The sequence below is a fragment of the Oncorhynchus mykiss genome, chromosome 11, assembly GCF_013265735.2.
Source record: "Oncorhynchus mykiss isolate Arlee chromosome 11, USDA_OmykA_1.1, whole genome shotgun sequence".
NCBI classification, from domain to species: Eukaryota; Metazoa; Chordata; class Actinopteri; order Salmoniformes; family Salmonidae; genus Oncorhynchus; species Oncorhynchus mykiss.
This window is the reverse complement of record NC_048575.1, coordinates 10627660-10697720: the sequence shown is the minus strand read 5'-3', so window position 1 is coordinate 10697720 and position 70061 is coordinate 10627660. Positions and strand designations below refer to the sequence as shown.

Below are 70061 nucleotides of genomic sequence, written 5' to 3'. Positions count from 1 at the left end.
TTTACCGAACTAATGTCAAGATTAAGCATGAGCCCAAAGCCAGGTGAGTAAACGATGGCTAAAGCTGGCAAATAGCTGATCTTGCAGTAGCTTACTCCAAACCACGCATGAATAGTATAGCTAAGTAACGTTATATTTGTCAAAACAGTGCAGATAGCCAGGGTAATGCCATTTTGGAAGAGTAATTCTAGCTAGCCACACATTGTTAATGTAAAGGGGTACGTTAGTTAACACTACTTTTGCTAGATCTGGTATGGCGATGTTGCATTGTCTCACTTGTATTAGATTGTAAACCTTCAAACCTTTTCTGTCTTTCTGTACTGTAATTAAATTGCGATATGCTTGTTGTCAGGTGGGAGGAAGGTAATTCCAACAACGGGAACAAATGGACCACGCTGGAACACAAAGGTCCACTTTTCCCACCAGAATACGAACCATTACCAAATAACGTGTCTTTCTTTTACAATGGTGAGTTACCACCCTACGTGAATCCATCTTACTCATCCTCATAGTTTTCCTGTCTCGTTTTAGCTTTACAGCAAAGCAGACCTAACATTCAACGTTCTGTGATTCATAGGGAACCCTGTAAAACTGACTTTGCCTGCTGAGGAAGTAGCCACGTTTTACGCCAAGATGCTGGACCATGAGTACACAACCAAGAGTTCCTTCCAGGAGAACTTCTTCACCGACTGGAGAGAGGTTAGTCTCACTGATTGAGTATAGCCTTGAGTCGAGACTTGCGTTTTGCAATGAACAACCACAGTTTTTAAGCAGTGTGTGTGTGTGTGTAAGAATGAAGGTCAATGTAGAGGTTGATATTGAGCTCATCAGGATTTTACCTAACAGGAAATGTCAGTAGAGGAGAGGGAACAGATCAAGAAGTTGTCGAAGTGTGATTTCACACATATCAACAAGTACTTCCTGGATAAGTCTGAGGAGAAGAAGGCTATGACTAAAGAACAGAAACAGGTAACTTAGCCAAGTAAAAAGAGCTTAGAGCTGCATCTATAACATTATGTAAGTATTGAAGTATATTGTTCCACTTGCTTTGAATGTAATTGTTGGTACTTCATTCTGCATATCCAAGTGAATCCCCCCAAAATATATATTCTTTTTTGAGGTCACACTATCATTGCAAATCTGGAAGTCTTTGGATTGTGCTTCTGTTAGGTCCTGAAAGAGGAGAACAACAAGCTGACGGAGGAGTATGGCTTCTGTGAGCTGGACGGTCACCGGGAGAAGATCGGGAACTTCCGTGTGGAGCCTCCGGGGCTGTTCCGTGGCCGGGGAGAACACCCCAAGATGGGCAAGCTGAAGAAGAGGATCCAGCCAGAGGAAATCACCATCAACTGCAGCAAGTGAGGGCCCCCGGGAGAGCACTAGGAACAAACAACCTCACTATAACTTTATGGAACTCCCAATTGGGAATTAGTGGCCTACCTAGTAAATTTAAACCGCAAATAAGTGCCGAAAGGCAATAAGCTAAATAAATAGTGTTTTGGTTGTTTTTCCAGAGGCTCCAATATTCCGGTGGCCCCAAAGGGCCACAGGTGGAGGAAGGTGCAGCATGACAACACAGTGACCTGGCTAGCCTCCTGGGTGGAGAACGTCCAGGGAAACTTCAAGTACGTCATGCTCAACCCCAGCTCCAAACTCAAGGTACGGAGCCTTTCTCTTCACCTTAGTTTACCTCAGTGGGGTTGTTTTAGTGGAAAAACAAACCCAAACGTTTGAGAAGAGTCTGAAGACTGAACTCAGTAAAAAGATGGCGTACCTATCAAGCCAGTAGTTCAGAGTTTGCCTTAGACTGTTTTTCTCTCTGTGCTCAGGGGGAGAAGGACTGGCAGAAGTACGAGGTGGCTCGTAAACTCAAGCTTAAGGTGGAGACCATCAGGAGGCTGTACCGTGAGGACTGGAAGAACCGAGAGATGAAGACCAGACAGAGAGGAGTGGCTCTCTACTTCATCGACAAGGTACAGACCTCACAACTATCTTACCGCAGTGTGGTTAACAAAATGCAAGCCCTTTTTAGGTCATCTCAAACACATATTGTAGAACACTCATGTGTACGTACTAGGATTGGGTGAATTATTTCTTTGTCCCATCATGATTATGTACTGATAGAATATGGTGATGTACTATGGTATCCCCCCCACCCCTGTAGACTCCTTTCATTCTTGTTCTTTTTGAAAGCGGCAACTTTAGGACAGAACTTCTTTCGGTTATTATAATATTTGGGAAATAGGCTACTGTTCATCATTTTTACTTGTCTTAAAGCTTTCATGATGTGCCTAGTAAGAGGATAGGTTACTGGCCGTTTTGGTTTTCTACCTCGCGTGGAGGGTCAGGATTTTTTTCCACCCCACACAGAATTTATTTCTAAATGAGCTTAAACTTGATTTAAACTTTTCATTCTGTGTTTCTATAGGCTGTTGATGTTTGTTCACTCCCTTGCTACCTTACATTTTTAGACGGTTCATTTTCTGCCCCCTTGCTAATAGTTTATCTGCTATTCAAACAACTTTTGGAGTTGGAACTCCAGATTCATTCATTGTTTGACGAGAAAGCCATTGCATGCATACAATGATGAAATCGTATAGCCCATAGTCATATTCAAAACCTATTGAAGGGAATATAGCCTTTCTTTTAAACAGCTAGATGTAAGATAGTTAGGAAATGTCTGTTTATAAAAGCGATTAATAGGTTTAGGCCCATGCATCTGAGAGTATTTTCTGAATGGACATTTTGCGCTGCTTTGGTAGAATTCTCAGTTTTGTCTAGACTACGTTCCTCTCTTGCGTTCTGTATAACATTCAGTGCGTTTGGAAAGTATTCAGACTCCTGGATTTTTTTTCTTCACATTTTGTTACATTACAGCCTTACTCTAAAATGTGTTTGTTTTTTTTAAATCCCTCATCAATCTACGCACTACCCCATAATGACAGTAGAAACAGTTTTTTGTTTATTTATTTTTTGCACACAAAACAACTTATTTACATAAGTATTTAGACCCTTTGCTATGAGACTCGAAATTGATCTCTGGTGCATCCGGTTTCCATTGATCATCCTTGATGTTTCTTGATTGGAGTCCACCTGTGGTAAAGTAAATTGGTTGGACATGATTTGGAAAGGCTGTCTATGTAAGGTCCCACAGTTGGCAGTGCATGTCAGAGCAAAAACCAAGGCAAGAGGTCGAAGGAATTGTCCATAGAGTGTCGAGGCACATCTGCGGAAGTGTGCAAAAATGTCTGCAGCATTGAAGGTCCTCAAGAACACAGTGGCCTTCATCATTCTTAAATTAAAGAAGTTTGGAACCACCAAGACTCATCCTAGATGAGGCCTCCCGGCCAAACTGCGCAATTGGGGAAGACTGCCCTTGGTCAGGGAGGGGAAAGGGGAGCGACGCTTGCTCATTCCTATAGCTGTGGCTTCCCGAGTCTCTGAAGATGGAGCCACTCTGCTCTCCTTTGATCATTGCGAGAGCTCATTGGATTTCTGGCCCACAATCCGACCACAGCGTACCCCCGAGGGCTCTGGTAATAAAATTCTTAAACTATACAGATAAGATGCTTGCGGTGAATGCAGCCTTGGCGAAAGTGAGGGAACTTGACGATTTCTTGCAGAGAAATGTTCTTCCCAGATGTCCATGGAAATCCACAAGCAGTAGAAACACTTGGACAGTGTCAAGCGGCTACGGGCTAAGGCTATCCGGTATGGAATCATCTGAAACACCAGGGGAAGCAGTTTCTTGTGAAGCTAGGCAGACGTGTGGAATCGGAGCAAGGCTGAAGAAGAGGCGATAGCAACGTAAAGTTCAACTTTGACCTATTTTTGGGGAATTTATTTTGTACTGTTGCTTTCGGTTTTGTCTTAACAGGTATTTAAAGTTTGTTCACCGTGTTAGTTATCTAGTAACATGGTAGCACTGTCTATTCAACTATAATAACATGGCCAGTTTAGAAGTAAGTCTTATTATAATTTATGTACCATGAAACTTTTATTTTATGCATTGGAACATCCTGGTGCGGGTTTTGTTTTATTTAGGCCTTTAGGAGGCTAGATCACCGAGGTCTTATTTTCTGGCTCACTCCTGGTATTTTTTTTTGGTTCCTTGTTAAATGGTGAACACTAATAATAATAATGACAAATGGAGGGACAGAAGGTGTACAAAGTGGGAAAAACTGCAGAGGCGGAGCTGGCTCCTCACGTGTCTGTAAATCTGTTGAGCTCCTTATACGGAGTGTCACTGGGAGGGGGAGGTCTGTTAGACTTTAGGGTAAGAGGGTTAATCACACGTTCGTGGTTGATTGTTAGTGTTTTTGTATGTAAATTTGATGAGTCATAGTGTTAAGGTGAAATTTACATCCTGGAACTGTAGGGGATTAAATAAAACTGGTAATAAGTAGATTAAAACAACTTCGGGCGAAGATCAAGAATCACATCTATTATCTGGCGACATTCCTAAGATATGCAAGAGGAGGCCTGGGCAGGTCACTGCAGCCTCATTTAGTTCCCATGCAAAGGGAGTTATTATTCTTATCCATAAGTCCATTCCATATCAGATATTGCGAACAATTTGTGATCCCGCCGGCAGATATATTATTATATGGAATACCTTGTTGTCCGAGCAGTTTTAATTTAATGCATATGGTCCCAACGAAGATGACTCTAAATTCTTTAATAATTTGGTTTTAAACCTTTCCACACTTCCTTGTAATTATATTGTTGCAGGAGACTTTTTAATTGCACTTTAGATCCTGTTAAAGATCGCACCTCAGGTTCAAACTACTCCCACACCTAATCTAGGAAAACCATACAGTATTTTATGAAGGATTTAAACTTAATAGAGATTTGGAAAGAAAATAACCAGATGATGTGGAATACTCCTGTTACTCTACCACTCACTAGACCTATTCCCAAATCAACTATTATTATGTTCTCAGCAGCATTACGCTCTACAATTTGAATATTGTTTTTATGATAACATTTTCATCTCTGACCATGCTCCAGCATCTCTTATGTATTCCGATTCTATTTTAGTAGGTGACTCACCTAAATGGCGCTTCCAACCTAAATGGCTGCAAGAATCAAGTTTTACAGAATACATTGGACAGCAGTTTGACCTATATTTTATACAACAGACTTCAGCTTGTACTAGATGGGAAGCCTTTTTATGTGAGAGCTGAGGGAACTTTATGCACTTGGCCAGATGATTCTGCATCTTTGTTGCATTCTTCACATGATTTGGCAAATGTACACAGCTTTTCCTTCTACATTAGCTGCAGTGAAATGTCTCCACACATCAGATAGTGCCTGTGGCATTTTCCTGTAAAAAAACATAGTTAAGCAGTTAGATTAAACAACTCCTTTGTAAGAAATGTTTTAAAATGAAACGTGTATGGAAACAGGTGAATTAACACTCCTCAGTTAGCAGGGTCAAGCAAGCTAAAACCCACATGGTAGCAAAAACTAACTAGCAGAAATTGTTAACACGTTAGAAATGATTTAAGGCTATTTACCAGTCATTAAAAAATCATGCATGTCATATAAAATATATTGCCTAACTATGGAAAATAATAACATATACGTAAACAACACTTATGAAAAGGTTTGGGGACCATTTTTGAATTTTGTGGAGCAGAGTGATGTGGGTGAAATATTGGCGAATGAAGGGAACTCTGGGTAGATCCGATTGGCTTGTGGCGCTGTATTTCATCTGAAATTTGTCCCAAATGTTCTATCCTATTGCATCAATGTAATTTTGGTGGTTTTACACTTCTGTAACACTTGTTTTGTCTTAGATGTAACTTTTTTTTTTTGCTGTTAACTATTGGTTTTTGCAGTTATTTTTTTTATATCTACTTATGACTTAAATAAGAAGAAAAATCTAACATTGTAAAAAAAAAAAAAAAAAAAGATTTCCGTTTTCGATTTTTTTAAAATAATTTCTTAACCTGTTTTTGCTTTGTCATTATTGGGTAATGTGTATAGATTGAGGGGAGGGGGGGGGGGGGGGACTATTTAATACATTTTCGAATAAGGCTGTAACGTAACTGTAGAAAAAGTTGAGGGGTCTGAATACTTTCCGAATGCATTGAAATAGGCGATAGCAAATAGAAATACAATAATTACTCAGAACGTGACTTGTGTGCTGCCCGACTCCGTGCTCACCGCCAGTCATGTTCAAATTGGCTAAACCGTCGTCTGCCACGTGACCATGTCACCGGCATCAACGATGGCTGTCAAGACGGTAATATGCTAATATTACCCAACCCTACCTTGTATACTGTACATGTGGGTACATCTCCTTCACTAACGTGTGTGTGAATGTAGCTGGCCCTGCGAGCGGGGAATGAGAAGGAGGAGAGTGAGACAGCGGACACGGTGGGCTGCTGCTCTCTGAGAGTGGAACACATCACCCTGCACCAGGAGAAGGGGGGCCAGGAGTTCATGGTGGAGTTTGACTTCCTGGGCAAAGACTCTATTCGCTATTATAACGAGGTGCCTGTGGAAGGCAGGGTGAGCAGCACTGTCTAGCATCTGTTACATCTTCACTCCTCCGTTGTTATGAGGTGTCAAGGGTTAAACATCTGTCTAATGTGCAAAGACATTATTTGTACACAGGTTTTCAAGAACCTGAAGCTGTTCATGGAAAACAAGGAGCCTGAGGATGACCTGTTTGATAGAATAAATGTAAGTTGAAGACCTGCACCTGGTTATTTCATGTTTGCTCTAAAATGAGTGTCACCCAAATAATGACTAGCTAGCTATGTGATTCACACAGTAGGCTTATCTAGCTCTGCAGATACAGTTACGCTTAGTTGTTGTTTGTTTGGTAGACTACCTACCTGAACAAGCACTTGAACCAGTCCATGCCGGGGCTGACAGCTAAAGTGTTCCGAACCTTCAACGCCTCCACCACTCTGCAAGAACAGCTCAACAAGCTCACCACTGGTTAGTCCACTTCCGTTTACACCATCAATGCACTCAGTGCAGGTTTTTTTGTTTTTGTAGATCTAGTTTAGAATAGCTGACAAGATTTCTCCGCTCTGCTCTGGCTACCCTCTGTGACATACGTGGCCCTAGTTGTTTTTCTCGTCTAACTGTATGAAGCTGTGAAACAACAGATAGTATAGTGAAGACGGTACAATAATGAAAGACATGCCTGTTTTCCTCCTCAGCTGATATGAGTCTGGAGGAGAAGCTGCTGTCCTATAACCGAGCCAACAGAGCTGTGGCCATTCTCTGTAACCACCAGAGGGCAGCACCCAAGACATTTGAGAAATCCATGCAAAACTTGCAGGACAAGGTAACTGGAATATGTATGAATGGTGTATTTTTTTTCTTCCCTGGACAGTTTATTGAGTAGCTAGTGCTTCTTATAGTGCCATTTTAAAACCATCTATGCTCCTTTGCAATATTGTATAATGTTCAGATCCATTATCTTGATTATTTTTTGTTATATTACCATGTACAGCAGTTCCCTTTAACAGTGAATCCATGTCTAACATACTCCGTTTTATTGTTCCAGATTGCGCAGAAGCAGCAACAGTTAGATGTGGCCAGGAAGGAGCTGAAAGATGCCAAAAAAGAGCACAAGAGGGGCGGAACTGAGAGGACCAGGAAGTGAGTACTTTTTGATAGGCTGAAACTGACCAGTGAAATTAGTGAGTCTTGCAGTTGGTCATTTGACTCTACTGTTACTGACACTGTAGGATAACAGCCAGTGGATTTGACCTTTCATAACCTATAAACTACTTCTACAATGGCAGCTGGAAGGGCTATTTCAAATTGCTACTGTGGTGCTTGTTAGGCTACTGAGCCTCTCTTGTTTTAACATCAGATCATTCTGTTGGTCAAATTTAAGCCAGGCAAGCGCAATCAAGCACAGATAAATAATTATACTTTTATATATTTTAACATTTGACCCACGGTCTGGTCTCCTGCTCTCTCCAGGCTTGTTGAGAAGAAGGAGGCTGTGGTGAAGAGGCTGGAGGAACAGCTGAAGAAACTCCAGCTGCAGATGACTGACAGGGAGGAGAACAAGGTCATCGCTCTGGGCACATCCAAACTCAACTACCTGGACCCCAGGATTTCAGTGGCCTGGTAACCACCATTTTAGCCTAACATTTATCCCTGACCTCTGTCCGTTCCACAACACTTGCTGCCCTCTAAAAATATACTTTTTTCACTTTGTATTTTTGTAGCATGTGAATGACTTTTACATTTATTTTCATGGCAGGTGTAGGAAATTCAATGTGCCAATCGAGAAGATTTACAACAAAACCCAAAGAGACAAGTTTGCTTGGGCTATTGATATGACTGAAGAAGATTTTCAGTTCTGAGCTGTGTCGCCCTGTCAGCAAGACAGATTTCGCGTTGTTTCATTTCCTCTGTTACTTATTTTTATGTTCCCTTTATAATTTCAACTACTTAGGTCTTTATTTGTTGTTGGTTACTAGCAGTGTTTGTTTTCTGACTTGACAACGCGCACATCGGTGAGAATTAATCAGTTATAATAACGAGGAACATTTTTGTGTTTTAAGATTTGTTTCCTTTGTTAACAATTGTAAATGTGATATAAAATACCTTTTCATTGATATGTTAAGTGTTTGTTGATGCCTTACTCATTAATATACTGAACAAAATGATACATGTAACAATGATTTTAATGAGTTAGTTCATAGAAGGAAATCAGTTTATTTAAATACATGTATTAGGCCCTAATCTATGGATTTCACATGACTGGGCAGGAGAGCAGCCATTGTGGGGGAAAACTCATTGTCTGGTCCTGTCTTCCAAGTAAGTGGTCCTGGCTCATGCTTTTGATAGCCAGGACCACCTACTTGGGAGCCAGGACCAGCCAATGAGTTTTCCCCCACAAAATTACTTTTATTACAGGCAGAAATGCCCCTCAGCAGCCTCCACTGGCTTGATATGTCACACCTGTCAGGTGGCTGGATTCTCTTGGCAAAGGAGAAATACTCACTAACAGGGATGTTAACAATTTTGGGCACTTGGAACATTTCTGGGATTTTATTTCAGCTCATGAAACATGGGACCAACACTTAACATGTTTCATTCAGGGTTTTTTCAATGTAATTACATTAGTAATTTCCCATTACAGAAGCAGAGGTACATCCCAGAACATGACTTATGATTCATATCTAGATATAATAGGCCATTTTAAAGGGTTAAGATTAATAGAGCTAGCTCTTTAGGGGTTTTAGGCTGGGTTTCTGTATAGCACTTTGTTACATCTGTAAAAAGGGCTTTATAAATACATTTGAAAAGTTTGATAAAGTGAGGTTATGAATATATTAGTGTCATATATCAAGAAAGATGCCTATATCCAGCCGTGACTTTACATCTTGTTTTTATTTTAAAACCGTATATAAAGAGAACTAAATATCAATATATCAACAAGTTAAAGATGCGAGAATGTACCCAAATTGATATTGTCTTATGCAGTTTGACGCTGCGATGGGCTGTATTAGCATGGCAAATTCAATTCTATCATCTCGGATTGCAATCCTCTCAACCTGCCTCTAGTCATACCGACTGGATTGGAGTCTTGTGTTTTACCAGCCTTGGTAGCGTAGGTTAAATCTCACCAGGCGAAAGAACGTGCGTGAATTTAAAAGGTTTCATCTCTGTGGTGTATGAAACGTTGTCCTGTTAAGTGTGCGACTGGCATGAAGTAGTATACTGTCATGGGAGATTTTTTGAGCTACAAGACAATGTGATAAAACAGTTTTATTTATTCATCGTCAGGTCTTTTTGCACACATCCTTTTTTTATGTGTTGTCTGTGAAAAAGACACCATAGTTTGACAGCTTTTTACATTTGTCAGTAGTGCTGATGTGAATGTTATTTTCCTCTTCATGTGCATGAGTACTGCTGCGATAGCCCCTAGTGACGCCAGACTCATGTGGTTCCCCAAAGGACTGTGGTCGGTAGCCTGCAACGCGCCACATCAAAACTCTGTGTGCAGCTCCTCAAAAAGACAGAGACAGGAAATGTGGGACAAATTCCTCCAGACCGCATTCCGTCTGCTGCCTGACTGCCTGTAACCCTGTACGCATGGAAAGTGGCCCTTTGGTTTGGCCCTTTTTGCAACTTCTGACTAGCTTATGTCTGAACAGAATATCCTCATGCCTCCTAACTCAAACTCTGTTGCAGCTCAACCTAGTTCTTAATTGTATTTAACCACAATACCAGACAGTTAAATTATTCAGCCTTTTGGGACTATAAGGAACATTTGTTTGTGGTGCCACCCCCTCCTGATGGCGGAGAGAAAAATGTATTTTTTAAAGTACATTTTCTGATGTTCTACACATTTTGCCATGTAGCTGAGAACATTTATCAATTTTTTTTTATTTTTTAATGCAAGTCTACTCATTTTTCCCTGAGAGTAATTCTTGCCATTTTAAAACGAATTTCTGGCAATTCTACACATTTTGCCATGATTTATGCCATGTTAATGAAATCTGAGTGAGAGTGACTAACAAAATCAATGAGGTCCCTCTGGAGGTCAGGGCCCCTGGGCAAGTGCCGTGCCCGGTTGGTATTCGGCCATGATTACTGCAAGTTTAGCTTGTCTAAAAACTGTTAGCTGACATGGCTAATTTAGTGACTGACAAAACAAGAGACAAACTGCTGATGCACAACGAAATTGTATACTTGCATCTTATGTATTCTACTATTCTAACTGTCAACAGTAAATTCCTATTATTATTATTATTATTTATTTATTTATTTTATTTTTTTGGTGGGGGGGGGGGGCCTTAGCGGCCGGAGGCCCTAAGCGACTGCTTATGTTGCTTAGGCCTGGAGCCGGGCCTGAGTACACATGCTCTAGGCCACCAATGATTCATGCGTGGACCTTATTCTAATATGCTGAAAATGAGAAAAATAACACTTCTCAGCTCCTCTCAAGAGGCCCTTGCAGTCTACAAATGTCCTCCACCTTTCAATAGCAGTCTGAGATCTGACCTACTGGGCTCTGTCTCATTAGTAAACCCCTTAATCTGACTAAATTCACATAGAAATATGTCTGAGAAGCAGTAGAGCTTTTTCATGTGTGCTATTTCTATGCTTTGTTCTTAAATCTCAATTTTGCATCTTTTACTTTTGGTTTTGTACACCAGCTTTAAACAGCTGAAAATACAAATATTTGGGTACGGCCTTCTCCCCCGATTGCTCAGTTTGGCCGGGCGGCCAGCTCTAGGAAGTATATTGGTGGTTCCAAACTTCTTCCATTTAAGAACGATGGAGGCCACTGAATTCTTGGGGACCTTCAATGCTGCAGAAATGTTTTGGTACCCTTCCCCAGATCTGTGCCTCGATACAATCCTGTCTCGGAGCTCTACGGACAATTCCTTCGACTTCATGGCTTGGTTTTTGCTGTGACATGCACTGTCAACTGTGGGACCTTATATGGGCAGGTATGTGCCTTTGCAAATCATGTCCAATCAATTGAATTTACCACAGGTGGACTCCGATCAAGTTGTAGAAACATCTCATGGATGATCAATGGTAACAGGATGCACCTGACCTCAATTTCGAGTCTCATAGCAAAGAGTCTGAATACTTATGTAAATAAGGTATTTCTGTTTTTCATTTTCAATAAATTATCCAAAAATATTACTTTTGCTTTGTCATCATGGGGTATTGTGTGTAGATTGATGAGGACAATTTTTTTTTTAAATCCATTTTAGAATAAGGCTGTAATGTAACAAAATGTGGAAGAAGTGAAGGGGTCATATCATACTAAAGGGAGTATCTCTGATTTACGTACAGAATAATATGAAATGCTCTGAGACCACATTGATCACTCTCTCTCATAACTTTGTTGGTCATTGTTTGGACAGTTTTTCTCTGCAAGGGAGCAATACAAAAATCCTACTCTGAACCTGATTGGTGCATCCATTCGTTGTTAGTGTTGTGAGCTTGGCAAGCCCCGGAGGAAACAGAAAGCCTAGTCAGAATTCTCATTGTTCTAGGTCCTCATTTGAAGTTTGTGCTTGCGAGAGGACTTTGTAGAACAACAGCCAGTGTACTTGATCTTCCATAGCCTTGTTATTAATGGCAGTTAGCCATCTATGCATGTGGAAGGTTTGATTCAAACTGCTACTGAGATGCTTGTTACTGATCCTCCAATAGTTGGACTCATTTTTTCAAATGTTCAAATGTTCTGGGCTACATTTTTAAATGAGGGTTATTATTAATGACTAAATCAGTCTACTTTATGGCAGTTCACTATCTATGGATGTGGAAGGATTGGTCCTTTCAAACTAATCCTCCAATGATCATCAGTGCAGGTTCCTCTTTTTTTCTCTCTTAAATTAGGGTTATTATTAATGACTGATTATAATTGCTTCGTTTCGAAACACAGGGGGAGACAACCCAATGGGACTCGACACACAAAGATCTCTTTGCACATGTGGAATGTTTTCAGAACCCCAGAGCCAGAACGACATTCCTTCTTTCCCAGATCTGGGTTTGTTTGTGTCTTCTTGTGTTGGTCGTCAACGCACCATATGACCACCACATTGAGATGTTCAAGCAGCGACACTCACTGCGTCATTTTTCTCCTTCTATTATTTTACAGACAGTTGGCTTGTCAAGCAGTTTGCCTGAGGATAAAACATCAACTTTTGTCTGGTTTGTCTGATCAGACAACAGAGATGACCTGTCTGAAAGAAGAATTGCTTGATTTTCCCTGTTCTCACATAAGTTTTTCTGTTATTTGTTAAGAATAAGAATAAATATTGTGTTGTCCATTTACTGGTTGCTCACTGGGAAAAAAATATGTGACAATGTTGGAACAATCTGGAAAACTGATTTGGGAAAAGTCATCAACATAAGAGACTTTTGTGGTTTTTTTCACACCACTTTTAACCTAAATCCAATGACATGGTGACATTTTTGGTTGATATCAAATCAAATCAAATGTTATTTGTCACATACGGTGAATACAACAGGTACAACCTTACCATGAAATGCTTACTTGCAAGCCCTTAACCAGCAATGCCGTTTAAAAAAAAATAAGAGTTAAGAAAATATTTACTAAATAAAAAAATAAAAAAATTGGGGGGGGGGGGTCAATGCAAATTGTCTGGGTGGTCATTTGAATAGCTGTTGAGCAGTCTTATGGCTTGGAGTTAGAAGCTGTTAAGAAGCCTTTTGGACCTCGACTTGGCACTCTGGTGCCGCTTGCCGTGCGGTAGCAGAGAGAACAGTCTATGACTTGGGTGGCTGGAGTCTGGCAATTTTCAAATCAAATTTTATTGGTCACATACACATGGTTAGCAGATGTTAATGCCAGTGTAGCGAAATGCTTGTGCTTCTAGTTCCGACCATGCAGTAAAATCTAACAAGTAATCTAACAATTTCACAACAACTACCTTATACACACAAGTGTAAAGGAATTAATAAGAATATGTACATAGAAATATATGGATGAGCGATGGCCGAACGGCATAGGCAAGATGCAGTAGATGGTATAGAGTACAGTATATACATATGAGATGAGTAATGTAGGGTATGTAAACATTATATAAAGTGGCATTGTTTAAAGTGACCAGTGATACATTATTACATCCAATTTTTCATGATTAAAGTGGCTAGAGATTTGAGTCAGTATGCTGGCAGCAGCCACTCAATGTTAGTGATGGCTGTTTAACAGTCTGATGGCCTTGAGATAGAAGCTGTTTTTCAGACTCTCGGTCCCAGTTTTGATGCACCTGTACTGACCTCGCCTTCTGGATGACAGCGGGGTGAACAGGCAGTGGCTCGGATGGTTGTTGTCCTTGATGATCCTTTTGGCATCAGGTGTCCTTGATGATCTTCCTGTGACATCAGGTGTTGTAGGTGTCCTGGAGGGCAGGTAGTTTGCCCCCGGTGATGCGTTCTGCAGACCTTACTACCCTCTGGAGAGCCTTACGGTTGTAAGTGGAGCAGTTGCCGTACCAGGCGGTGATGCAGCCCGAAAAGATGCTCCCGTTTGTGCATCTGTAAAAGTTTGTGAGCTGCTCTTTTCATCTCCTCACAGACACTCCCTCATTCATACTCTGGTCCTTCAATGGAGGATCTCCATTAAACATGTCTTTTTGTCCAAGATTATTCTGTGTCCGGTGTCTGGGAAACTGTCCCAACGTGCATGTAGGAGTGCTTTTATGTTATAATTCTAAAGCACAGCTTAGCACCTGACAGTCAACATTGGGAAACAGGTAGTGCTATTTCACACATCCTTGTTTCACTGAAACAAGTTAAAACATTGGTGAAAATGTATCAACATGTATGTAGGGAAGGGATGGGGGGGATGGAGAAGGTGTGACAGGATGTCAGTCAGTGATTGGTGTCAAGTTGAAATACTTGTACTTTATAGCATGTTGACTAACTTCAATACCTCTTTGTCCAGACATTGACATTGAGGAAACATTCATATCTCCTTGATTAAACTAAACTAAACAAACTGAGATTTGATATCAGACCCTTTCAATGCCTTCATCAATTGCAATACTAAGTACTCATTCAAGACATGCCCATTCATGGACATTAAATATTATTTTTCTATTTTCTCAGGTTGCATTTTCACCCCTCTGAGCATCAAAAGGGCATCCAACGCAGCAAGCATGTTTCATTAAGCAACACGAATGCCCTTAGTAAGTCTATTTTGGTCTTGTTAAATACACTCAGGTTCCCTGGAGGGTTTGGGTGAGCCAGTGCTAGGCTGCTAGTAGGCTGGCAGACAGCCTGTGACCACAAGGAGTAGACTCTCACTCCTGCACACACACGCGCGCGCGTGTGCACGCACACAGCTCAGAACACACACCAAGGTGAGACCTTCTGCGACTTAGTAGATGAATATCAAAATATAAGGACGCTGAAGTTGGCCATAATGATGGTAGCGATATTGTAAATATAATTATTTAGAACCGACAATGTCTTGTTTACATTGATAAATAGATTATGCATTTTGACAGATATGTCTGGATACAATGTATCAAATAATATATTATCTCAGTGCGTGAATTGATTATCTTACTGCAATACAAGACAGACTGTACAGTAACTAAGAAGGAGTTGTCCATTTGCAGAATCTTGCTATTGGACTTCACAACGTTAGAATAAAAAGCTTGGGTGTCTCATTCGACTTCGCTATTGACTTCAGGAGCAGGATTTCATGCTGCAGGCTTCTTGTATGTTTAGATTCAACCATACGGATACATAATTAATGTAGCTGTCACTGAGGAAATGCAGTTAGATTGGAGCGAGAGGGGATTTTTGACCACGCGCTGACAGATATCTGCCTCACTACTCAACTGCAAGGCATATTTATATTCCACCAAATTATTCATAACCCATCAGATTTAAATGTAAATAGTGAATGCATTTATGTTGCATTTATATTGCTATAGCCTGATGTAACATTTAGATATTGTATGATGTGTGTGTTGTATAGTGGATTCATGTATGGCAATACCCTGAACATGTATTTCTTTGAATGTGTGTGTGCAGACCTAGGTGTTCTTATTCTGTAGTTGGTTATTTTGACTTTGATCATGTTCAGAATGTGGTTTGACTCATCGGTTTGTTTGGGGGGGGGGGGGGGGGGGGGGACGACAGAGCGAGATGTTCGTCCAATTTAAAATATTTTTTTAGAAGTCGGATAAGAGGAAAAATATATCAAAATAAATTACAAAGTTCCTCTATGAGTCACATTGAACAACGACGTTATTAGTATATTATGAAATGAACTCGTATCAGGGCATCAAGCCAAGTTTCTGATAATGATTGACATCGAAATGTTCTGCGATGTATTTTATTATTCTGCAATGAACGGTTGGTGATGAAAGGAACAAATGAGAAGAACGGCAACTGATAAGGAATAATACTTGTTAATGGACATAGGAGTGGTTCTTAGATAATAAATAAAAAAAGGTGTCGTCTCAGTCAAGACGAACAATGTTACTGATACAATGGATTGTCTCTACTGCTGTTCTTTTCAATGGTGAGTTTGGAACATTCAGGTTTAAGTATTTACTAGTGATGTAGCCGAAATATTTTTTATTACGTATCTATATTGGGCGATAGCCTATAATGTTAATTTATATGTAGCCTACCTATTATTTTCAAAATGTAATTATGAACAACACGTAGTGGATGATTGTTATATTTGAGAATTTAGTAATAGATCTAGCAATGCATGCACTCTATTGCCATGTTTGTATAGTACACTTTTCATAAATGTGTGGTATGCTACTAACGCATTTATAATTTTAAAAAAAATCGAACTCATGGAAAAGTTTATAATAACATCACTCTTTCTCCACTCCAGGTATTTGTCATGGCTCTCTACTTCACTCAGACATAAGAGCCAGTGTCGGGACCTTGGGGAGGAAACATGGGCAGCAGCATCAACACGCTGCTATTGTGGAATTTCAGTGTCAGTACATGCTCAAACATCTCCAAAGTGGAGGCCAGATCTCAGTGCATATGCCACCCAACATCGCAGGCCACTGGGTATCCACCAGGTAATATAATGTGTAACATGCGCAATTAAACTGTTTGTTATGAACCCATATTAAGTACAGCATTGTAAGAATGTATAGTCAATATATTGTAGCGATGTCAAAGGGTAGTCCTGACTGGACCTTGAACACAGGACCTTGCAGCTGTAGACACTTCAGCTGGTATTCAAATATATTTTACATTTTTATTTAACCTTTATTTAACTTATTTTAAGATATCTTAACTTCTTGCATAGGTTGCTAGGCTTTGCGTTTTGTATTTATTAAGGATCCCCATTAGTTCCTGCGAAGGCAACAGCTACTCTTCCTGGGGTCTAGCAACATTAAAGCAGTTATATAAAATAATAATATAAAATAATAATAATTTAAAAATTAAAACATATTACTTGACATTACATTTCATAATACATTAAGTGTGTGCCCTCAGGCCTCTACTCTACTACCACATATCTACAATACAAAATTCCATGTGTACAGTATGTGTGTGTCCAGTGTGTGTGTTAGCAATTGTATGCGTGTGTCTGTGCCTGTGTGTGTGTCTCGTCACGGTCCCCGGTGTTGCATAATGTGTATTTTTATCTGTTTTTTAAATCTGATTCTACTGCTTGCATCATTTATATGACGTGGAATAGAGTTACATGTAGTCATGGCTCTGTGTAGTACTGTGGAATAGAGTTCCATGTAGTCATGGCTCTATGTAGTACTGTGGAATAGAGTTCCATGTAGCCATGGCTCTATGTAGTACTGTGGAATAGAGTTCCATGTAGTCATGGCTCTATGTGGTACTGTGGAATAGAGTTCCATGTAGTCATGGCTCTATGTAGTACTGTGGAATAGAGGTCCATGTAGTCATGGCTCAATGTGGTACTGTGGAATAGAGTTCCATGTAGCCATGGCTCTATGTAGTACTGTGGAATAGAGTTCCATGTAGTCATGGCTCTATGTGGTACTGTGGAATAGAGTTCCATGTAGTCATGGCTCTATGTAGTACTGTGCGCCTCCAATAGTTTGTTCTGGACTTGGGGATTGTGAAGAGACCTCTGGTGGCATGTCTTGTGGGGTATGTATGGGTGTCCGAGTTTAAACAAACAGCTCGGTGCATTCAGCATGTCAATACTTCTTACAAAAACAGTAGTGATGAAGTCAATCTCTCCTCTACTTTGAGCCATGAGAGATTGCTCTCCGTGTACATTTAAGGGCCAGCCGTGCTGCCCTGTTCTGAGCCAATTGTACATTTCCTAAGTCCCTCCATGTGGCACTTGATCACATGACTGGACACTAGTCCAGGTGCGATAAAACTAGGGCCTGTAGGACCTGCCTTGTTGATAGTGCTGTTAAGAAGGCAGAGCAGTGCTTTATTTTGGCCAGACTTCTCCCCATCTCAGCTACTGTTGCATCAGTGTATTTTGACCATGACAGTTTACAATCCAGGATTACTCCAAGCAGTTTAGTCACCTCAACTTGCTCAATTCCAAGATTTAGTGAAGGTTTAGGGTTTAGTGAATGATTTGTCCCAAATACAATGCTTTTAGTTTTGAAATATTTAGGACTAAATTATTTCTTTCCACCCATTCTGAAACTGACTCCAGCTCTTTGTTAAGCAGTGATTTCACTCGCTGTAGTAGCTGACGTGTATACTGTTGAGTCATCCATCCGCGTACATAGACACACTGGCTTTACTCATGCCACTTCAAGCCAGTGGCATGTCATTTATTTATTGCCTTACCTCCCTAATCTTACCTCATTTGCACACTCTGTATGTAGATTTTTTTCTATTGTGTCATTGACTGTACGTTTGTTTATTCCATGTGTAACTCTGTGTTGTTGTTTGTGTCGCACTGCTTTGCTTTATCTTGGCCAGGTCACAGTTGTAAATGAGAACTTGTTCTCGACTGGCCTACCTGGTTAAATAAAGGTGAAAAAAAAAAATAATAATTAGTCAAGATTTAAATAATTAAGTGGTCTAGACAGCTGCCCTGGGAAATGGCTGATTCTACCTGGATTATGTTGGAGTGGCTTCCATTAAAGAACACCCTCTGGGTTAAAGGTCACTCACTACACGATACAGTATAATAGCACTGTTCTGTATGTAAGCCTACTTGACACAACAACAGGTTCAGCTTCAGACTTCTTAGTGTAAAGTCTTAGGTGTTGAATCGAACTGGTGCAATTAAAGGTGGTGGTGGGGGGTGGGGGGGGGGGGGGGGGTCGACTCTAGTTACCCACCAGACTCACTGCATAATACCGAAATAACAAATAATTTGACTAAGCCAATTTCATGAATGTTTTCCCCATCAGCTGTGAGGTCAGGCCTGGGTCAGAGTTCATCACCAGGTCCTATCTCTTCCACCACAACCACACCTTCCAGGTCCTCCAGTTCCACTACCGGGACAACCGCTGCTCCTCCCCCACATACACCCTCCTCGCCCGGGGCAATCTGTACCTGCGCCAGGCCTCCTGGGTGGTCCGCGGAGGCACCGAGGCCGACTATCAGCTTCACAGCGTCCAGGTTGTGTTCCACAGCCCCGAGGCAGCCATGGACCTCAGCCAGTGGCTCAAGCCCAGCTGTGGACCTCCATCCCTAGGTAGAGGGGGAAAGTGGGAGCCCTGGGAGCCCCACGTCAGCTATGACTTGTGGAGTGAGGAGGAGCAGGGGAGGGACTGTGCCCATAGGCTGGGCTTCACTATGAATGAGCTGCAGCTGGTGCGTGTGGAGCGGCGCCGCCATCATGGTGTCTGGCTCCCTGATGACCACACCGAAGAGCTCTTCCTGGGGGACGTCCACACTGAGCACACCCAGAGGACCCACCACACACCCTCCAGCTACCAGCCGCCACTGCAGAACACCAAGGTCAGACATAGAGATATATAATATATTTTATGCTCTAATCTATTCTACTATATTTCGATGGTCAGAGTCCCCTTATTATCACTTACATACCGAGACCCCATGAGAGAGAATCCTTTTAGATTTTTGGGCAGACAGTATCATTTTAGAGTATTTGTGAATCGTGAATCTGTTTGTCAAATCCCTACCAACTGAAAAGTGTTGTGGGTATTAAAGATGACAAACTGTTACAGCAATGAAACCACACATGTACAGTAATTGATGCGTGATATTCCAGGGCTGTGTATTCCTATTTCCTTTCAACAATCACAGTATTGTCTGTATGTTTTTGTACACAACGACAGACACGTTATGTGAAATGGGAGAGAATATGAATTGTGCAAACTGCAAACCCAGCAGTAGAGAAGATCCATGGATTGCAGTGATCATCCGTTGTTTAGTTTTCCACGGGCGCTCTTCAAAGAGAATAGCAAAGAGTGGCGCATTATGTTCTGCTCTGAATTTCTGAATTCCTGCCCTTACTCTGTGGTAGTGTTGGTGCCTGAGGCTGTATCAAGGACCGAGGGATAAAACTGGAGCCGGACCAGAGAGATGGAACCAGGCCTTCAGTTCAGAAGCTCCCTCCTTTCCTCCCACTCACAAAAGGATTCGTCCCTTTCATGCCCCCCCCCCCCCCCCCCCCCCCCCCCCTCACCCCCCAGCATTTACCCATCTATCTACTAGCATGTTTTTTTTTTTAACTAACACCAACAACTCCCAGCCTATAAAGTGTCAGGTCAATGTAAATGAGCTGTGGTTAAAAGCGGAGGCGATTGATGTTGAAAGTGACTCATGCATGCAGTGGTGTTGGAGATACAGTCAGCCTTGAATGACTAGAGTTAGTCAGTCGTTCAGCTATAACGTTAATCTCATGCTCAACCACTGAGTGCAATCTAAAAAGGGCTCCACACATAACAGGGCTTGTTGAGCTTATTTACGAGATTGAACTCACAACCCAATGAGTGTAAACAAGGATCAAAAACCATGAAGGCGTATGATGATATTTTTTATGTTCTGGATGTGAAAACAGCTTATTTTATTTGTCTATTAAGCTGTATCTCTGTATTCCCCGCTAATGTCCTTTTGAAACACGCACCTGTGGCTGATACTGTTTAATGAAGGACTTGGGACCAAGGCTGCTTTTCAAAGAGCCCCATCCAGAGAAGAGAGGAGAAGTAGCCCCATCACCAAGGGTATTTTCCAGGCCAGAGAGAAGCTTTTGATTCTTTGCCTTTGGTGGTTGTTTTCATCCCTGCCATCAATCTAGGATGGCAGACCCATGTTAAATGATCTGTTTATTATCTATGCATAGTTACTTTACCCCTACCTACATGTCAGTGGAGGCTCCTTAGAAGAGGAAGTAGAGGACCATCCTCCTAAGTGAATTTCATTAAAACAAAATTAAAAACATTTAAAAAGGTAACCTTTTTAGATAAAACTATACTAAATATATTCACGTCACCAAATAATTGATTGAAACACACTGTGTTGCAATGAAGGTCTACAGTAGCCTCAACAGCACTCTGTAGGGTAGCACCATGGTGTAGCCGGAGGACAGCTAGCTTCCATCCTCCGTTCTCACCCTCTTCCATAGACTTACACAGTAATTATTACAACTTCTGGAGGACGTCCTCCAACCTATCAGAGCTCTTGCAGCATGAACTGACATGTTGTCCACCCAATCAAAAAATCAGAGAATGAATCTAGTACTGAAAGCATAAGCTACAGCTAGCTAGCACTGCAGTGCATAAAATGTGGTGAGTAATTGATTCAAAGAAAGAGAAAGACAATAATTGAACAGTTTTCAACAAATTCATTTCTTCAAAAATGAAGGAGAGGCGAGATTTTGTGATTTCTTTTCACTTTTAGTTTCACTTACTTAGCTAGCAAATGCAGCTGGCTAGTCGAGCCTACTCAAACACCTGGCTCAAACAGGGGGATGCTATGTTAGCTAGCTGGCTATGACTATCCAACATAACACTGGAACTCTTCCAAGTCAAGGTAAGCTTTTTGTTTTATACATTTATTGCCGCCAGAGCTGCCGGTGTAACTGCTAAACTGCTTACCGACTATACACTGTAATGTTACTGCATGATTGTAGTGGGTTTACTAACACGTTAGTTATATTATCTACAGTGCCTTGCGAAAGTATTCGGCCCCCTTGAACTTTGCGACCTTTTGCCACATTTCAGGCTTCAAACATAAAGATATAAAACTGTATTTTTTTGTGAAGAATCAACAACAAGTGGGACACAATCATGAAGTGGAACGAAATTTATTGGATATTTCAAACTTTTTTAACAAATTAAAAACTGAAAAACTGGGCGTGCAAAATTATTCAGCCCCTTTACTTTCAGTGCAGCAAACTCTCTCCAGAAGTTCAGTGAGGATCTCTGAATGATCCAATGTTGACCTAAATGACTAATGATGATAAATACAATCCACCTGTGTGTAATGAAGTGTCCGTATAAATGCACCTGCACTGTGATAGTCTCAGAGGTCCGTTAAAAGCGCAGAGAGCATCATGAAGAACAAGGAACACACCAGGCAGGTCCGAGATACTGTTGTGAAGAAGTTTAAAGCCGGATTTGGATACAAAAAGATTTCCCAAGCTTTAAACACCCCAAGGAGCACTGTGCAAGCGATAATATTGAAATGGAAGGAGTATCAGACCACTGCAAATCTACCAAGACCTGGCCGTCCCTCTAAACTTTCAGCTCATACAAGGAGAAGACTGATCAGAGATGCAGCCAAGAGGCCCATGGTCACTCTGGATGAACTGCAGAGATCTACAGCTGAGGTGGGAGACTCTGTCCATAGGACAACAATCAGTCATATAGCACAAATCTGGCCTTTATGGAAGAGTGGCAAGAAGAAAGCCATTTCTTAAAGATATCCATAAAAGGTGTAGTTTAAAGTTTGCCACAAGCCACCTGGGAGACACACCAAACATGTGGAAGAAGGTGCTCTGGTCAGATGAAACCAAAATTGAACTTTTTGGCAACAATGCAAAACGTTATGTTTGGCGTAAAAGCAACACAGCTGAACACACCATCCCCACTGTCAAACATGGTGGCAGCATCATGGTTTGGGCCTGCTTTTCTTCAGCAGGGACAGGGAAGATGGTTAAAATTGATGGGAAGATGGATGGAGCCAAATACAGGACCATTCTGGAAGAAAACCTGATGGAGTCTGCAAAAGACCTGAGACTGGGACCGAGATTTGTCTTCCAACAAGACAATGATCCAAAACATAAAGCAAAATCTACAATGGAATGGTTCAAAAATAAACATATCCAGGTGTTAGAATGGCCAAGTCAAAGTCCAGACCTGAATCCAATCGAGAATCTGTGGAAAGAACTGAAAACTGCTGTTCACAAATGCTCTCCATCCAACCTCACTGAGCTCGAGCTGTTTTGCAAGGAGGAATGGGAAAAAAATTTCGGTCTCTCGATGTGCAAAACTGATAGAGACATACCCCAAGCGACTTACAGCTGTAATCGCAGCAAAAGGTGGCGCTACAAAGTATTAACTTAAGGGGGCTGAATAATTTTGCACGCCCAATTTTTCAGTTTTTGATTTGTTAAAAAAGTTTGAAATATCCAATAAATGTCGTTCCACTTCATGATTGTGTCCCACTTGTTGTTGATTCTTCACAAAAAAATACAGTTTTATATCTTTATGTTTGAAGCCTGAAATGTGGCAAAAGGTCGCAAAGTTCAAGGGGGCCGAATACTTTCGCAAGGCACTGTAGGTGTTACTGTCACAATAAATCTAAATATACTGAACAAAAATATAAAACAAAACATGCAACAATTTCTAAGATTTTACTGAGTTAGAGTTAAAAACTCAGTCTATTTAAATAAATTAATTAGGTCCTAATCTATGGATTTCACATGAATGGGAATACAGATATGCATCTGTTGGTCACAGAATTAGAAAACCAGTCAGTATCTGGTCAGTACCAGTCAGTATCCACCATTTGCCTCATGCAGCGTGACACATCTCCTTCACTTGGCGTTGATCAGGCTGTTGATAGTGGCTTGTGGTATGTTGTCCCACTCCTCTTCAATGGCTGTGTGAAGTTGCTGGATATTGGTGGGAACTGGAACACGTTGTTGTACACGTCGATCCAGAGCATCCCAAACATGCTCAATGGGTGACATGTCTGGTGAGTATGCAGGCCATGGAAAAACGGGGGCATTTTCAGCTTCCAGGAATTGTATACACATCCTTGCTACATGGGGCCATGCATTAGCATGTTATGCTGAAATGTGAGGTGATGGCGGCAGATGAATGGCACGACAATGGGCCTCAGGATCTTGTCATGGTATCTCTGTGCATTTAAATTTCCATCAATAAAATGCAATTGTGTTCGTTGTCCATAGCTTATGCCTGCCCATACCATAATCCCACCACCACCATGGGGTACTCTGTTCACAACGTTGACATCAGCAAACCACTTGCCCACATGACCCCATACATGTGGTCTGCGGGTTGTGAGGCCAGTTGGATGTACTGCAAAATTCTCTAAAACAACATTGGAGGTGGCTTATGGTAGTCAGCATGCCAATTGCACACCCCTTCAAAACTTGAGACATCTGTGGCATTGTGTTGTGTGACAAAACTGCAAATTTTAGAGTGGCATTTTATTGTCCTCAGCACAAGGTGCACCTGTGTAATGAAACATGGGACCAGCCCTTTACATGATGCATTTATATTTTTGTTCAGTGTATATAAATGATCACAGCTCATGATCATGCCATTATTAGTGTGCATAACAACCAACCTGACTAATTCCCTCTTGGTCTTCAGTGGACCACATGAGGGTTACCCCAATGGACCGGGCCACCACCTCCCTGCTCAACGTCTTCCGGTGCAAGGAGTGCGGGGCGGAGGGCTCATGGCGCCAGGGCCTGGAGCAGGATGTCACCCCCACCCATGGCTGTGCTGCCCTGGGCATCCGGCTGCCCCACACTGAGTACGAACTCTTCCGCATAGAGCGAGACTATGCGAAACGCCTCCTTCTCTTCAACGGCCAGAGGCCCACGGATGGCTCCAGCCCTAACCAGCCCCACATGACAGCCACCTCCTACCAGGTTCCCCTGGTGCAGTGTGCAGGGGCTGGCCATGGGCCAGCGGAGTGGAGGGAAACTGACGAGCTCCAAAGACTGTGGAGTAGCTGCTGCAGACACAGAGGTGGTGGCATGGTGGATATGGTTAGACTACTGCTTATTGCTGCTATCTCCGTTCTGCATCTCAGGTCGGAGTAGCTGAATGTTATTGTTGTTGTGGAGCAGCACTTCATTGACTGTGTATTGGACTTTCAGACTCTTTGAATACAGCATATGTAATTGCAATGTTGAATTGTTACATTCTATTATTCAGAGTCGTGTTCAGTAGACATCAAAAGAAGAAAACACTTTGACAGGAAGTGAAACTGGGAAGTACTGTACTTGTCCAATAAGAAATGCATTTTTCCTATGGTGTGCCCAACACAACATAAGTTGTCTATGGCCGTGATTCAATCTGACTGTGATTTGTCAACAATGTGCCATTTAAATCAGCGATAGACAGTTTCTACATACATTTTTGGACTTGTAATTGAATTATATATTTTTTATTTATTTAACTAGGCAAGAACAAATTCTTATTTACAATGACGGCCTACCCCGGCCAAACCCTAATGAGGCTGGGCTAATTGTGCACCGCCCTATGGGACCCAATCACAGCCAGTTTTGATACAGCTTGGATTCAAACCAGGGTCTGTAGTGATGCCTCTAGCACTGAAGTGCAGTGCCTTAGACCACTGCGCCCCTCAATGCACATTGATTCTTGAAGACTATAACTTATAAATGCCTCATGAGCTTAGTTCAACTGTCATACCCAATCAGAACCCAGAATAACTTTTTTAAACTCCAATATTTGTAAATGTAAACTCTGTATAGCCTCAAAACATGGTTGAAACTATACATTTGATATAAGAGATGGGCGGTGGCTTCGTTATAGATTTAACTGCTGATTGGCCCTAATGACCTATTCGGTAATTTACAAATGAGCTGACATATGCAGCGTTTACCATGAATGCAGTCTCCGCAAAAATTGCCTTTAAAAGCTGCATTGTCGACAAAGCGCAATCAGATTGAATCCTGGCCTGTGGTATCATGTTTCATGCAGCTCACTTCAATGACATTTGCATGTTCAACAGTTTGCGATTTTGGAGTTAACAAAATGGAGGTTATCGAATACAAATGAAGCCTTGCTCTTCCTCAAAGACAAAAGATAAACAAAGATGACAAGCCACTAGAATGTTAAAGATTTTATTTATTTTTCATCAATGTTAAATACCATGGGACAGGACTGCAAGAACGTAGATATTTTTGCCTCACAAGGGATATAGAATTTGTTTAAAGGAAAAAAAAAAATTCTAGAAAGAATAATAATAAAAATTCATTTTTTATAATTGTGTGTTTATGTCAGTAGGGAAAAGGAAAAGTAGGAGACACCTATATTCCCAGCATACTGTATCTTTTCACATACCTCAAGAAAAACCAAGATTAGAAGAATTGAGTGAAAATGAGAATGTTTAGGCAACATGTAGCAGAGTCTTTTGTTTGGAAGGCTATTTCTTCATCCCATTTTCTTAAAATTATTAAAATAACAGGACAAGACACTGAACATTCAAACTCTTATTAAAACCACAGAGAGAGAGAGCTCATTTTTTATTTATTTTTTGCTTCCGATTTCAACCAAGGTCACAAACCCAGTGCCCCGACTCACCTGTTATCAATGCTCTGACAAATGTACAATTTACATTTTCCCCCAAAACATCCCTCCCCTGATTCCTCACCCCAAAAAAAGATCAGGAAAAACCCCCAAAAAAGGAGAAAGCTCATTCTTCTGTTTTTCCACGTGTACTAACCATGTGAGATTGTAAAAGGCGAGGCCTGCTTATGATTGGGTACACAGAACATATGTACGTAGGCCGTGAGCTGGCGCTACGGCCAGGCCCTTGGAGACAAACGAGCCCATGCCGGCTCACTTTTCTTTTCTCTCGCTCCACGCCTACAAGACAAACTTCCCTAGGAAGAATCCGATGAAGATGGCTGCTATGACGACCAGTAGCGAGGGAAGGGAACTGGAAGAATGCTGTTTGCTCATCGTGGCGCCCGAGCTGGAGACTATGTTGTCTGACCGGTGGGCCTTCCTCATCCTCAGGCCCTCGTCCTGAGAGGACAAACACAGTAGGTTAGAACCCCAAAGCTTTCCCACATGCCACTGTGACATTATTTCTCCCGTTTTCAGGGGCGTAACACCACAGCCATAGGCCGAAGCCAATATCATCTTAACAAGAACATTGTCTTCACAATATGTTTGTATATCGCCAATATATAATACTATTCTAATACCACCTCAATCTTAGACATCACACAACCTACCTTGAGTTGTCTGTTCTCGTCTGAGAGTTTGCCCACATCATACTGCAGCCTCTTGCACTCGTCCATCAGTTTCTTAATCTCAGAGTCGTCCACGGACGCGCTGATTGGCTTGGGCGCCGATGTGCCGTCAGCGTTGGAGTTGAGGACGGGGGCAGCTTTGGTTGCATCAACATCATCCTGGAAGCAAGGAAAGTGGAAAAAGGTGGCGAAAAGACAAACGTGAACAAGAGGCTAGTTTCCCTCCTGACATTGCTGTACATTCCAACCACACAAACTCAACACGCTTTAGAGTAGACCAAACTTCATGAAACTGTTAAGCAGATGGAAATTATTTTTTTTTTATTAAAAAAAAAATATGGTGTTAATTAGTTTGAAATTAGTATGAAGCGGTAATACGTTTTCATTCAAACTACCATTCTAATTACAACCAGCTACGGCAGGGGAATAATTATTTTGGGTAGATGAGAAGTTATTTCTAAATTATATATATATATTAAACAGACCTTTCTCTAATCCACAAATTAATTTCGACAAGAGAAAGAAAAAAAAAAAACATTCTGTGCGGCCCTCCATTGAATTTTGAAAGGCTAGTGTGACCCTTCAGCCAAAAGGTTTGCCCACCCCTGGCCTACAGTGAGTAAACGACACCTGAACTTCAACTTCCTGTCCTGCCACAAACCTGCCACTCCCTGCCTCGCACTGAGCTGGGTGCTGACATGAACTCTGGGAGGTTGCTGGCGTCGTGGGCTGCCAGGTGGTGCCTGGTTCCCAGGGGTGTGCAGTACTCTCCGGGGGTGAAGGCTGCTCTGTCGCCCAGGTGTCTGGTGCTGAGCTTGGGGGTCTGCTCTGGCCCTGGGGTGATGAGGGGTCTGCCCATGGCCCTACCATGAGTCTCCCTGGTACTACCGCTAGGCTATCGCACGAGTGGGGGGGCACAAGCAACATGCATGCCAATAGAGAATGTATATAGCTTTGGATTGTTAAGTGGTTGCTTGGATTGTAGGGTAGAACATTCGACACTCAATGTATTATAAACGGTTATACACTCTTACTGTGTTGAACAAACAAAACGGACCTATCACATACTAGGAACAAGCGGTGAGTATTTCAGATATGACTTTGGTGAAGTTTGAGGTAGAAATGCTGGTTAGTACAGCAGCTATTTACTTAAAATCATCAGAAATCCATGATATCATTAGCACCCATCAAATGACTGTACCTAGGCAAAGGCAGAGAAAGGAACAACCAACAGTAACAGGGCAAGGAGAGGGAGAGAAATCCAAGTAGAATCTAGGAGAAAATGTGAAAAAGATGCATTGACAGACAACATTGACCTGTGGCCGTGACAACAGTACAACATTGACCTGTGGCCGTGACAACAGTACAACATTGACCTGTGGCCGTGACAACAGTACCACATTGACCTGTGGCCGTGACAACAGTACCACATTGACCTGTGGCCGTGACAACAGTACAACATTGACCTGTGGCCGTGACAACAGTACAACATTGACCTGTGGCCGTGACAACAGTACAACATTGGAGGTATAATATCAAACAATTATAAACTGGGTGGTTTGAGGCCTGAATGCTGATTGGCTGAAAGCTGTGGTATATCAGACCGTATACCAGGGGTATGACAAAACATGTATTTTTAGTGGTCTAATTACGTTGGTAACAAGTTTATAATAGCAATAACGCCCCTCTGGAGTTTGTGATATATGGTCAATATGCCACGGCGAAGGGCTGTGTCCTAGCATTCCACGTTGCGTCGTGCTTAGGAACAGCCCTTAGCCGTGGTATATTGGCCATTATATATATATATATATATATATATATATATATATATAACACCCCCTCGTGCCTTATTGCTTAAATATATGGCAGCTGATAGAATTTCCACTCCTTTGGAAAGTCCAGCCTTTACTACTGTACACTACCTACCATTTTATCGTTGTCAGTGGGCAGTTCGAACACACATCTCAGCTTGGAGTCCATGAAATCATCTGGCGTTGCATCTTTCCACTGTGGAGATTCAACAAGTAGAAGTTGAGATTGACAAGTAGATGATAAGGTGAACAACACGGATCGATCAGTTGATCACAGGGTCCGCTGATGGAATAACAATGAACATGCAATACTGTCAGTTACTTGTCTATAGACATTAGGATGTGGAAATGCTGATATATCTGTGTAATATGCCATTTGCTGCCCTCTGCTGGAGAAATCATAAAAATCATTTTGAATACAGTACTGTAGGATTCTCCAACTGGCAGACCAAATAATTTTATTTGGCCCACTAAATTCTGAGCGAAAACAAAATACGTTGGGGGGGGGGGGGGGGCATAAGACTAAAAATACCAGCAAATCAGCTCCAAGTGATTTTAATTTTGGAAATCTGTTCCAAAGTATTCCCACGCATAAGAGAGATACAGTATGTGATTATATATCAAATAAATGCAAACAAGATTTTAAATGATTATGTTTTAGTGAAATAGTATACATGTTGTGCTTTATGTTAGTAGCTATGTCATCAAAGGAAAACCTGCTTTTTAATATTTACAGGCTTCAGTACTGCAGGGATCATCAACTAGATTCAGTGGCTGGTCAGGGGGCTTGATCATAATTCCAAATAATTTGTATACTGTTGACCGCAAGAAGTCAACAGTATACAAATTATTTGGAATTATGATCAAGCCCCCTGACCAGCCACTGAATCTAGTTGATGATCCCTGCAGTACTGAAGCCTGTAAATATTAAAAAGCAGGTTTTCCTTTGATGACATAGCTACTAACATAAAGCACAACATGTATTTGGTAGCAATGTGGACAGGAAAACTTACCACTGCATCCATGTCTGTAGCAGTGGATGGTGCAAAGATTGTCTGTACCATGAATTTGTGTTTACTTTTTTCATTGGGGTCATAGTCAAAGGGCTGCAGCATTACTGTTGAGACAGAAGATATGGGGTCAAAACTGGGGTCATGACTATGCATACATATAGGCCTACTGATACATGCATTTGACATTTACATGCCTGATTCGTCTGTACTTGAAGTGGCAGGTAGCCTAGTGGTTAGTGCGTTGGACCATTAACCGAAAGGTTGCTAGATCGAATCCCAGAGCTGACAAGGTAAAAATCTGTCGTTCTGCCCCTGAACAAGGCAGTTAACCTACTGTTCCTAGGTCGTCATTGTAAATAAGAATTTGTTCTTAACTGACTTGCCTAGTTCAATAAAGGTAAAACAAAAAACTTACAAAGTCATACATTTAATTAAAGTGGAAATAGTGACAGGATATAATTTGTTCTTGTTTGGTGTTGTTGACAAAAAAGGGCTCGTTACATACATTTGGCAACACAGTGAAAAAGGTCTGCAAATACAGTGCAGCCTTACCAGAGACGGTGACAGTCGCTCCTGACTCAATCATGCCGCTGTTGGGCCGTACACAGTACCGGCGAGGTGCCGTAGTCTTCACTTTGAAGCATACTTTTCGGTCAGAGGGATTTTTGAGCTTGAGGTTTGTGGTCACTACATCTGTGAAGGGACCTGCATTCGAGAGAAAGGAGATGGTGTTGAGGGTCAATGGAGTCACCTGTACAATGCACACAACAGACGCAAATGACAACCAACGTAGACTCGTTATGGCAAATTATTTTCTATATAGTAAAATGACTCATTAAAACACAATAGTGTTAACTGTTGGCTAGGCTCAGATAAACATGTAGCTCAAGGCATAAAAACATAGCCAACTATAATGTGAAAATAGCCTACGGTTACACATAGTTAACTACACCTCGTTCTCAATGTGATGAGCACTAGGGATGCGCTCAACAAAATACCATAACAATGCATGAACTATCTGGACACTGTGCAAAGTGTCAATGAGTGGGATAGCTAGCTAGCATATGAGCGGTCAGTCAATCAGCTTCCTTTAGCTAGCTACTATTTCCATATTCAACAACTGCAATTTTAGCCGTGTCACCCTAGCTAGCTAGTTAAATAAATCCGTGAAAATAACAGTATATGTAATGACTGGTCTAGTCAAATCAGAATGTGTTGCTTGTTAGTTGAACCTATCTATCAGGCTAGTTAATGTTATAGTACTTACATGGCCAAACAACCATGTCAGTGACTATTATTTCAGGCTAACGTTAGCTAGCTATCAATGATCCCTGAGTGACTGACAGCAAACTAACGTTACAGTAGTTATCCGTGTCAATGCCACAGTAAGAAGTCAGCTAACTAGGGTCACTAGAGACCATACGCCCTCCGCGGCTGACGATAAATGTTGTGCAGTGATAACTAGCTAGCTAACTGGGTACAGGCCCATAAATCCTCGCTGCCATCTCAAAATGGCGGCGGTAAGCGAGAGGTTTCAGTAGGGTTGTTGAAGCTAACACATCCCCCCCGGAGTCGGTGACGTTAGCTAGCGTCTACAAGTGGTAGCTAGCCACCGACATTATTCATCTTACCTTTAAATTTGAGATCATACGGCGGTTCAATAACTATGATCTGCTCCAATTTAGACATTGTGTTGTTGAAAACTGTTCCAATGAGCCGGTGTTCAGAGCCAAAAAACGTGCACACGAGTTACAGTTGTTACGGGAGCGCGCAAAATACACATCACCGCGAAACCCGCGCTCTTCGCCTGAACCAGAGAGCAGATAAGTAAGTGTATGTACGAGCAACATAAATATTCTCAAATACATTTGGCCCAATAGAAACGTGTTCCTTTTCAGAGGGTGCCTACAGAGCCAAAATATACAGTTTTCAGAGTTTTATTTAGCTTAAAAAAAAAACCTAAGCTAATAAATGAACAGTGCTGACTAGTCTCAAATGCATGAATGGCACTGTATATTATTTTTTACATGTGTAGGAAAAACATTACATTGTGTTTTAGGTACGCTTATCCACAACTATAACCATATAATTACAAATAGTGACTAAGACACTACAAACTTCTCCAAGCATGCCAGTAGCCATCAAAGGTGAGCATTTTTCCACTGAAGTCGGCTAAGACGTCGAATTGCAGTCAGGTCAAGACCTTGGAGAGGACAACAGGCATTCAGACGAGCTTCCCTGACATGGTTTCTGACAGTTTGTGCAGAAATTCTTCCCGTTGTGCAAACCCACAGTTTCATCAGCTGTCAGGGTGGCTGGTCTCAGATGAGCCCTCAGGTCAAGAAGCCAGGACCGGTCTGCGGTTGTGAGGCCAGTTGGAAGTACTGCCAAATTCTCAAAACAACGTTGGAGGTGGCTTATGGTAGAGAAATTGACATTAGATTGTTTGGCAACAGCTCTGGTAGACATTCCTGCAGTGCTCCAGCAAAACTTGAGACATCTGTGGCATCGTGTTGTGTGACAAAACGGCACATTTTAGAGTGGCCTTTAACTGTCCTCAGCACAAGGTGCACCTGTGTAATTATTATACTGTTTAATCAGCTTCTTGATATGCCACACCAGTCAGGTGGATGGATTATCTTGGCAAAGGAGAAATTCTCACAGAGATGTAAACAAATTTGTGCACAACATTTGATAGAAATATGCTTTTTGTGCTTATGGAAAATGTCTGTGATGTTTTATTTCAGCTCATGAAACATGGGACCAACACTTTACAATTTGCGTTTATATTTAAGTTCAGTATAATTAATATTAAACAAATAATTGGGCGTTGTACTTTACTATCAACCGTAACGCCTCTTGGTGGGGTGGTGATTTCTTCACCGATTTTATACTATCCGGACCGCTCGTTCATTTGTAACGGCAGTTCCTGTATTCTCCCTCCAGTTGTTACCGCATCTGTACAGACCGCTTTAAATGTAGGACCAGGACAAGATGGCGGGTACGTAGTCTATTTACGCTAGCTTCGGGAAAATGCACAATTCCGTCCCATTTTTTTAACAGTTTCGAGTGAAAGTCGATACAGCAGAACAATTTAGTAATAGATTGAGTATCTTTTGATTCCGTTTTTGGTTGTTTTTAACAGATATATCTTTACTCCAAGAGGATTCCCAGGAGGAGTTGGACGGATGTAAGTTTGTCCCTGTGTTTTCAGTGTTGGAAATTGCTAGCTAGCCGTGCAATGCATGCGATGATTGCCTTGTCGGCTCTCTGGAGTTCACGGGTCTGTGTGGGCCTTGGGTAGACGAGTTGGACTGTCCCCTTTCTTTGCAACTTACTTAACTTCTTCGATGTGTAGTGAGTTCTATTCACATCCTACATTTTTTTTTAAATGCTCTCAAAACTAGTTTCGCAAAAGCTAACACTCACGCGCTAGTCTCTCCGATAGCCAAGCAGCCAGCTAGCCTCTCCGATAGCCAAGCAGCCAGCTAGCCTCTCCGATAGCCAAGCAGCCAGCTAGCCTCTCCGATAGCCAAGCAGCCAGCTAGCCTATCCGATAGCCAAGCAGAGTAACCACTGCATTACATTTGATTATGATCGTCTCGCTTCCTTCGCTAACTAGGTTCCCAACCTAATACATCAAGCTTGCATGCAGGATTGTTAACCTAGCTAGGTCAGCTAGCTAGCTACCACCCATAGCGGAGGGAGGTTTCTGTTACATCAGATATGGAACCCAGTTAAGCCCTACGACTATAGCCTGACACTTCCTGAACTGGACTATTAGGCTTGCTAGTCTTTGAAGCCAATCTAAATTAATATGATATAACAACTAGTAGGGTATCTATTTTCTATTACTATCCAGTATGCATATTAGACAATTTGGTGACTGATAAATTGTAGCGAAAGTGGGAAGTTTATACACCTAGCCTGGCTATTGTGCAATAACTGGGATTTGCAGTTACCATACACTGTACAAGCTAGGTATTTATGTTGCAATATGATAGATTGCTTTGTTTCAGTCGTGCATTTTGCAACATACCCATACCATTGCGAGAACAGTCATGCAACAAGTCCACCTACAGATCACTACCATCATCCTACAGATCACTACCATCATCCTACAGATCACTACCATCATCCTATAGATCCCCACCTGCTTGTATACTATGTGTATTCACTGTATTTCAAGGACTTCTTCATATGTTTATTTCTCCAAATCTGTCATTTTCACTTTTGCACTTTTTTCCCCCCCTTGGACTGCATTCTCCTAACCACTGTTGATATGCTAATAGATTTAGCATTGGGGCCAAGCTTCTGCCACAACTGCATGTCACCTCATCACTGTCCCTCACCGGCCTGACTGGGTACGTGGTGGTGGGTGCCTCTCATGCACAATATTCCCAATGTCTCTAATAGTTGGTGTGGATGACTACAGCTCAGAGTCTGACGTCATTATTATACCTTCAGCCTTGGATTTTGTATCGCAAGATGAGATGCTGACTCCTCTTGGAAGATTGGATAAATACGTCGCTAGTGAAAATATTTTTAACAGGTACATGTCCAATGGAATGTTATTAAAACTCACACTTTTTTGAAGACTTTTTTTTGTTGTTGAGAATATTTAAAATATCATATTTTATTATGACTTCCAGACAGATGGTGGCACGAAGTTTGTTGGACACACTAAAAGCAGTGAGTGAGGATGAGAGGGACTGTATCGGCGTCTTGGAGAGAGTGGGTCGACTTGCTGATGACTCGGGTAAGACCCCATCTGTTTATAAGGGGCGTTTGTTTCATATTTAACGACTGACTGTAGTGAAAACTGTCTGTTGTGTATATGAACTGGCTGTGTGTGTCTGCATGCTCTGGACATGCCCTTATTTCTGTCAAGAAGTAGTCTGTCTGTTCTCTTGGCTGGCCACTAGTGCAGAGGAGAGAGACCCATGAGTGTTTTTGATGGAGGGATGTAGTTAACTGCACCTAGATGCCATTTCATACAGGTGAAAAGTTTGTCTGAGTTTTCCAGCCAGTCCCAGTTTGCTCCCTTGGCCCTGTAAGGTGCAGGTAGGCTAAAGGTGTCAGCATGCTTCAGTTCAGCTCGCATACTCCCTTAAAATACCTTAACTTGAAAAACGAGGTAAATCGGCAATAGTGGTGATTGTCCATTTTGAGATGCTGTAGCCAGTATACACTTCCTCAAAATAGTCTGAAGTAATCTAAGACAACTCAAAAAATCTGTAATTCATTTGGACGTTCTTGCCGAAGAGCTCTTAGTCACACAATTTTACATCTAAGATGTTTGGTGCATATTTTTCAATGAAAAAAAATTGCATAAAAATGAGTCGTCCCTCGATGAATGACAGCCGTTATTGAAATTTCTCTACTTTTGACCAATCACCAACGAAGGAGCGTAGACTTCGGGCTCTGAATTTTGACTTGCTTCCATTAAAAAAAGTGTACCTGAACAGCCCCACAAAAATGTTTGTCCAAAACGAACAAACTTAACAAAATGTCATAAAATATACACAAACTCTACTGAACTGTTTTGTCTGGGAAGCGTGCGGATACCTTTAAGGAATATAGAGGAAGTTGCATCACTGCTTATACATATCCAGTAGGGATTAGAAAATATATTGGGATTTGGGCATTTATTAGTTGGGATAACTAATAACTAATAAGTTATCCCAACTAAAAAAAAAATGTGTGCAATGGTCAGGTCTCTGTAGTTCTCTGAATGCAGTAGCCTAGCAGTGTCCTTGTAAGTGCAGGGCATGTCTTTCAGTGTAATGCAGTAGCCCTGCATAATGGTGCAGGCATACATTAGAGCAGCAACCAGTTCCCTTGACCCTGGAGTAAACTGACCATAGAGGATCTTAGTCAGTCAGTGGGTATGTATTTTAAACAACTACATCAAAATAAAAATAAACTGTTTTCCCTTAGCACACCCAGCGTATGTGATGCTTCGGGGACATTCTGGCCCCGCCTGGTAAAACAGAGTTTCAAAATGCACCGTCCATCAGCATCCTTCTCACAGCGATTTTATATTAGTGCGTCTTTAAAATATAGGCTTAACTAAATTCACACCTGAAGTTAAGACAATCTTAACTGTGTTTATGCAAACAATTTCTTTGGACAAATGATATCCTCCTCTGGTCCCAGGGCATCCAGCCAGGTGTCAGTCATTGTTGAACACTTGTGCTGCTGTCGATGATGAGACCAGGCCCCTTTTTTGTCATTGAAGACATTTGATCTTCAGGCTTTATTGACCCCCTTTTTCTACTGTCCTTAAAATAAAAAAGTGTTTTTTTTAAAATGTCTGACCTTTCTCTTTTCAGAGCCCTCTGTAAGAGCAGAACTAATGGAGCAAGTTCCTCACATCGCCATTTTCTGTCAGGAGAACAGACCTTCCATTCCGTTTGCCTTCTCTAAGTACTTGCTACCGATCGTGGTGAGATACCTGGCTGACCAGAACAACCAGGTAAGGGAGGCGTGTGATAAGAATTCATTACATTCTCCTCTTCTTTTTTTGTTGTTGTATTGTTCAACATACTTTGTTCTGTTTTTTTTTTAATTGCCTCTCGCTCGCTTTCTCTAGCCATTGGCACTTGTTAGTTAAAACATCTATTCAGCGACAATAAATTAAGCTCATAGATGTTATTCTACCTAATGTTATTAATAGCGTCTGTATAATGATTGTGATATCTCGCCAGGTCAGGAAGACCAGCCAGGCGGCCCTGCTGGTGTTGCTGGAGCAGGAGCTGATTGAGAGAGGGGACATTGAGACCCTGGTGTGCCCCGTTCTGGTGGACCTGACCGCCCCCGACAGCAACGACGACGTCAAGACGGAAGCCATGGCCGTGAGTCACGTGACCAATGAGATGCCTGAAATGGCACCCTATTCCCTATAAAGTGCACTACTAAGTAGCTTTGTTGGTCAAAAGTGGTGTAATACATATGAGAATAGAAGGTGCAGTAGTGTGGAGACGGTGGTCAGGGAACATGACCCACACAACATTATGACATCATCAGGCAGCTACTGTGCCACGATTTTAGATATGATCATATCAAATGCAAAAAGTAGAATAAGGTTGACCCCCTTTTGTTTTTATTTACCATAGCTGTGATTTCCAGAAGCAGGCTGCAGCCAGCATTCAAATTAATGTTTGCCCTTTTGCGGATAGTGCAAGCCAAGGGTATTTCCTGACGGACGGTGTATTTTGACACTCTGTTTTTGTGGCTGTAGATCATCTGTAAGATGGCCCCCATGGTAGGCAAGGACATCACCGAGCGCCTCTTCCTGCCCCGCTTCTGTGAGATGTGCTGCGACTGCAGGATGTTCCACGTGCGCAAGGTCAGTAGAGACTAAACTAGGGTTGTGTTCATAAGGCACCAAACAAACAAAAATGGACTGAAATAGGAGGGACTAGCTGGACTTGGCACGTGTTTTTTTTTCTCCCTTTTAGTCCCCCTGTTAACATTTTTAAATGTATTTTGTTGTGCCTTAATGAACACGACCCTGGATTAGATCACCCCCAAGCAGTGGCTATACACTCAAAGCAGACTTTCTCAACTTTTCAGCTTTTTTTTGTTTAACATATTGTTAAATCTGCTTGGGGTTGGAGTCATTGTTTTTAGATGAGGTCATTTTTGTGTGTTTGTGGCAGGTTTGCGCTGCAAACTTTGGCGACATTTGCAGTGTTGTTGGAGGAGAGGCAACAGAGGAACTCCTGGTACGTGTTGACTTCTTTTGGTTTCATTCTTTCTCAGCCAACTGACTTGCTAACTTTGTTTGCTTTCAGCGACACACCAAGGTTTACTTAAAAGAGTCATCTAAAAGCCAGAAGTTTCTGTTGCACATGCCGTTCCCAACTGCCACTTTTCTAACACTTTCTCTGAATTCTCAGCATATTGTTCTCTGTGTTGTGACATTGAGATTGTAACGGGTGAAACATTGATGTCCTCTCTCTCCTCAGTAGCTCGGCTTTGTGTGACGATGAAACGGCATTCTAAGCTCTGACTGAAACACTTTTTTTTTTTTTTTACTTTTCATCTCGCTCTCTCCCCCACCTCTCTCCTTTCCTGCCCAGTTGCCCCGCTTTTTCCAGCTCTGCTCGGACAACGTGTGGGGGGTGAGGAAGGCCTGCGCTGAGTGCTTCATGACTGTTTCCTCGTCCACCTCGCAGGAAGTGCGCAGGACCAAGCTATCGTCGCTCTTCATCAGCCTCATCAGTGACCCCTCCCGATGGGTGAGCACCGTGCAGAAATTTTGATCAACCCACATCGTAAATGGAAACTAATTACTTAAGCATAGGCATTAAACATTGACCTGCTGGGGCCAGAGTTCTACTCTTAATCCTCTAGGTATTTTGCTGTTAAGGGAACTAACTTGTCCACTGTATCTCAGTTGGGAGAGTATGGCACTTGCAACGCCAGGGTTGTGGGTTTGATTCCCATGTGGGACCAGTAAGAACAAATATGAAATTAAAGTGTATGCACTCACTGCGCTCTGGATAAGAGCTTCTGCAAAATGTAAAATTAAACTAACTTTTTAGAGTAAGTACATTTCCTTTTTACTGCAGGGCCTGTGGGTAGTAGGTAGCCCACTTCGGGGAACATTCACTTGACATATTTTACCAGGATGTCTGAGAGGCCAACTTCCTTATTTGAATGCACAACTTGGCTACTTCTCTTTACAAGAGTGTCTGCTAAATGACTGTAGAGTAATTGACATGTCATACTTGTTTGTTCCTTGACCTCTGTCTCTCTTACTGTGTCAGGTGCGTCAGGCTGCCTTCCAGTCGCTTGGCCAGTTCATCTCCACGTTCGCCAGCCCCAACAGTGTGGGCCAGTACTTCAGAGAGGGGGAGGAGGGCGAGTGCAACTGTGTCCACTCACAGAACAGGTGCAGCCATTTTGGGCATCTAAAAGGGAATATTGATTTGAATGGTTTTCTTTCAGTGAAGGAAATACACCGGGCTTGTATTGTACTGCTTGTTTGTAACATGCTTCCTCTCTCTCTCTCCCCCAGTATTGAAGAGAAACCACTGAACCTGGACACTACAGACCCTTCCCTCAGCACTAACACGGATGACTCTCAGAGGCGGGGGGATGACTCTCCTGTACGCACAAATGGCAACCACGTAGAGGGTTGTCTACAACAGGACTGCATTTCCAACCATGCCCAGGGGGACCACAGCGAGGGGGAGGATGGGGGGTTTTGCCGGACAGAGGAGGAGATGGGTGTAATGGACGTGGCAGAGCAGGGGGGTGGGGAGCAGACGGCGGAGGCTTTGGCGGATGCCCTGGACGGTCCCGAGTGCCTCTGTGGGAAGGAGGCTTCCTCGCTCGCCCCCAACTCGGACCCCTCGGAGAAGGAGGGAGACTCTACCAGCACAGCAGGGGCTCAGGAAGAGGAGGAAGCCCCTTCAGTGGCTACTGAGAGCACTAAGAACGAGCCACAGCCACATGAGAAACGCACAACCTGTAACGAGAAGGACGACTCACCAGCAGACGTATTGGCTCCCTCATCCTTCTCCCTCCCTGAACCAGCAGAGGAGGAGTCCCCCTACGTCAGTCCTCAGGACAATATCCCCGAGCAGGAGCTCTACAACTCCTTCCACTTCTGGAGGTTGCCCATCGCTGAGATGGACCTGGACATGGAGCTGCTCCAGCAGGGGGAGAGTGTCCCGGAGGAGCCCCCCTGCTACGTCTCCTCCAGTCAGGGCAAGGCTAAAGCCTCGGCCCCAGTCCTGGATAGGAAACAGCTGGAAGAGCTGATCGAAAACCTGGAGCCTCATATTGATGACCCCGACGTGAAAGGTGAGCTGTGCTGTGTGTAAAGCTGTAGCTTGACCTCCCTGTCAGCAGTCTACACTCTACTGCTGAGATCACGAGAAGCTGCTTACTTCAATACCATACGTAGAAATGTAACTCAATAAGAGGTGGTTATTTTGGTAACTGTTGCAATTCATGGTTGTGCAGCCATTCATATAGGGACAGTGGCTCAGTGTATCGGCTGAATGCAATTATATTGTAAGAGAAGTTGTCATGGAGGGTGAATTCCCTCAGGTTATAAATAGACTAATCCTTAACCAGAGCAAGCAGTGAAATTCAATACATTGTTTTTGAATTATTAACATTCCTCTGCTGTGATTGGACGGAAGAAGCTCTTTCACAGGTAGTGCTCTGAGCCGAACCCTATAGGCCAATGGTGTGAGAGGCTAGCCTTTGAGACCAGTCCACTGTGTTTTTGGTGGAATTGAAACCCCTTAATGTCGCATGTGAGGCTAGCAGCCTGCTGGCACCTGGCCATTTCACACAATAGAAACCGGAAGTCATATTTGGGCCGATTTGAAAGAGAGGGGTAAAATAGAAAACCGGGAGAGGTGTGGTGTGGCCTATAATGTTACAAATGGCACAATGAAAGGAAGAGGCGTTGTCGGAGGATCCCCGAAAGCACTAGAAAGAAACTTCAAACTAAAGCAGTTTCTCGCTAAACAGTTTTTTCCTTCAATCTTCGTTTTATGTGCAAGCCTCGTCTGCCTATAGATGCAATCCTATCATGCTGCATGTAATGAACTCGGGTAGTCTAGGCCAGGGATGGACAACTCCTGTCCTCAGGGGCCAGAGTTCTGTAACACTGCCCTGCCATCCCTAGCAAACACAGCTGATTTTAAACTAATTACATTCCAAATTGAGTCGTTGATTATTGGAGTCAGGTGTGTTGACTGAGGCACTAATCAGACCCCTGAGGACTGGAGTTACCCTGGGTTAGACCTATACTACAGAACTCTGCTGTGTTCCAGTACTGTTTGTTTCTAAAATGGGTCACATGAATTTAATGATCTGTCACTGAGTACGGTTACATGCACACAATAATGCGATTTTTATTGTAGGTAGTCAGATTAATATAGTCACTCTGAAAAATGCAGAAAATGTTAATTTTTATTTTTTCAATAAAATAAATAAGGGGTGGATCAGCTTAATATTGTGGAATGTTGCTTCCAATGTAATTGTCTGCATCATTTCCAATCCCCCATATTTTTTGTATATATATAATATATAAAATCTATCCATACATACCTATATAGACATACATACTTTTTTAAAGAATATACCTTTATTATTATTCCCCGTAAAGCCTTCCACCGATCCCCCAATTGGAGTAAACTAATAAACACTTCTGCTTTTACCTTCAATTTATACATCTTATACACATTTTACAGACAGTCTACTTTACAATAGTTCTCTCTTATTTGTTCTTAGTCCTTCCTCTATTTCTGATGTTCACCCTCTATTTGTAACTGTGCTATTTCACAAAAGTTCTGAACCTGTAGACATTTTACAGACCCTGTGTGTTCTACATGTTTTATCTTGTTATTAGTCCCACCCTTCAGCTCCACTCAACCCCTCCCATCTGTCTCTCAACATCATCCATTTTGGATTTCTATTTGCCATATATTTTTCAACTGTGCTGTGATGCTTCCCAAAATAATTGAACCTTCCTATTCTCATAGCTTCTACAGATTGTAATTATTTTTTTGTTTGTTGCTAAAACTGTTATTATATTATTGATTGATTGACTATGGCTTTTCAAGTCACCCAGTATTACTATCTGCAGCATTAGTTCTAGGCAAATGTTGCAATTCTTCAGCCATTCCTGGACCTGTGACCAAAAACTAGCTACATATGGACAATACCAAAATAAATCTAATGACTCTGTATCCCCCATATAATTAACATTCTATTAGTTGCAAGAATTTTGTATAGTAATTTTAAATTGAAAAATTAGAAGTTTTGAATCCGGCGTTTTGCGTATCAATTCATAAACCATGTGCCATGGAATGGGTACATCAAATCTCTTCCCAACTATTTTGCAATTTATATGGCACATCTGTCAGCCGACATACAAGTTCCTTACTTTTCCCTTTCTACTTGCCTCTTCTATTTTTGTGGTAATGCTGCAATTGGTTGTCTGCTCTACCCAAAATTACATCTCCTGTTCAGGAGATGCACTGAAGCACAATGACTGACTCTGCTTAGCCTTGACAGATTTACAATCTGCTCTTCCTCGTCTATAAAGATGAGCCCCTTGTCGGTGATTAGGGCCAGTGCAGTGGCTCCTTTCCTTGGTTTTGAGTGATCTGTTGTTGTGAAGAGGGCCGGCTGTAAGCCCAGACAAGGGCTCCCTGTTGTGCATATGGCACAAAGAACGCTTGTTTGACAATGACACGTGCGCACACACACAGACCTCGATGGGCTGTTTTATACACTCACGGTAATGGTGTCACAATAAGGAGGAATAGGTCTCCTAGACGCTTCAGGTATATCATAGAATGAGCACAGGCTAGGTATTAGCAATATGGTAGTTTCTCTAGGCTCAAGTTGTATTGTTTGGCAATAATACAGGTTACCCCTTGGGCATTGTTTCTGAACAAGTGAACATGGTGACAGCAATGTGGAACTCACCTGCTCATCCATGCCCCCCCCCCCCCCCCCCCCCCCTTCCTGCAGCACAAGTGGATGTCCTGACAGCTGCTCTGAGAGCCACGACCATGGACTCTCACCTAGAGGATGCCTTCCTGGAGCCCCGGGACAGCCAGGGGGGAAACCACTACGACAACCCCTTTGGAGTGCACCAGATGCCCCTTTTAGGACACCATTCAGACATGGAGGTGAGGGGGTGGAATGGTGTCACACCTATAGAGAGAAATGAACTGTAGGGTTGTCATGTTTGACCTGTGATTAATCCCGGTGTCCGTGTAGAGGCGAAACTCCACCCTGCAGATGCACCATGGCGATGACTCTGAGCTGAGCGATAGCAGCTTCAGTCCAGAGGACGAGAAGAAATCCAAGCATCAGGACGTGATTCCTCAGGCCCTGCTAGACCAGTACCTGTCCATGACGGACCCTTCCAGAGCTCAAACGGTGGACATGGAGATCGCCAAGCACTGTGCCTACAGCCTGCCTGGTGTGGCCATGACCCTGGGCAGACAGAACTGGCACTGTCTCAGGGACACCTATGAGACCCTGGCCTCTGACATGCAGGTGTGTCTACGCTCTGCTTCTGTCTTGGCTACATCTCACTGACACCTTCTGTCAATTGTACTGTAAATGTTTTTGAGGAAAAATACGGGTTTTCTCTTCAGAAGTTGTTTTTGACCCCCCCCCCCCGTTCCATTTCAACCTCTAAACACTCACCACCATGGAACACATGCACTAGAACACCGACTTTGTGGAACGTTTAGGTAGCTCTGGATTGTGTACAACTGGCATGCCTCGCTCACTTGTAGCGTACGCTCTAATCGTGACGCATGCATCTACACGTTCCACAACGTCGCGACCTCCTGAATGTGCCCCCATGGTTAGTATGTAGCCTAGCAGTGTGGCTCTCTCACTGTGGTCTATTTCCTCCTCCCCTGCCAGCTGGTTGTTGTCAGGGAGGGTGCTTTGACAGACTGGACCTAGACTGGAGCAGGTGTGCTGTTCTTTCTGGTCCTCCTCAAGCACCTTTTTATTGTGATTCTCCAAGCCCAATGTGTGGTTCCTTGGCTTTCCAAATGCAGTCCTCCAAAAACAAACTTTTATCCTCTCACCTTTCAGTTGTCAACCCCAAAGTTTGCCTGCCTGAAAGGAATGAAATTTTGCCCTAGGCACGACAGCTGAAGGGCTTGACACTATTGGCTCTAGTGAGACTCTCAAACCCCCCCCCCAAAAAAAAAATCAGTGAGTTGGAAGCCTGAGGACTGGAGTTGGCTCGCAATGTGATGTCTCCGGTGCTGTCTCCCCCTGGCCGCGCCCTTTCTCCCACTTTTATACACGCCCTCTAACGTCACTGGGTCTTCCTGGGCTCTAATGTCTCTCTCCCTTCTCCAGTGGAAGGTGCGTCGGACGTTGGCCTTCTCCATCCACGAGCTGGCCCTGATCCTGGGCGACCAGCTGACGGCTGCGGACCTGGTGCCTGTCTTCAATGGCTTCCTCAAGGACCTGGATGAGGTGCGGGTAGGGGTCCTCAAACACCTCTACCACTTTCTTAAGGTCAGCCGGCACCTCTTTCTTTGGCACTCGCATCCAATAAGAGAAGACTTGATCAATATTTTAAAATAATACGAATAGAAATGATCATTAGAATGGATGGGTTACCTTTTTATTGTGTTGTCACGATGAATTGACTGCAGCTCATAATGGTTCATATTTCCCATAGTGATGATAGGATCCAGGCACACCTGCTGTGTCTTCTGTGCTGCAGTGTGGTCGCAGGGGATCAACCTCCTTTCTCGCTCCCTCTCCCTCTAGCTGCTGCACCAGGACACCCGACGTAAATACCTGTACCAGCTCCAGGAGTTCCTGGTCACAGACAACAGCCGCAACTGGCGCTTCCGATCAGAGCTGGCAGAGTAGGTTCTACCCTGTTACCACACTTCATGTAATCCATTTATTTCCCGTGACCTTAGTTGTCTCACACCATTAGTAGCCAGAGAAGTAGCCCGACGTAGTGACGTTCCTGTACTGTATGGGTGAGGGAGTTAAACATAGAAGTAGCTTTTCCAAGATGTCTGTTTTGGTGACATTAGGTTCTATGGGTCAGGGTAATCTGTATCTCCTCTGTGTTCTCAGACAGCTGGTGTTGTTACTGGAGCTGTACAGTGGTCAGGATGTGTATGACTACCTTCGACCCCTGGCCTTCAGCCTGTGTCTGGACAGAGTGTCTTCTGTACGCTGGACCTCCTACAAACTGGTACGTCACAGCCAGCGACACCCCAGTCCCCCCCCCCCGACACGGTCACGGCCAGCGACACCCCAGTCCCCCCCCGACACGGTCACGGCCAGCGACACCCCAGTCCCCCCCCCCCCCCCCGACACGGTCACGGCCAGCGACACCCCAGTCCCCCCCCCCCCCCCGACACGGTCACGGCCAGCGACACCCCAGTCCCCCCCCCCCCCCCCCCCGACACGGTCACGGCCAGCGACACCCCAGCCCCCCCCCCCGACACGGTCACGGCCAGCGACACCCCAGTCCCCCCCCCCCCCGACACGGTCACGGCCAGCGACGTCCCCCCCCCCCCCGACACGGTCACGGCCAGCGACACCCCAGTCCCCCCCCCCGACACGGTCACGGCCAGCGACACCCCAGTCCCCCCCCCCGACACGGTCACGGCCAGCGACACCCCAGTCCCCCCCCCCCCCGACACGGTCACGGCCAGCGACACCCCAGTCCCCCCCCCGACACGGTCACGGCCTTCCTGATGTTTTTCTTTACCAGTAGACCTTTTTGTCTTAGTTTGAACACACCTATACATTCAAGGGTTGTTCTTTATTTTTACTATTTTCTATAATAGTAAAGACAAACTAACCAAGAAAGTGTTAAACAAATCAAAATATATTTTAGGTTCTTCAAAGTAGTCACCCTTTGCCTTTTGATGATAGCTTTGCACACTCTTGGTGTTCTCTCAACCAGTTTCACCTGGAATGCTTTTCCAACAGTCCTGAAGGAGTTCCCACTTACGGTGAGCACTTGTTGGTTGCTTTTCCTTAACTCTGCTGTCCAACTCACACCAAACCATCTCAATTGGGATGAGGTTGGGTGTTTGTGGAGACCAGGTCATCAGATGCAGCTCTCCATCACTCTTCGTCAAATAGCCCTTACACAGCCTCACAATCTCAAATTTGAACTCATCAGACCAAAAGACTGATTTCCACCGGTCTAATGTCCATTGCTCGTGTTTTTTGGCCCAAGCAAGTCTCTTCTTATTGGTGTCCTTTAGTAGTGGTTTCTTTGCAGCAATTCGACCATGAAGGCCTGATTCACTCAGTCTCCTGAACAGTTGATGTCTGTTACTTGAACTCTGAAGCATTTATTTGGGCTACAATTTCTGAGGCTGGTAACTCTAATGAACTTATCCTCTGCAGCAGAAGTAACTCTGGGTCTTCCTTTCCTGTGGCGGTCCTCGTGAGAGCCACTTTCATCATAGAGCTTGATGGTTATTGTGACTGCACTTGAAGAAACTTTCAAAGTTCTTAATTTTCCGCATTGACTGACATTCATGTCTTCAAGTAGTGATGGACTGTCGTTTCTCTTTACTTATTTGAGCTGTTCTTGCCATAATATGGGCGTGGTCTTTTACCAAATAGCCATGTCTTCTGTATACCACACCTGTATCTTGTCACAACACAACTGATTGGCTCAAATAAAGAAAAAGCCTTGAATGAGTAGGTGTGTCCAAACTTTTGACAGATACTGTGTGTGTGTACATACACTACGGTTCAAAAGTTTGGGGTCACTTAGAAATGTCCTTGTTTTTGAAAGAAAAACACTTTTTTTTTTGTCCATTTTTAAAATAACATAAAATTGATCATAAATACAGTGTAGACATTGTTAATATTGTAAATTACTATTGTTGCTGGAAACGGCTGTTTTTTTACAAAAAAATAAATAATGGAATGTGTACAGAGGCCCATTATCAGCAACCATCACTCCTGTGTTCCAATGGCACGTTCTGTTAGCTAATCCAGGTTGATCAATTTTTAAAAGGCTAATTGATCATTAGAAAACCCTTTTGCATCTAGTAGTATAGTAGTATTTTGTAATGTTACACCACCACATCCTTGGTAACTATTTCTCCCTCCCTACCATTTCTACATATCTAGAACATTTCTCATGTTTTGCTCAACATACAGAGCAGGGCGACGTCCTGCTTACAGACATCAGCAACAACACAATTCAAGTCTGCTAAAGATGGCCGCTATTGTCTCTTCCCAATATTAGCCTTTCACTGAGGCATGCCCAGATCGGGAAGAGATCATGGTAGTAGTTTAGCGATCACTCGGCACAAAAATAAAACCACTATTCCGTTCAAGACGTCACCCCTCTGTATGATGTCATATTACTGAGCCCATCTTTTGAGTTCTCTGGGCTTCTTTTACCCAGAATTTGATGCAAATGTTCATACACGAAAAGGAATACATAATATTTATTGTATATTGTTAGGTGAGTGAGATCATCAGGAAGGTGGCGTCGTGCCAGGCGCTGCTGGCAGACTTCCTGAGTGAGCTGGTAGAGAAGTTCTGCCACTCCCCCAAGTGGTCGGGACGACAGGCCTTCGCTTTCATCTGTCAGGTGAGGACATCTTTTTCATGTTCATGGTTAGGCTTCGGCGGTATACTGTGTATATACTGGGGTATTTGGAACTAGGTGGTTTTTCAACTCCATCAATACTGTTAACCATCTTTAAGTTTGTTTAGAAGTTATTTGTAGCTACTTTTTAAGTAAATACCTGCAGTCAACTTGCGCAATACGTTAAGAAATAAAGCACATTGTGCTGTTCCTTTCACCCGTCTCATTATGAAGCTTACCGGTAGTCCCCAGTCACATGTTTGCTTACACACAACGATGAGTCTGCCAGCAGAGCCTTGTGAGTCACTCACTGTTGTGCAGCGCACACCAGGTGATCTAGTTACAGTATGGAATTCATAACTAAATGTTTACCAGCTAGATATCTTACAACTATTCAGTGAACTGTCTAAAGTGTGCTAAATGCTCTGCGGTGGTGTATTTGGTTTGCTAATTTAGCTTCTTGCGACATCAAGCTTCTCTTGGTAACAGTGGAGTCCCCTCCTGGATCAATAGCCTTGCGGTCTAATATTTGTTTTGTATGTGCAGCAAAGTGTGAGTAGCATTTTTGTGTTACTTGTATAAATTTGCTCTGGGATGTCTGTCCTGCAAATAGTTTGTCAGACTTTATAAAATGTTCCCAATTTGCTCGTTAGCATTTGCTATGGGATTTGGCATGTATGCTTTATTTAACCAGAGTAAAGCCCATTGAGACCATTTCTATTTTTACTTGTTAGCATTACTATTACTAACATTTGGATTAAAGGGATTTGACAATAGTGCCCCTTGTGTTCAGTGCCAGTATTACTAAATATCCCGGGATGGCACAAGGTCGGTATGACAACCGCCCAAGCCTATTCATCGTTCTTCTTCTCTTGTCATCTCCTGACCTATACCACACCAATAATCATCCAATAGGCATAACCAAATAAACAAAGTCAATTCTGTCTGAACTACTTTACTTTCTTCCCTTTAGAGTGGTGTATGTTTACGATCCTAGAAAATGCCTTGGGCTGTTTTTATTTCTCATAGGGTAAGGTAATGTCAGCAGTGTTTTGCACGGTCGCTGACAGGATATCTGCCATGGTTTTTTTGTAATAGTATTTTCATTGGAATTTCACAATGTTCTCCAACATTAAGAGCTACAGTAACAAAGGTATATAAAATAAGAATAAAAAAGAACTAACAGACAAATTAAACACAATTTCAGTTTAAATAAAGGAATTAGGTCCAACACATGGTACGTACAGTGTAATCCTGAGACAAGTCATCTACCACTAAGTCAATCCTTGCAGCGTAATGGCTGATAAATCAGGTTTTAGGTAATTCAAATCAGGTTCCCACACTTAGTAGAACTGATCTGTTTTAGAATGTAATGTACATGTCAGATTTTCCAATGGAACCCATTCAAATAGCATCTCATGCCAATCCTTTAATAGAAGGGACCTTGTCATTAATCCACTTTAAGAGGATGTTTTTCCTCACTGTGATGGTAAGGATGTTGTAAAGCCTCATCTTTGCCACCGACGTAACATGCCTATTGGGGAGAACTAACGTCAAAGAAATTGGGTCCAATTCTAGGTCGTCGCCCCCCCCCCCCCCCCCCCCCCTGAACATTAGACCAGTACCTTTTTTGTAGTTTGTTTATGGTCCCGTTCCAATGTGTTAGGGTGCCTGTATCAGTTTTACGTTTTAGACACGGAGGAGGATGAGGGGCTGAAAGCATGTCTGATTTGGGGATGTATGCAACCTGTGTATTATTCTTAATCGGATTGCTCTCTGGTACGATTACTAGATAATGTTTTGCATCTCTCCAAATGTCCTCCCACATCCTTGTCAATAGTAATAGAAAATAACCCCCCCCCCCCCCCCCCCCCCCCCCCCGTGTGTCAACAGTTTAAAAAGGACCTTAAAGCATCATAATAAATGTAGACATTTTCCTTTGTCATTTTTTTTCACTGACAAACACATCAGGGTTGCTTATCAAGGTGGTGCTCTTCAAAAAATGTCTTACTTGGAGAAAGTCCTGCTCAACCGTCTCCACAAATTACAAAATATTTTCAGCAAATTAAAACGTTTTGTCTGCCTATGCCCTTATTAAGCCAAATGTTAGCCAGCAATCCAGGTACAAAAACATCTAGGTGGTTAAGAGCAGAGGTTAGTTTGGGCTTTCCTAAAAAACATTGAACTGACCGCCATGCTTTGAGTGAATTAAGTGTAATGGGATTATTGCAGTAATCTTTTATAGATTTTGAAGCTTCTGAAAAATACAAGATCTTGGAAGACTTTTTCAAAATCCTCATAGCTAACAAAATAGAGGAGTTCTCATTATATAACATAAGTGGGCACACCACTGATATCCAAGTCTCCAATAGAATCTGGCAATATTGCCATCTGAAGTCTTGCCTTGTGTTTACTCCATATGAACGAACTTAACCAGCCATTCATGGCTCTGATTACCTTATTGTACCGTAAGACTGAGAATTTGGATTGGGTAAAGTAGTCTAGGTAAAATGTTAATTTTCAAGAGGTATATTCTACCCATCCATGAAATCAGAAGAGTTGCAGCGCTCTGGATCCTATCTTATTGTGTCAAATAAGGGAACAAAATTGTCTTTGTACATTTTGCTAGAATCGAGGAATTCTGAATTATACCCAGATGCATTGAACTTGGAGACTATTTTTGAAAGGAAAGGGAGGGGTAAGACTACCAAGTGACATAGTCTCTGATCTAGTGAAGCTAATCTTGTAGCCTGAGAATACACTGAATAATTCAAGAATATTAACAAGAGGTGTAATTTGAAGTCTCGGGGCTAAAGATGAATATCAAAACATTGTCAGCTGCCAAGGATTTTTTAATTACGGTTTTTAATTGAGGTCCGTTTTTATTTGAAGAGCCTTTTTAGTTTCCCCACCCTCATATTACACAGTGGACTAAGTTGCTATGGTAGCTATGAGGACACTGCTTTCAACGGGCCACTTGACATTGTCCTCAACATTTTATTTGATAACATGAGTGGCACCATTCTCTGTCCCACAATGTCTATTGTGTTGGAGGACAATGAGATCATGATGACTGAGTGGTCAAGTGTGTTAACGCACAAACACAACAGAATCACACTTCCCCCAATCCATCTCTGAAACACACACACCATCCTCCCTCTCTCTTTCTGTCAGCTGGCGATTGAGGATGACTGTGTGTCGTTGGAGCAGTTCTCGGAGCATCTGCTGGCCCCTTTGTTACAGCTGGCCTCTGACCCCGTGGCCAACGTCAGGGTGCTGCTGGCCAAGACCATCCGTCAGAGCCTGCTGGAGAGAGGTACGTACACACACACACACCTGCTCCTCTGACCAATTCCATAGTTAGGCCTAGGAAACAAGCAATTATGGCTTCATTTGTTATTATAAAAATTAATCGTATTTATAAAATAAAGTACCTAAACTGTACTCACACAATGCATAGTGAAATTGTCTGGATGGTGTCAGTATATAGCTATGCCATTATTAATCCCCAATAAGGAAACATGACAAAGTGACTTCTCCATATATCGTCAGCTTAACTGCAGTTGAACCCTGGTCACATCGGTCCTCTTCCTGTTGTCCCTGCAGAGTACTTCCTGCATTCTGCCAACTCCCACCAGGAGGCGCTAGAGCAGACACTGGTGGCCCTGCAGATGGACCTGGACAAGGACGTCAAATACTTTGCCAGCGTGCATCCTGGGAGCACTCGGCTTAGCGAGGACGCCATGAGCACCACCTCCTCCACCTACTGAGCCCAGAGCACCCCTCGCCCCTCTAAACACACACAGGACTTGAGGAGGAATCAATACAACTCCAATCAACACAACAGATTAATTTAGTGCTTTGATTTGTTTATATTTTTTTGCCACAGAAGCCTTAAGTGTCTTCCTTAAACTGGAAAATACTTGAATGTCCGGAGTGGATTCAGTGACTAACAAAACAAATGGGGGGGGGGGGGGGGGGGGGGTGATGAGGGGACGCATGGGGACCGGCGCTAATAAGGACCATTCCCCCCCCGTCAGTACCTCCCCTTCCCGCTCTCTTTCTATCGCTCTCATCCTCCTGAGACTTAGCGGAAAAGCCAGTATCTCACAAGCTTTATCGAACCACACAGCAGGACGACTGTCTCTAACTCAAACCGTTTAAACGGTGTAATGTTTCTGTGATTGCTTTTTCTTATTGATACTGTATAAATGACTCCTATGCTGCATATATAAAAAAAAACTAAAAAAAATGTCTGTACCATCACAGCCTTCTTCTGTGGACGTAGCACGTCTTCTCCTCCTAGGCTCCTGCCTCCATTGTTTTAACTCTCTAGTGCAGCACATTGTTGTACCCATAGACAGAGGGCCTCCCCCTGGCAGGCAGGGGTTCCTGTTTAATGAGAAATAAATGTATTTTTTATTATGGATGTCCGTTTTGCGGTGTTTTTTTAAGTAGGCGGAGAGATATCCAATTGTAAAAGGTCAGCACACTTGAAACGTGGTATTTAACCTGAGAATAAAATACTGCGCCCCCCCCCCCCCCCCCCTCCCGCTGTTATACCCTATTCTGTACATATCTCCAGCAACTTCTCCATTTTGATCAATGATCATGTATTGTGATACCACCCCCCCCCCTTGTTTTACCTGTCGCAACATTAAATAAAAAAGCAGGCACAAATTTGTAGGTGTATTTTGTTTGTGTTGGAGGGGGTCTTTGGAACACATGTTTCTCAGGATCTTCTTAACACCAAAGAGGAGTTTTATAGACAACTGGTGCCCGGGCTGGGATTGAATCGGAATGTGGATTACAGGCATTGTGGCTTTTTAAGGCAATTTACAGTAAACGTTGCCTATGTCGGCTCAATCGGAAATTGCCTTAAATGGTCAACGCCTATAACCCGCCCTCACAATGTATCCCGGCCCGTTTAACCAGGATTCGAACCTGGTTAGACCCTCCCATGTTCCTTCTGCTCACTGGTTGCTCTCATTGGTCACTCTAAACTCTACCCACTGGTCCTTTAGCTAGAAAATTATTAGTTAGAAGACATTGTGTTGAATCAAACCAGGGACCTGTTGCAGCACAACCCCGCGTTCTTTACGCCCTCCACAACCATCCAACCTCAATCTCTACATGACTGGAAAACCCCAGTCGCTAAAGTCTGCCCATTGATCATTCTTCCAATAAATCAATCATTTATTCTGAAGCTGGAGGTTTACTACAAAGCAGGATCAATTAGTTAGCCGGCTACCTTCAATTATTGTATTTGCAGCTCGTTTACAAACACATAGAACAGTTGTATCTTGTACTTGCTTTCAATGAGTGACAGCTCTATAACTCATGTGAATTTGGTTGGGTGGTCCAAAAAGTTACAAGTTTAATTTGTGTTTTTGGATGTTGAGCCAATTTCAAGCTGATCAATAAAACAAAATGTCAAGTTAGCTGGCTAACTCATGAATCCTGCTTTGTCGTATACCCCTCTGCCCCCAGGACCACATCACGCAAGTTTGCATGTACAGTGAAACACAACTAACCCACTCATTTTCATTAACCAATTGAGCTCGCCAGATTTTAGTCCTTAAAACCATAAATGAGTTGCCTTCAGTTCAGTCATTCCTATGGGGGAAACAATAGGGTTTTGGGGGGGAAAAAATGCTGAAAATAAGGTCTGAAGTTAACCCAGGCTTAGATCTTATACACTTCATGAACAAAAGTTTGTGGACACCTGCTTGTAGTACATCGCATTCCAAAATCATAGGCATTAATATTGAGTTGCCTCCCCCCTTTGCTTTAACAGCATCCACTCTTCTGGGAAGGCTTCCACTAGATGTTGGAACATGCTACAAGAGCATTGATGTAGGGAGATTAGGGCTGGCTCACAGTCAGTCCAATTCATCCCAAAGGTGTTTGATGCGGTTGAGGTCAGGGCTCTGTGCCGTCCAGTCAAGTTCTTCCACACTGATCTCAATAAACTGTTTCTTTATGAACCACTCTCTGTGCACGGAGGCATTGTCATGCTGAAACAGGAAAGGGCCTTCCCCAAACTGTTGGCACGAAGTTGGAAGCACAGAATTGTCTAGTGTCATTGTATTCTGTAGTGTTATGATTTCTCTTCACTGGAACTAAGGGGCCTAGCCCGAACCTTAACAGCCCCAGACAATTATTCTACCTCCAAACTTTACAGTTTGCATTCGGGCAGGTAGCGTTCTCCTGGGATCTGCCAATCCCAGATTAGTCCGTCAGACTGCCAGATGGGGAAGCATGATTCCTCACTCCAGAGAATGCGTTTTCACTGCTCCAGAGTCCAATGGCTGCAAGCTTTTACCACTCCAGTCGATGCTTGGTATTGCGTATGGTGACCTAAGGCTTGTGTGCGCGGCTGCCATGGAAACCCATTTCATGAAGCTCTAGATGAACAGTTATTGTGTTGATGTTACTTCCAGAGGCAGTTTGGAACTCGGTATTGAGTGTTGCAACCGAGGAGAGACTATTTTTACGTGCTAAGCGCTTCAGCACTTGGCGGTCCCATTCTGTGAGCTTGTGTGGCCTACCACTTCGCAGTTGAGCCATTGTTGCTTCTAGACTTTTCCACTTCACGCTAACGGCACTTACAGTTGACCGGGGCAGCTCTAGCAGGGCAGGAACTTGACGAACTGATTTCTTGCAAAGGTGGCATCCTCTGACGGTGCTACGTTGAAAGGCCATTCTTCTGCCAGTGTTTGTCTATGGAGATTGCACAGCTGTGTGTTTGACTTTATACACCTGTCAGCAATGGGTGTGGCTGAAATGACCAAATCCACAGGGGGGTCTACAGTCATGGCCAAAAGTTGAGAATGACACACATACATTTTCGAAGTCTGCTGCCACAGTTTGAATGATGGCAATTTGCATATACTCCAGAATGTTATGAAGAGCGGTCAGATGAATTGCAATTAATTGTGAAGTCCCTCTTTGCCATGCAAATGAACTGAATCCCCACCCCAAAAAAATCCACTGCATTTCAGCCCTGCCACAAAAGGACCAGCTGACATGTCAGTGATTCACTCGTTAACACAGGTGTGAGTGTTGACGAGGACAAGGCTGGAGATCACTCTGTCATGCTGATTGAGTTCGAATAACAGACTGGAAGCTTCAAAAGGAGGGTGGTGCTTGGAATCATTGTTCTTCCTCTGTTAACCATGGTTTCCTGCAAGGAAACACGTGCCGTCATCACTGCTTTGCACAAAAAAGGCTTCCCAGGCAAGGATATTGCTGCCAGTAAGATTGCACCTAAATCAATCATTTATCGGATCATCAAGAACTTCAAGGAGAGCGGTTTAATTGTTGTGAAGGCTTCAGGGCTCCAACAAAGTCCAGCAAGCGCCAGGACCGTCTCTTCAAGTTAATTCAGCTGCAGGATCGGGGCAATACCAGTACAGAGCTTGCTCAGGAAAGGCAACAGGCAGGTGTGAGTGCATCTGCACACACAGTGAGGCAAAGACTTTTGGAGGATGGCCTGGTGTCAAGAAGGGCAGCAAAGAAGCCATTTCTCTCCAGGAAAAACATCAGGGACAGACTGATATTCTACAGGTATAGGGATTGGACTGCTGAGGACTGGGGTCAAGTCATTTTCTCTGATGAATCCCCTTTCCGATTGTTTGGGGCATCCAGATAAAAGCTTGTCCGGAGAAGACAAGGTGAGCGCTACCATCAGTCCTGTCATGCCAACAGTAAAGCATCCTGAGACCATTCATATGTGGGGTTGCTTCTCATCCAAGGGAGTGGGCTCACTCACAATTTTGCCTAAGAACACAGCCATGAATAAAGAATGGTACCAACACATCCTCTGAGAGCAACTTCTCCCAACCATCCAGGAACAGTTTGGTGAAGAACAATGCCTTTTCCAGCATGATGGAGCACCTTGCCATAAGGCAAAAGTGATAACTAAGTGGCTCGGGAACAAAACATTGATATTTTGGGTCCAAGGCCAGGAAACTCCCCAGACCTTAATCCCATTGAGAACTTGTGGTCAAGCCTCAAGAGGCGGGTGGACAAACAAAAACCCACAAATTCTGACAAACTCCAAGCATTGATTATGCAAGAATGGGCTGCCATCAGTCAGGATGTGGCCCAGAAGTTAATTGACAGCATGCCAGGGCAGATTGCAGAGGTCTTGATAAAGAAGGGTCAACACTGCAAATATTGACTTTGTGTCAACTTCATGTATTTGTCAATAAAAGCCTTTGACACTTATGAAATGCTTGTAATTATACTTTAGTATTCCATAGTAACATCTGACAAAAATATCTAAAGACACTGAAGCAGCAAGCTTTGAGGAAATTAATATTTGTCATTCTCCAAACTGTTGGCCACGACTGTACATACTTGTGTGTGTATATATAGTGTACGTTTTGTTCCGAGATAGTTAACATGAGCTTTATTTATTTTTTACATAAATGTTTCAAAATTAACGAACTACGTTAGGGATGAAGATGACTTCATACAGCAAAACAAGATTTCCTAAGGCTGTGTTCACCACAGACCTTATTTTCAGCGTTTTATCCAACAACGCCATTCATTTTCCCCTCAGGCTTTGTCCAAAAAAGCCCATTACTGTTACTCTCTCTTCCCTTTATCAAAGACCATTTGAACTAAACCGAACCCGAAATTCATGTCCTTCATAAGATCCATTCCTCCATGCTTTTACAGCCAACACAATAGCATCATTGTCCAACGCTGCAACACGGATGTCTGCCTGCAACGCAACCCCGATCGACTGCATTGCAGCAGGTTTGGCTGGCTTGCCATGTCAGGTGGACAGACTGTTCACGTGACCAGAGCCATCCTCCTGAGACAAAGGCTTCCTTGTGAGGCCTTGGATGTACCCGACAAGACCAGACACACAACACTTTTGTTGCCCGTCAGCTGGGCACAGCCCGCTGGCTATGTGACCCAACATCATGCTCCTCACTTCTCCATGCCTCCCCTTCCTCTTCTAGCTACAGGGAAAGTGGGGCAAACTGATTGGGACACCTGGGTTGTGTGGCAAACCGGTTTAGAATGCCCTGGATGAAAAGGAACTGTTAGGCATCTCTTGTAGGAATCAAATGCTCCTGTGGGGAAACTGTTTAGTGTAAACATGAGAAATGTTTAATTTATTACATTTTTACACAAAACATTATTTTTACTGTTTGCCGTTTGGAATGAAGTGTTTTACACGTTTCTGTCACAATTCAAATAATATTATTGCTTTTACATGAACAATGTATCTACTTTACTTTCCTCACCTCATGTTCATTAGCGGTTATATGTAAATAGTTGCATTGGCTTAGAAATTAAAGCGTTTGTCTTTAGTACCTCACTGCTTCCATAAACCACATTGCTCCACTTCTGTGCCAAATAGCCAACATTTTCTGTTTCACGAGACCCACTGGCTACACGACAACCCTATGAATAACTCGACAGATCAAGGAAATAAGCAGTGCGCGACAGTGAACCAGCACAAGAAAGCAAGGACACAAACCGATTGAATGTAGCACATACAACCTCTACAAGGCCAATAAAGCTGCGCCAAGATGTTGCAGTAACGTGTCTGCTGCTCTCTGCCAGCCTCTGTGGCCCTAATTGAAACCAAATGTTGCAGACCTTTAATAAGCATAGCTAAAGACATGAAGAACAAGGGATAAACACAGAGGCTCGTGCAATAACAACCGGATTCCTCTGTGACACAACTTACAGTACACACCTCGGAGTGGAACACACTCTGGCCTGAAACAGATCCCACCAGACTACCTTTAGACCAATCAACTGTTCCATTCCGGAGTGCGTATAGTAACAGTGTGGTATGCAGTCAAACAACATTATTGTGCTAGAATGATAGAATGAAAAATGTTGACGGTATGAAACAAAGCATCTTAAATGCGCCTGTAAAATCAAACCTGTTGTCTGTGAAAGGCTGGCCATCAGTTTTGATTGAATATGGCAGTCGTTTTAAATAACATACACTAAATGGTCAGAAGTATGTGGACGCCCCTTCAAATGAGTGGATCCAGCTATTTCATCCACACCCGTTGCTGACGTGTGTATAAAATCGAGCACACAGCCGGGCAATCTCTATAGACAAACATTGGCAGTAGAATGGCCCTTACTGAAGAGCTCAGTGACTTTCAACGTGGCACCGTCATAGGATGCCACCTTTTCAACAAGTCAGTTTGTCAAATTTCTGCCCTGCTAAAGCTGCCCCCAGTCAACTGTAAGTGCTGTTATTATGAAGTGGAAACATATAGGAGCAACAACGGCTCAGTTGTGAAGTGGTAGGCCACACAAGCTCACAGAACGGGACCGCCGAGTGCTGAAGTGCGTAGAAATCGTCTGTCCTCGGTTACAAAACTCACTACGGAGTTCTACTGCCTCTGGAAGCAACGCCAGCACAAGAACTGTTCGTCGGGAGCTTCATGAAATGGGTTTCCATGGCCGAGCAGCCGCACACGGGCCTAAGAAAACCATGCTCAATGCCAAGCATCGACTGGAGTGGTGTAAAGCTCTCAGCCATTGGACTCTGGAGCAGTGGAATTCTCTGGAGTGATGAATCACGCTTCACCATCTGGCTGTCCGATGGAGTAATCTGGGTTTGACGGATTCCAGGAGAACGCTACCTGCCCCAATGCACAGTGCCAACTGTAAAGTTTAGTGGAGGAGGAATAATGGTCTGGGGCTGTTTTTCATGGTTCAGGCCGCTTAGTTCCAGTGAAGGGAAATCTTAACGCTACACCATTCTAGACGATTCTTTGCTTCCAACTTTGTGGCAACAGTTTGGGAAAGGCCCTTTTCTGTTTCAGCATGACAATGCCCCCGTGCACAAAGAAAGGTCCATACAGAAATGGTTTGTCAAGATCGTTGTGGAAGAACTTGACGGGCCCGTACAGAGCCCTGACCTTAACCCCATCGAACACCTTTGGGATGAATTGGAATGCCGACTGTGAGCCAGGCTAAATCGCCCAACATCAGTGCCAACCTCACTAAAGTTCTTGTGGCTGAATGGAAACAAGTCCCCGCAGCAATGTTCCAACATCTAGTGGAACGTTTTCCCAGAAGAGTGGAGGCTGTTATAGCAGCAAAGGGGGGGGGACCATCTCCATATTAATGGCCATGATTTGGGAATGAGATGTTTGACGAGCAGGTGTCTATACTTTTGGCCATGTAGTGTATGTTATATAGCTAACAATGATATAAGAATTATACAAACAGTATTTACTATGATTGTCCATTACAACAAAAATAAAATGCCATTTCACTACAGATTTGATAACATTGATTGCTTGTCTTTACGCGGCTATAGATATATATATATAAAAAACGATTTGTCATAGTGACTCTTTCAGCATTAACTATATGAGAATATAAAACAATCAATATATATTTATTCTCTGCTAGAGAACCTATATAAGATATAAAAACAAATTCAAGAGTGAAAAATAATTTGTAAGGGCTAATATTTTACATCACAATATGGAAACATTTTACAAAAGGCTGAGGCACAAGTCATCTTCCTCGGTCAACCTCATCAGCCCATCTGCATATTGCAGACAGTGCCCCCTTGTGGCATTTTGAGCACAGTACCCTAACGTGGCAAGTCCCATTGGCTTTCATTAGAACAGGCAGTTCATGCACTTGACGGCTTTGCTGCCGTAGTCGAGGCACTCCGGGCCGATGCATTCACAGCAGGCGTTATGGAACCAGCGGTACTTGGAGCCGCCCATGGACTCGCAGTACTGCTTGCACTGGCGGATGGACACGCAGTCATCAAAGTACACCACAGTGCACATGTTATCTGTGGAAGGGGGAAAAACATGGAGAAATAAGCCTTTGAATAAATCAGGCAAATATTAGCAACAACATGCTTAAGCGATATATTGTAGTCTTCACTTTACTTTTATGACAGTAGTCTTAAGCACAAAAGAAGCAAAGTTCTGTTAGTCCACCTATATGTATCGTATCAAATTTATTTAAATGTAAAAAAAAAAAAAAAAAATTTAAATCACAAAATGAAAGTCCACCTCCACCATGTGACCTTCCATAGTTTCAACTATTGTACCACAAGTAGGTGTTAGCCAGCTGAGCTAAAGCCTAGTAGAGCCTAACCTCTTGATAGACATGCATCATCCATACTATGCTAAAGGGCTGCATGTGTGCGGCTTGATTTAAGCCCATGTGTTCATCTCTGCCGCCCCACACTCATCCCACCTCATAAGGTTGAGGGCATCCCTCACTGCTGGAGGCCTGACTAATGAGCGTGTTTTCCCAAAGGGAAAACAGATCTGGGTCACAGGTTCACAGAGCGGATACGTAGGAGCTCGCTCACCCCCCCCGCCACAGATTCCTAGTCAATTAGAATCACTAGGACCAGAGGCTAAGGAGAGGACAACTGGAGCGGATGCACATGAAAGTTCACTAGGCCAGCAGCAATATACTCAATAATTTACAGGGCTGCTTGGTTTTCAAATAGCGGCCTGCTAAAACCATCAAACGAAAGCCAAGGCCCTGAGATCTCATAAGCTTTTATGGAGGGGTCGAGCCACAGAGCTCAGTTCAAAGCAGCCTTAGCCATGAGTTCATTATAGCTTAGCCCTCCCCTCCTAAAATAATATGGTCCCTGCCAGGGGGATGAGTTAGGGAACTCATGGGGGTTCCCTAAAATAGTGTGTTGGATCAAAGTCCATAAATTTAGAACTTATGGTTTGCCCAATCTGCCCAGGTTAATACCCCTAAAGCCAATTGGGCTGTCCTGATTTGTTATGGGACACACACACACACACACACACACACACACACACACACACACACACACACACACAGTACCAGTCAAAGGTTTGGACACACCTACTCATTCAACAGGTTTTTATTTGGACTGTTTTCTACATTGTAGAATAATAGTGAAGACATCAAAACAAGGAAATAACACATATGGAATCATGTAGTAACCAAAAAAAAGTGTTAAACAAATCAAAATATGTTTTAAATTCTTTCAAAGTAGTCACCCTTTGCCCTGACAGCTTTGCACACTCTTGGCACTAGCCTTTTAAAATGATAAACTTGGATTAGCTAACACAACGTGCCATTGGAACACAGGAGTGATGGTTGCTGATAATGGGTCTCTGTACGCCTATGTAGATATTACATTTTTTTAAAATCAGCCGTTTCCAGCTACAATAGTCATTTACAACATTAACAACGTCTACACTGTATTTCTGATCAATTTGATGTTATTTTAATGGACAGAAAATGGACAAAGTGTGCTTTTCTTTAAAAAACAAGGACATTTCTAAGTGACCCAAACTTTTGAACGGAAGTGTATATATAAATAAAATAGTATATTGCAATGTGGAATCTTCAGAGTCTGTTTTACTGATGAACTGAGTTTAATACTCTGATAACAGGCACCTGCACGAGACTGTATGATGTGTCTATGTTTTATTCTCTTATTAAATGAGTACACAGCAGCTATTGGCATCCCCATAATTCAACCCCCTCACCCCTCCCTACCTTCAGTACTTTGGGTGTTATCGTAGCTGGCGTGGATACTGTTCCCAGGCAGGGAGACATTTTCGTGCTGGTCCTCCATGGTCTCCAGGAAGGACACCAGGTTCTCGTGGTAAGATAGTTCCTCGGCCACGGGGAAGGACACCACCATCATGTTGATGGGCGCTTCGCCCTCGGTGAGGGCGCGGAACAGTGAGGGGATGGGTCGGTAGAGTTCCTCCACCGTGCTTTTGGAGGTAGCTGGAGTGTCACTGTAGTTCCTAGGGTTACACATCCCTGTGAGGGGAGACAGGAAACAAGATAGTAAATATTGAAATAAATAAAATATTACAATAACTGACTGATAATCAGTAAACCACTATTCTTCTCTTGTTCAAATTACCTTGACTAACCTGTACCCCAGCACACTGACAAATTACCCCCTGTTTATCCTCATTATTGTTATTTTATTGTGTTACTTTTTATGTTTATTTATTTTTACTTTATTTAGTCAATATTTTCTTAACTATTTTTTTTAAACTGCATTTTGGTTAAGGGCTTGTAAGTAAGCATTCCACGGTAAGGTCTAACCTGTTGCAATTGGCGCATGTGACAAATAATATGTGATTTGATACTCAACATTCACTGTCTGATGGATGCAATATCTTCAACAATCAGTGAATAAAGGACATAGACATGGAAGGACTTGAAGCAAATGATGATGCAAAAATCAAATACCCATCCTCATTAACCTCATCCATTCTGACACCTCATTAACCTCATCCATTCTGACACCTCATTAACCTCATCCATTCTGACACCTCATTAACCTCATCCATTCTGACACCTCATTAACCTCATCCATTCTGACACCTCATTAACCTCATCCATTCTGACACCTCATTAACCTCATCCATTCTGACACCTCACTAACCTCATCCATTCTGACACCTCATTAACCTCATCCATTCTGACACCTCACTAACCTCATCCATTCTGACACCTCACTAACCTCATCCATTCTGACACCTCACTAACCTCATCCATTCTGACACCTCACTAACCTCATCCATTCTGACACCTCATTAACCTCATCCATTCTGACACCTCATTAACCTCATCCATTCTGACACCTCATTAACCTCATCCATTCTGACACCTCATTAACCTCATCCATTCTGACACCTCACTAACCTCATCCATTCTGACACCTCACTAACCTCATCCATTCTGACACCTCACTAACCTCATCCATTCTGACACCTCACTAACCTCATCCATTCTGACACCTCATTAACCTCATCCATTCTGACACCTCATTAACCTCATCCATTCTGACACCTCATTAACCTCATCCATTCTGACACCTCATTAACCTCATCCATTCTGACACCTCATTAACCTCATCCATTCTGACACCGGTTCTTGTTTGTCCTTTCCAATATGCTCACAGCTGCACCTAGTCCGTGGCACCTACCCACACAGTCGCAGCACTCCTCCCACAGTGTGCCAAGACAGAGCATACACTCTTTACAGCACGAGCAGTTCCCATCCGAGGGCCTGCACTGACACAGCTCCTGTACATCACAAAACACACACACAGTCAGGACTGATAGGAGAGACATTCTGCAACAATATGGTATAATCCTTCTATCATGTTGTGCACAGGTGTGTTAGTAACACTCAGACAATGCAGTAGCCTCAGTCAGGCTTCAGTCGTAACATGAGGAGAGCAAAAACAACATAAGAGAGTTTATTTATATTGGTGTGTATCGAGCACATCATAGTTGATACAACGCCAAGAAAATAAACCATATAATATCCTGTCCCTATTTAGAAATCACTAGGGAGAGGATTTGTGTGTGCGCGAGCGGTGACTGTGTGTGTGTGTGTTTGTTTTACTGCGTATGCTTGAGGTTTCCACCGGAGTGAGTGGGCCGACCTCAAGTTGCCTGTTCTGTGACTCCTCCAGTGCAGAGCGGTTGAAAGGGAGAACAGAGGTTAAATTCCAGATGTGCAAAAAGATGGCGCTAACTGAGCCCACAGTCACGTGTGGTTGTGGCAGCACCTTGCCTGACAACTCAAACTGAATTCTCCCACTGCTCTACATTCACTACATACTTCAAACTGAGACCACCATAAATTACTTCAATGATGGCAATGTCAAAATGAGGGGTGTTGTACAAAACAAATCAGAGTATCAAAGCCAATAAAAACACTGCTTTACCCACGTGTGTTCTGGCTCTGGACCAATCGGAACGGTTAGAATGTGTTTGCGTTCTATAAATCATCAGAGAGGTACGCCAGACTTATTGTGGAGAAGAAACTAAAGTCTGTGAAGTAGCGTTTGGCTGGCACAAGGGAGTTTGGGTAGCCAGGCAAAGACCAATGCTCAGGGAAGGTACACATATATACAGTACCAGTCAAAAGTTTGGACACACCTGCTCATTCAAGGCTTTTTCTTTATTTTTACTATTTTCTACATTGTAGAATAATAGTGAAGACATCAAAACTATGAAATAACTCATATGAAATCATGTAGTAACCAAAACAGTGTTGAAGAATCTCAAATATATTTGAGATTATTCAAAGTAGCCACCCTTTGCCTTGAAGACAGATTTGCACACTCTTGGCATTCTCTCAACCAGCTTCATGAGGTAGTCACCTGGTATGCATTTCAATTAACAGATGTGCCTTGTTAATTTGTGAATTTAAATTTCTTCTTAATGCATTTCAGCCAATCAATCAGTTGTGTTGTGACAAGGTAGGAGTGGTATACAGAAGATGGCCCTATTTGGTAAAAGACCATATTATGGCAGCTCAAATAAGCAGAGAGAAACGACAGTCCATCATTACTTGAAGCTCAGTCAACATTTCAAGAACTTTTAACGTTTCTTCAAGTGCAGTCGCAACAACCATCAAGCTCCATGATGAAACTGGCTCTCATGAGGACTGCCACAGGAAAGGAAGACCCAGAGTTACCTCTGCTGCAGAGGATACGTTCATTAGAGTTACCAGCCTCAGAAATCGGCAGTTAACTGCACCTCAGATGGCACCTCACAGAGTTTAAGTAACAGACACATCTCCACATCAACTGTTCAGAGGAAACTGCGTGAATCAGGCCTTCATGGTCGAATTGCTGCAAAGAAACTACTACTAAAGGACACCAATAATAAGAAGAGACTTGCTTGCGCTAAGAAACACGAGCAATGGACATTAGACCGGTGGAAATCTGTCCTTTGGTCTGATGAGTCCAAATTTGCGATTTTTGGTTCCAACTGCCGTGTCTTTGTGAGACGCAGAGTAAATGAACAGATTATCTCTGCATGTGTAGTTCCCACCGTGAAGCACGGAGGAGGAGATGTGATAGTGCTTTGCTGGTGACACTGTCAGTGATGTATTTAGAATTCAAGGCACACTTAACCAGCATGGCAACCACAGCATTTTGCAGCGATAGCGCCATCCCATCTGGTTGCACTTAGTGGGACTATCATTTGTTTGTCAACAGGACAATGACCCAACACACCTCCAGGCTGTGTAAGGGCTATTTGACAAAGAAGAAGAGTGATGGAGAGCTGCATCAGATGACCTGGTCTCCACAATCACCCGACCTCATCCCAATTGAGATGGTTTGGGATGAGTTGGACAGCAGAGTGAAGGAAAAGCAGCCAACAAGTGCTTAGCATATGTGGGAACTCCTTCAAGACTGTTGGAAAAGCATTCCATGTGACTACCTCATGAAGCTGGTTGAGAGAAAGCAAAGCTATCATCAAGGCAAAGGGTGGCTACTTTGAAGAATCTCAAATATAACATATATTTTGATTTGTTTAACACTTTTTTTGGTTACTACATGTGTTATTTCATAGTTTTGATGTCTCCACTATTATTCTACAATGTAGAAAATAGTCAAAAATAAAAACCTTTGAATGAGTAGGTGTGTTCAAACTTTTGACTGGTACTGTATCTCCATTGGCTATCTCATGTACAGCCAAGGTAGACTAGGCTAAATCCTTTGAGGACACTGTGCAGCTGTAAATTGAAAACCTTAACTTGCTGAGTTGGCAGGGCTACAATGAACTGATCTCCCCTCTCTGTTAGTTGAGGGATCCCAGCAACTGTCATGGTTTAATGTGCTTTTCCAGTACAAAGATAATACTGTGATCACAGCAGAGAATTCAGGTTCATGCAAAATGACTTCAGACATACAGAGGAAATGCATAGTGGGAGGCTAATCACATTTTAGATTAACACCAAGGAGTAAAATGTTGTCATAATATTGTATGGTAGGCGAACTTTACTCTGAAAAGACAACAATCCCTTATAGAATTTGCATAGAGTTATCTCAACGTGACTTAGAAACATTTTATTAGTGAGTGAACCTTATGCCTTTCGGAAACGTCACACTAAGCGCTTAGCCTTCTTAATTGAATGACGCCTTTCCAAAAACGCTATATGCTAAGAGTTTAGCCTTACCTGAATGAGACATTTGCTGACATCACTGGCACAGAGAGCCTTGTTGCAGGCTGTGGTCATGGAAAGTCCCGAGAGAAGGAAAATAAGTGCAGTGGATAGTAAGATTTGAGTAGACTTCATTCCGACACGCACGAAACAGTAACCTGAACCGACAAAACAGAGACAGACAATAACTTAGAATGTACCCCTTATTCAATGAGGTAACACAAGACGTCATACGGGCACAAACATACTAATAAAATACAGGAAAAGTCGTGTCAAGGAACCATCCCTTTGATTCAATTGTTATGGTAAATTGCCCGCTTGCTTCAAAGGAGCATCATTCCTTTTCTACACAAACCCAAAGTCATCAAACCCATTGCAATGCAAAAAGACATTGGTTTCTCACTTGCTGGCAACTCAATTCTAATAAAGGTTGCTGCGCACTGTCATTAAAACATCTGAATACGTTTCAAATACATGTTCAAACGTTGTATACCTATTACGGTAGTCTAATTCAATAATAGCATGTTTATCATTCCAGTAGTGCAACACTAAGACTTCAGGGTTACATAAGGAAGGAATGTTACATTTTATCCTAAAATTAAACACTTTGGATACATTGTATGAAAAGTCTGACACTTTTCAGGCTGCGTTTATGGACGAGCCTCGTGTTTAGGAGAGGCAAATACGCTACCCAAAGCTATAAACACCTTTTCTCAACATGAACTAACTAGGAAGAAAGAAGGATGGACTTTTTTTTGTCTTGGTAAAGAACCCACACCAAGGAACCATAGAAGTAGTAAATAAACGTACCTTGCCCAAATAGTCGATTCTTGCTCCAGAGGTGAACGTTTGTTACCTTTGTTTACCTATTACTTTTCCGAATTAAAGCATGTTCTTCTGTTCTGATGGCGTGACTCTCCCCTCTGGCTAAACAAAGCAGACAGTGGTAGGCAAGCGCCTTAAAGATACAGTTACCATTTCAGGCTGCAGGCACAGTAGCCCCGCAGCTCAGGTGAACCCGAGCCAAGACAACTATGTCTGCTGGCATCATATCATATGCCATTTCTACTTGTTGTGTGTTGATCTGATTTGTTTAGCTATATTCCACTGTACATATTTATTAGATTGTTACTTAGTAAATAGTAGCAACCATTTTGAAAGATACTTCTGATCAATTCACTGATCACATTCACTGATAATGATAGCCAGAAGAGGACTGGGCATCACTCTGAGCCTTGTTCCTTTCTAGGTTCCTTTCTACCTGGCCAGTGTGTTTCTGCCTCTGCATTGCTTGCCTTGGGCTTGGTATCTGTTAAGAACTTTGCAACTGCTGATGTAAAAAGGGCTTTATAAAATAAATGTAATGACCAATAATATTATTAATTATGTAGGCTATATAAAAAAAAGTCATCGTTTACAATATTGAGAAATTAAATAGCAAATTGTAGGCTAGACTATGACTGAATAAATTAATAACTGGATATTTCATAATGCATTGCGAATAGTGATGAACGAAGACTAGGTTACTTTGGTTTACTTTATGGCATTCAATGAAAATAACCTACTTGTTAAATTGTTGCCCCTTTTGTAAGCAGTAGCTGCCACACTTTGTCGCGATGTATCGTTATATAAAGAAAAGGCAACTCACGGGATTCCGTAGTCAAACCCCGATTACGAAAGAGTCTCCTGAAACCAGTAACGCTAGCACCCAGCGCTAGCTACAGCAACATCTCACTATATTTTAGTCAGTAGTATGTTTAATACTCATCGTTGAATTACATTGTTAGCTAGTTTGGACCAGATGGCTGCGAAAATCAACGAGGCGCACGACCACATTGCCAAGGCTGAAAAATAGTAAGGAAATCGTGCTAGCTGACGTTAGCCAATTTAGCTGTATTGCTTTTGAGCATTTTATTTCAGTAGGTAGCCAGTTCCATAGTATTAACTAGTCTATATTGTAAATATACCTATTTACAACACAAGTAGGAAGGAAATTATATTTCTAGTTAAGTATATGCTATTTATCTAGCCACTCTATACAGGATTGGAAGCCAGTTGAGCTGGCTGGCTAACGTTAGCCTCTTCCTGCGCTGCAGTTATTCCTGACAGTATCACTCACTGCATCAATAATTGCACGCCCACATCTGTATTAAACCCCATGTTATATCCAAATAGACAACCCTGGTGTTATGTTTTCACTGAATATAATGCCTTTTCCCCCAAAGTTTAAGGACCAGTTTCATGAAATGGAAGCCTGACTATGACAGTGCTGCATCAGAGTACTCAAAAGCAGGTATTGTATTAAAGGCTATTTATTACACTATTCAATAGACCTGAAAACATGTTCCATTCGACAACGACTGGTGAGCACTAGCCAAGTAAAACTATGTTTAAAAAAAAAACTTTATTTTATGTTCCACTCAACTCTGTTGATGTGATGTACATCATGGAGTTTAGTTTTACTTGGCTAGTTGGGCAATAACACACTGTCAGTATTATGATGCTAGATTGCACTTAATGTTGCTCAAGTTGTCCAATGACATAGCTATTTATTATAAACTGGGTGGTTTGAGCACTGAATGCTGATTGGCTGACAGCCATGGTATATCAGAGGTATACCACAGGTATGACTAAATATTTATTTTTACAGCTCTAATTAAGTTGGAAACCAGTTTATAATAGCAATAAGGCACCTCAGGGGTTTGTGATACATGGCTAATATTAGGGGTGCAACTTTGGTTTTAGAAGTGGGGGGGGACATAATTATTATTATTATTATTATTATTATAAAACATTTTTACCCAGTCGGATAAACACTGCAAATAGCCTACCTGACCGCTCGGAGGCGTCCACATGGTCCTAAAGCACACCGTTGCCTCGTTTTGTATCACATTACAATGATAAAACTGGGGGGGCAAAAAAATGCAATTTCAGAATGTTGCGCCCCTGGCTAATATACCACAGCTTAGGGCTGTGTCCAGGCACTCTGCGTTGTGTCGAACATAAGAACAGCCAATATCCGTGGTATATTGGCCAAAAACCACACCCCCTCGGGCCTTATTTCTTAATTATAAATGCCTAATGAAGCATTCCCTCCTCCATCTTCCAGCTGTTGCCTTTAAAAATGCCAAGATGCTTGAAGAAGCGAAGGAGGCATACCTGCAAGAGGCAGAAGCCCATACCAACAACAAAACGTATCCTTTCAATGCTCACTTCCTATAGCGGGCTAGGCTTATCACACAATTTCAACAACCATGAATGCTCTCGCAGTAGTCTTGGAAATCTCAAACCTAGGGCATTGTTAATGTGGGTCTGCCTAGGGAGACTACTTTCACAGGGTTGTTTGACAGTTAATGTAGGGATTTTAAATGCTACATTTGAACAACATTGACTACAAATCTCATATAAACATCAATGTTTTCTTTAACTTAACTAAATGTTCAGACTATTCCATGCTGCCAAGTGAGTATGAAAGATATGTCTCATGTAATGCTATTCATAGAGTCCAAATGATGTACAATAGACACTGGTTGGTCTACTTTTGTCTGTATTGGATGTTGCTAAGGAGACATTTCTGTTGCAGAGCACTTGAAGCAGCTGGTATGATGCTTAAGGTTAGTGTTAATGTGATAAACAGTATCTACACTCATACATTGTTATCAGACGTCGGATCAAATTTGCTGTTATTTTTATTCCATAGTTTTAACTCTCTTGTTGCCCACTTCAGGATTAAAGCCATTGTTGTTAGTCAGACATTTGACACACGACTACTGTTTTAGTTTTCCTATTAACTACTTACTGAAGCTAATCATTGACAGACATGTGTTTCTCTCCAGGACATGCAGAGGATACCAGAGGCTATCCAGTACATTGAGAGAGCAAGCATGATGTATGTAGAGAACGGCACACCAGACACTGCAGCCTTGGCCCTCGACAGAGCTGGAAAGTACGTAGCCAGTATTGATCATCATAGATGGGCTCTAGAAAGTAATTCCCTGTCATCATTGGCATGTCACTAAACGTATTAATGATGCTGATACTTGTTTTTAGTCCTTGTTTTGATGCTCTTTTTTTTATTTAATTTTTTTATTTTTATAAAGTTAAAAGGCGTACCTTTCTTTTTTTTGTAGGCTAATCGAATCACAGGATCTAGCAAAAGCAGTGGATCTGTACCAGAAAGCTGCATCAGTGTTTGAGGTACAGCTACAGTGCCTTGCGAAAGTATTCGGCCCCCTTGAACGACCTTTTGCCACATTTCAAGCTTCAAACATAAAGATATAAAACTGTATTTTTTTGTGAAGAATCAACAACAAGTGGGACACAATCATGAAGTGGAACGACATTTATTGGATATTTCAAACTTTTTTAACAAATCAAAAACTGAAAAATTGGGCGTGCAAAATTATTCAGCCCCTTTACTTTCAGTGCAGCAAACTCTCTCCAGACGTTCAGTGAGGATCTCTGAATGATCCAATGTTGACCTAAATGACTAATGATGATAAATACAATCCACCTGTGTGTAATCAAGTCTCCGTATAAATGTACCTGCACTGTGATAGTCTCAGAGGTCCTTTTAAAAGCGCAGAGAGCATCATGAAGAACAAGGAACACACCAGGCAGGTCCGAGATACTGTTGTGAAGAAGTTTAAAGCCGGATTTGGATACAAAAAGATTTCCCAAGCTTTAAACATCCCAAGGAGCACTGTGCAAGCGATAATATTGAAATGGAAGGAGTATCAGACCACTGCAAATCTACCAAGACCTGGCCGTCCCTCTAAACTTTCAGCTCATACAAGGGGAAGACTGATCAGAGATGCAGCCAAGAGGCCCATGATCACTCTGGATGAACTGCAGAGATCTACAGCTGAGGTGGGAGACTCTGTCCATAGGACAACAATCAGTCGTATATTGCACAAATCTGGCCTTTATGGAAGAGTGGCAAGAAGAAAGCCATTTCTTAAAGATATCCATAAAAAGTGTTGTTTAAAGTTTGCCACAAGCCACCTGGGAGACACACCAAACATGTGGAAGAAGGTGCTCTGGTCAGATGAAACCAAAATTGAACTTTTTGGCAACAATGCAAAACGTTATGTTTGGCGTAAAAGCAACACAGCTGAACACACCATCCCCACTGTCAAACATGGTGGCAGCATCATGGTTTGGGCCTGCTTTTCTTCAGCAGGGACAGGGAAGATGGTTAAAATTGATGGGAAGATGGATGGAGCCAAATACAGGACCATTCTGGAAGAAAACCTGATGGAGTCTGCAAAAGACCTGAGACTGGGACG

General features: G+C 42.6%; 6 protein-coding genes across 13 annotated transcripts in view; 4 read left to right on the top strand and 2 right to left on the bottom strand.

Moving 5' to 3' along the window:
* Window positions 1-8602, top strand: part of top1mt (DNA topoisomerase I mitochondrial) — an 11698-nt gene extending 3096 nt beyond the window's left edge. The window contains exons 1-14 of one of the 2 annotated variants that reach the window (XM_021620146.2): window positions 1-43; window positions 353-468; window positions 578-699; window positions 847-969; window positions 1171-1358; window positions 1515-1659; window positions 1830-1973; window positions 6334-6519; window positions 6625-6693; window positions 6840-6954; window positions 7182-7309; window positions 7532-7626; window positions 7957-8106; window positions 8243-8602. The exon at window positions 1-43 is cut by the window's left edge and continues 173 nt beyond it. In XM_021620146.2, the coding sequence (XP_021475821.2) occupies window positions 1-43; window positions 353-468; window positions 578-699; window positions 847-969; window positions 1171-1358; window positions 1515-1659; window positions 1830-1973; window positions 6334-6519; window positions 6625-6693; window positions 6840-6954; window positions 7182-7309; window positions 7532-7626; window positions 7957-8106; window positions 8243-8345 (1727 nt within the window). In that variant the 3' untranslated portion in view covers window positions 8346-8602. The remainder of the gene's footprint in view (window positions 44-352; window positions 469-577; window positions 700-846; window positions 970-1170; window positions 1359-1514; window positions 1660-1829; window positions 1974-6333; window positions 6520-6624; window positions 6694-6839; window positions 6955-7181; window positions 7310-7531; window positions 7627-7956; window positions 8107-8242) is intronic. The other variant, XM_021620145.2, reaches the window with a different exon arrangement.
* A 7032-nt stretch (window positions 8603-15634) lies between these two features.
* On the top strand, window positions 15635-25101 carry LOC110535254 (protein APCDD1-like). The gene is made up of 4 exons (XM_036936637.1): window positions 15635-16018; window positions 16346-16541; window positions 18837-19389; window positions 24221-25101. Exons 1-4 carry the CDS (start codon window positions 15973-15975, stop codon window positions 24695-24697), a joined length of 1272 nt encoding a protein of 423 aa, XP_036792532.1. The 5' UTR covers window positions 15635-15972; the 3' UTR covers window positions 24698-25101.
* A 627-nt stretch (window positions 25102-25728) lies between these two features.
* On the bottom strand, window positions 25729-31514 carry vapa (VAMP (vesicle-associated membrane protein)-associated protein A). Of its 2 annotated transcripts, none has more exons than XM_021619875.2 (6): window positions 30973-31170; window positions 30258-30410; window positions 29706-29809; window positions 28808-28888; window positions 26864-27040; window positions 25729-26651 (listed from the first exon to the last, which is right to left on the bottom strand). In XM_021619875.2, exons 1-6 carry the CDS (start codon window positions 30986-30988, stop codon window positions 26490-26492), a joined length of 693 nt encoding a protein of 230 aa, XP_021475550.1. In that variant the 5' UTR covers window positions 30989-31170; the 3' UTR covers window positions 25729-26489.
* A 1082-nt stretch (window positions 31515-32596) lies between these two features.
* LOC110535253 (serine/threonine-protein phosphatase 4 regulatory subunit 1) lies at window positions 32597-51247 on the top strand. 6 transcript variants are annotated; one of them, XM_036934826.1, is made up of 20 exons: window positions 32677-32706; window positions 32851-32895; window positions 33998-34069; window positions 34173-34257; window positions 34358-34464; window positions 36041-36183; window positions 36416-36562; window positions 36949-37056; window positions 37370-37435; window positions 37793-37951; window positions 38483-38607; window positions 38734-39524; window positions 42219-42379; window positions 42471-42752; window positions 43581-43742; window positions 44001-44101; window positions 44322-44442; window positions 46693-46821; window positions 49993-50134; window positions 50425-51247. In XM_036934826.1, exons 4-20 carry the CDS (start codon window positions 34199-34201, stop codon window positions 50586-50588), a joined length of 2967 nt encoding a protein of 988 aa, XP_036790721.1. In that variant the 5' UTR covers window positions 32677-32706; window positions 32851-32895; window positions 33998-34069; window positions 34173-34198; the 3' UTR covers window positions 50589-51247. The 6 variants fall into 6 exon arrangements, with proteins under 6 accessions (XP_036790717.1, XP_036790719.1, XP_036790722.1 ...); XM_036934822.1 differs by lacking the exon at window positions 33998-34069 and having other exon boundaries at window positions 32597-32706; window positions 34122-34257; XM_036934823.1 differs by lacking the exon at window positions 33998-34069 and having other exon boundaries at window positions 32608-32706.
* A 7051-nt stretch (window positions 51248-58298) lies between these two features.
* On the bottom strand, window positions 58299-66357 carry LOC110535252 (twisted gastrulation protein homolog 1-A). The gene is made up of 6 exons (XM_021620141.2): window positions 66339-66357; window positions 65584-65700; window positions 64789-64931; window positions 61793-61892; window positions 60340-60612; window positions 58299-58627 (listed from the first exon to the last, which is right to left on the bottom strand). Exons 3-6 carry the CDS (start codon window positions 64906-64908, stop codon window positions 58446-58448), a joined length of 675 nt encoding a protein of 224 aa, XP_021475816.2. The 5' UTR covers window positions 64909-64931; window positions 65584-65700; window positions 66339-66357; the 3' UTR covers window positions 58299-58445.
* The window catches only part of LOC110535251 (gamma-soluble NSF attachment protein), a 7433-nt gene continuing 3642 nt past the window's right edge, over window positions 66271-70061 (top strand). Inside the window, exons 1-7 of the mRNA XM_021620140.2 lie at window positions 66271-66627; window positions 66999-67066; window positions 67883-67967; window positions 68218-68235; window positions 68357-68387; window positions 68610-68719; window positions 68904-68970. Of these exons, the coding sequence (XP_021475815.1) occupies window positions 66575-66627; window positions 66999-67066; window positions 67883-67967; window positions 68218-68235; window positions 68357-68387; window positions 68610-68719; window positions 68904-68970 (432 nt within the window). The 5' untranslated portion in view covers window positions 66271-66574. The remainder of the gene's footprint in view (window positions 66628-66998; window positions 67067-67882; window positions 67968-68217; window positions 68236-68356; window positions 68388-68609; window positions 68720-68903; window positions 68971-70061) is intronic.

What these genes read in the sequence shown, in the direction of transcription:
- LOC110535254 (XM_036936637.1), top strand. Translation starts at nt 15,973, where the DNA reads ATGTTACTGATACAATGGATTGTCTCTACTGCTGTTCTTTTCAATG. An exon ending in GGCCACTGGGTATCCACCAG is followed by an intron (nt 16,542 to 18,836) that starts GTAATATAATGT and finishes TTTCCCCATCAG; the next exon opens with CTGTGAGGTCAGGCCTGGGT. An exon ending in CGCCACTGCAGAACACCAAG is followed by an intron (nt 19,390 to 24,220) that starts GTCAGACATAGA and finishes CCAACCTGACTA; the next exon opens with ATTCCCTCTTGGTCTTCAGT.
- vapa (XM_021619875.2), bottom strand. An exon ending in CTACAGACATGGATGCAGTG is followed by an intron (nt 28,889 to 29,705) that starts GTAAGTTTTCCT and finishes GAATCTCCACAG; the next exon opens with TGGAAAGATGCAACGCCAGA. An exon ending in ACGAGAACAGACAACTCAAG is followed by an intron (nt 26,652 to 26,863) that starts GTAGGTTGTGTG and finishes TTGTCCTCTCAG; the next exon opens with GACGAGGGCCTGAGGATGAG.
- LOC110535253 (XM_036934822.1), top strand. An exon ending in TCGACTTGCTGATGACTCGG is followed by an intron (nt 34,465 to 36,040) that starts GTAAGACCCCAT and finishes TTCTCTTTTCAG; the next exon opens with AGCCCTCTGTAAGAGCAGAA. An exon ending in GACACCATTCAGACATGGAG is followed by an intron (nt 42,380 to 42,470) that starts GTGAGGGGGTGG and finishes GTGTCCGTGTAG; the next exon opens with AGGCGAAACTCCACCCTGCA.
- LOC110535252 (XM_021620141.2), bottom strand. Translation starts at nt 64,908, where the DNA reads ATGAAGTCTACTCAAATCTTACTATCCACTGCACTTATTTTCCTTCTC. An exon ending in GGAGTGCTGCGACTGTGTGG is followed by an intron (nt 60,613 to 61,792) that starts GTAGGTGCCACG and finishes CTCCCCTCACAG; the next exon opens with GGATGTGTAACCCTAGGAAC. An exon ending in TAACACCCAAAGTACTGAAG is followed by an intron (nt 58,628 to 60,339) that starts GTAGGGAGGGGT and finishes CCCCTTCCACAG; the next exon opens with ATAACATGTGCACTGTGGTG.